Below are 72,089 nucleotides of genomic sequence, written 5' to 3' on the forward strand. Positions count from 1 at the left end.
CATCAATCAATCTACCTCATTAGTTGTGTCTCTCCCTTCCTCTGACAAACAACAATTGATCTACCGATCTAGTTAGGTTTGCTTACCAAACACATGGTTCCCCTTCATCATCCATGAATGCGTCCCGACAGATCTATCACACACAGGCACACACAGAAACACATCCCCACTCTTATTGATAACATTGCAGTTCCACCCTCAGTTTGTCTAGTAGGCCTCTCCCACCATCTTCGAAAAGCAACTCCATCACCCATCCATCACTCTACCCCTCTCCCTCCCTCTCCCGCCCTCCCTCTCTCTCCTCTCTCTCTCCCATCATATTTCCTGTCCTTTAGTTATGTATGGATGTCGAACGATCTCCCTCAAGACATAGCTGGGTCTCTCCTTCTCAACACATATACAAGTCGTTCTACCTCTACAGTTAGGCCTCTGCCTACCCCTCCTACCACCCCCACCCGCTACACACACCGATACATCAAGCGCTCTAGTCATGTCTCCCTGCCACACACAAACTTGATGTGTGCCCTCTAATGTTCCGGTAAGCCAGTTGCCCTATATCTTTGACTTGTACACACACACAATTTCGATGGCTCTCTTCATCGATCTCTCACCCACCCACTTGATCCTCTCTTCGACTCTATCGATAGATATGACCCCTCCCTCTCTTCTCGTGGATTGCCCGACCCTCTATGTATGATATGGATAGGCCTCCATTTCACACACATTGCATGCAAAATTTTGTTTGAGATGTCATCGACACATATTCCCACAAATAATTCACGAAATCAACCCCCCACCCCACCCCCCACCCCAAAACAAAAAACACTCAGGAACATGGTTTGTATCTCTCTCACACACTCACGTAGGTGGGGGACGTGCACGAAGAGAAGAGGTGCATGCACGGCGCACGTACTCCCGTCTCTTTCCCAACCACACCCGCGCGGGTACACGGTGGAGCTCATTTCTGTATGAAAAAGGCGGCCCACGTGGTAATTTGGCACGTGTACTGGTTGTCCACTTGGTGGACGGAGGATCGTCTACCACGTGTGAACAAACAAATTGCGACTTGACGTGTTATGTTAAAAAGAGGCAAACCATGTGGGGCCTACCTTAGAGGCAAGGCTCTATACACTAGAGTACTTTTGATGTGTCCCGTCAACTCGCAGAACGAGGAGAAGCTTGCTTAGTACGCCGTCTCCCCCGCCCACAGGCACGGTGGCTCGCAGGATGAGGTGAAGCTTGCTTACTACGCCTTACGCCCGCTCCCTCGCCCATGCGCGCGGTGGCTCGCACGACGAGGAGAAAAATTTACTACTCCCTCCGTTTACTCCTCGTCCCTACTACCTTGGTTATAGAGATTATATCATATTGTTTGGAATATATATGTCCTTTAGTAGATTTCAATATGAACTACTAGTAGATACTCCAAACACTGATGTATATAGACGTATTTTAGAGTGTAGATTCACTCATTCTGCTCCATATGTAGCACTCTCCCTCGCCCCTTGACCCTCGCCCACACAGTGGACGTGCAGCAGTTCATTCGGTCTGATATAGCCAGAATGATATATACTACACTACCATTATTGCTCGACTTCCCGAAGAGGCGAAGAGCCAATCACAAGGTCAATATTTTGGAGATTCCAAGCGCAAGGTTATAGGAGAACTAGTAGTAGGTGCTGCGTCATTTATAAATAAAGTTTTTTTCTTCAGTGGCACGTACGCAATATGATAGGTTCATATGGAGAGAAAAGGAAACCGCTCCACTATATACATAGTCAGGACGGGCCAGCCTACACGGTTGCTTGCTGGGGTTGCTCTCTTCACACTCTCTCGCACAAAAGGACTGTGGCCACATCTCTAACATCCCGGTGGATCACGTCCGCTTGGGGAAGGGGTGGATGCTTAGTGTAGATGTGGTGGCCGTCGCCGATGGCGAAAACCCACTGTCGGCACGTCCCGATCAGTGGTCCCCGCCATTCTCTCTCACAAAGCTGGTGAGGTTGCCTTCGTCCCTTGCTCACTGCGGCAACGTGGGCAGTTGCCGCCTCCCGCCGCCCTCCTCAAGGTTGAGCTACATCCCTCATGTACAACTCCCTTTACAGCCGGCTTGCACAACTGCTCCAACTGCCCACATCACTCCTTGTGGATATTTCTCTACTTCTTTGCCCTTCAGATACATCTACTGGCTTCTACGTATTGTATTTGTGATGAGTTTATGTCTCATCAACTAGTCCCAGTAATCTTATTCTAATCACGCTTGTTCAATTTCTTTGCCACAGGGATGCTCATCTCGATTTTGGTGAAGCTGCACAAAATGATCCGATGGTCAAAAGGTTGCAAACTTCATTTATTAGGAAGCTCGAACGTTGCCAGCAAATTGAAGCCTGGTCAAGGTTCACGGTTCAAGGGCTAGGGACTGCATGGACCATTTTTTCTTTAGCTGCCTCTGTTCCAAAATAAGTGTCAACTTTAGTAGTAGTACAACTTTGTACTAAAGTTTGCACAAAGTTGAGAAACTTATTTTGGAACGGAGGGAGTACATATTTGCTATGATCTTTCAATCATTGAGATGCAATAGCATGCATGTTAGTCTCCTTTGTATTTGATGAAATGTTGCAATGGGCAACCTTGGACGCAAGATACATGTAACAAAAGCTGGAAGCTTCATAGCATTGTACAAATTTATCTCGCTGATAAATTACAGTACATACTATACTAGTACTTCCTCCGTTCCTAAATATAAGTCTTTGTAGAGATTTCACCATGAACCACATGCGGTATATAGATGCATTTTAAGTATAGATTCATTCATTTTGTTCCGTATGTAGTGTCTCAGTGTACTAGAGTAGGGGTACCCTAGTATCCCGAACTTGTGCACGGGCAGTCGCAGCATCCCGCGGCAAGGCTTGCCGGGTGACCGCCAAGACCCTCCACAGCTACTTTGAAGACCACTCAAGAACAAAGTACTCAAGACAAGACCCCGGCAAGAGGAGCTTGCCGGGAAGGCTATCAAAAGCATCTCAAGGCCCCGGCAAGAGGAGCTTGCCGGGAAGGAAACAAGACCCCGGCAAGAGGGGCTTGCCGGGAAGGCCAACCCAGGCATACCAAGAAAACCTGTCGCGACGCGCCACGCGTCTCGGCAAGACCCGGTGAGCGACAAGCTCCCGGGCACAACAAGACAACAACCGCGGCAAGGCGCTTGCCGCGGCGAACGTCAACGTCATGGTACTCACGGTGCCATGCGTTCGCTGGACCAAGATCGAGCTGGTGGCTCTCGGAGCGCCCAAGACCACCATGCACGTCAACATGCCGGCGCGAGCGACACACGGTCGCCTGGACGGGATGCAGCTCCTTCTAACGTGGTTAGAAGTCCGAGCATATCCCGCTCCTCGCATCATTCGCTACCGCCACCCGCCACCGCAGCCGAAGCTTTGGCGCGAGCTCAGCTGCTCCTCGACTACCCTCCAGCGCCGGACAAGATCGACGACTGGAGGGCCACTATCCAGAGTCTCATCGGCTTCGCCAACGGCGACGCTCCGCGGCAGCCGAGCACGTCTCGGCCGCCGCGAGCCTGCCAGGCGCGAGCCAGAGACAACAAGACTGGTGGGGGTGCAACCACTGGGCACTCTCCACCCCAAAGGCCGAGATCGCCGACTCGCCGGATCCGCCTCGACAGCGACTCCACCGCGTCGTTAGATCCGCGGGCTCGTCGCGATCAGCGCCAAGTTCTTCAAGAACGACAACAAGAAGACGCTCGTACTCGCATCGAGCGCCGGAGAGAAGCGCGGCGTCAATCAGACCAGCGCGCTGGGCCCTCTGTTGACATGCATGCGCCCGGGGAACCAGGCGACTTGCCGTACGCGGTAGGTTGCCCTGCGTTCACTCGTGAGCTGCGGCAAGTCCAATGGCCCTGTACGAAGAACTTCAAGCCAGATGTACCGGAGAACTACGACGGCAAGTTGCATCCGTCGGAGTTCCTCAGCATCTACACCATCGCGGTGCAGGCTGCTGGGGGACGGGACGACAAGATCCTTGCTAACTACTTCCTGCTGGTGCTTAAGCCCAACGTCAGGTCCTGGCTCATGCACTTGCCGGACAACTCCGTATCCTCCTGGGCAGACTTGTGCCATCAGTTTGTTGGCGCCTTCACAGGCGGCCACAAACCCCATGGCCAAGAGAGTGATCTTCATCTGCTCGTCCAGAAGGAAGGAGAGCCCCTGCGCCAGTATATCCAGAGGTTCAGCCGTGTACACCACAACATCCCAAATATCCACCCTGCCGCGGTAATCAGCGCGTTCCATCAGAACGTGCGTAACCGCAGGATGCGGGAGGAGATGGCGATGTGCAAGATTCGGGACGTCAGCGAGCTATATGCCCTGGCCGACAAGTGTGCGCGCGCTGAGGAAGGGAGGAAATTCCCCGGAGAAAGCACTGGAGCAGAGGGATCTGACAGTGAGGATGCTGCCCAGGCAAAGAAAGGCCGGTGGCGCAACAGGAAGAAGAGAGGCAAAGAGGTGCTGGTCGTTGAGCAGTCCGGTAATGAAGGTGACGCCAAGAAGGCTACAGTTGGTAGCTCCGGCAAGGAAGTTGCCGCGTGCACCAACTGTCAGGCTGTGGCGGTCGCCGACAGGCGGGACGGCTCTGACAAGCAATATTGCAAGATTCACCGCACCAAGGGCCATGACCTCCAAAGCTGCAAGAAGGTCGAGCAGCTTGTCCAGCAACAGAAGGCTGAGTACGAGCGGCGCGACAAGGAGAGAGCCCACGGGGGTGCTGGAGAATCCGGCAAGAAGCGCGCCGGACAGGGAGAACACCGCGGCAAGGCCAAGCAGCGGCAAGGAGACAGACCTGCCCGCGGCCGCGACAACAATGAAGACGACGACGATGACGAAAGCATGGATGATGTTGAGACTAGTGAGCAGGAGTTTCAGAAAGCCACAGAGGTCTTGTGCGTTGACGGTGGTGCTTCTCTGCATAGTTCGCACCGCCAACTCAAACAGTGGGTGCGGGAAGTCAATGCAGCAGAACCACCCATCGAATCGCGCAAGCTTCTGAAGTGGTCCAACACGCCTATCATCTTTGACATTGAGGACCACCCTGACCGCACAACTGCAGTCGGGTGTTTGCCGATGTTGGTATCACCAACTATCCGCAACCTCAAGGTCACCAAGATGCTAGTTGACGGCGGGGCCGGCTTGAGCCTGATCTCCTCCGCTGTACTCCAGAAACTCCAAATCCCTGACAGCGAGCTCGAAGAGATCGGCACATTCCAAGGAATCAACCCGGGAAGGAGCAAGCCGAAGGGGAAGGTCACGCTGCCGGTAACATTTGGCAGCGAGCTGAACTTCAGGACTGAGAGGGTCACATTTGACGTTGCCGATATTCCATTGCCTTACAATGGGATACTTGGCCGTCCAGCACTCGCCAAGTTCATGGCGGCCTCTCACTACGCGTATAACATGCTGAAGATGCCAGGCCCGATGAGCATCATTTCTGTCCCTGGTGACAGGAAGGATGCTCTCATCTATGCCGACAAGATCTACCGGGAAGTAGCAGCCACGGCAAGCGCACCTCTTCAGAGTGCTGCGCCGCCGTCGAGGGCGCACCATCGAGCTCCACCGGCAAGACCAAGTCCGACAAGAGCTCTGGTGCCCACTCCGGCAAGCGCACCTCTTCGGAGTGCTGCGCCGCCGTCGAGGACGCACCATCGAGCTCCACCGGCAAGTGCAAGAAGACGATGGCAGCTCCGCCAGAGACGAAGAGGGTATCCGCCAAGGTGGACGGCGCTGGTGGTACCTTCACCATCAGTGCCACGCTTGACCCTAAATAGGAAAGCGCGCTCGTTACTTTCCTGCGGGCGAATGTCGACGTGTTCGCATGGCAGCCGTCTGACATCCCCGGTGTTCCCAGGAAAGTGATTGAGCACCACCTTGCCGTTTGTCCCCATGCGCGGCCCATCAAGCAGAAAGTCAGGAAGCAGGCAATGGAGCGCCAAGAATTCATTGCAGAGGAGATCAAGAAACTGGATGCAGCAGGCCTCGTCAGAGGAGTGCTCCATCCCACGTGGTTGGCCAATCCTGTAGTCGTGCGCAAGCCAAACGGGAAATGGAGGCTTTGTATCGATTTTACCGATGTTAACAAAGCTTGTCCCAAAGACCCATTTCCTTTGCCGCGCATTGACCAGATTGTTGACTCCACCGCCGTATGTGATTTGCTTTCGTTTCTTGACGCATACTCAGGATATCATCAGATCTTCATGGCAGAAGAAGATGAGGAGAAGACCGCATTTATTACTCCATGTGGCACGTACTGTTTCGTACGGATGCCTTTCGGACTAAAAAATGCTGGTTCGACATTTGCAAGGGTAGTCCACATTGCTCTTGAGCCACAAATGCACAGAAATGTGGAAGCCTACATGGATGATATAGTGGTCAAGAGCGAGGACAGAGCAACCCTGATTCAAGATCTAGACGAGACCTTTGCAAATCTGCGCAAGATCAGCCTCAAGCTCAACCCAGAGAAGTGTGTGTTTGGAGTTCCCTCCGGCAAGCTTCTCGGGTTCTTCGTGTCTCAGCGGGGAATTGAAGCCAATCCCGACAAGATCAAGGCCATCGAGCAGATTGAGGCACCAAGGCGCGTCAAGGATGTACAGAAACTTGCCGGTTGCGTGGCTGCTCTCAGCAGGTTTATCTCTCGGTCTTCTGAGCGCGCCCTGCCGTTTTTCAAATTATTGAAAAAGGCGGGTCCAATGAAATGGACTCCGGAAGCGGAGACTGCGCTGCAGGACCTGAAAAAATACCTGTCCTCCCCTCCAATACTTGTCGCACCTAAGCCACAAGAGAAGTTGCTGCTGTACATAGCGGCAACCAATCAAGTGGTTAGTGCTGCGCTAGTAGCAGAGAGGAAGGCAGATGATGTGCCAGCAACCGCGGCAAGTGCATCCAGCGACAAGTAGGGGGCTTCCCCGACAAGCTCTGGTCCCGACAAAGATGAATCTGCGCAGATGCACGAGGAGATACGGAAGAAAATGGTGCAGCGCCCAGTTTACTTTGTCAGTTCCCTTCTGCAGGGGGCTAGGTCAAGGTATTCTGGTGTGCAGATATTGCTTTTCGGCCTTCTCATGGCCTCGAGAAAGCTGCGCCATTACTTCCAAGCACATGAGATCACAGTTGTCACTCGCTTTCCGCTGAAGAGGATACTGCAGAATCCAGAAGCGACAGGCAGGATTGTTGAGTGGGCACTGGAACTGTCAAGCTTTGGCCTCAAGTATGAAAGCACTTCAACTATGCAGAGCAGAGCATTGGCAGAGTTCATAGCAGAGTGGACGCCAACACCAGATGAAGAAATTCCAGAAACGAGCATCCCCGACAAGGAAGCGAGCAAAGAGTGGCTGATGTACTTTGATGGTGCCTTTTCGCTGCAAGGCGCCGGCGCTGGTGTGCTGCTTATCGCACCCACCGGAGAGCACCTCAAGTACATAGTCCAGATGCACTTTCCCAAGGAGCAAGCGACAAACAATACTGCAGAGTATGAGGGATTGCTTGCCAGCCTCCGGATCGCGGCAGACCTTGGGATCAAGAAGCTCATTGTCAGGGGTGACTCACAGCTTGTCGTCCGCCAAGTAAACAAGAATTACCAGAGTCCGTTGATGGAAGCTTACGTTGACGAAGTGAGAAAGCTAGAAGAGCGCTTTGACGGCCTACAAATGGAGCACATTCCGAGAGCTCTGAACGCCATTGCTGATGGCCTATCAAAGTGCGCTGCACTTAAGCTACCTGTGGAACCAGGGACCTTTGTGCTCAAGCTGACTCAACCGTCCGTAACACCATCGACTAGACAAAGCAAGAAGAGGAAGTTGGTTTCTGGTGACCGTTCACCGGCAGAGCTTCCTGAAGCCGCCGCCAAGAAGGTCCCTAAGATCAACGTCGAAGGCGCTGAGGAGCAGTCTGCTCCGGCAAGCCTTAGAGCTTGTTCCGTTGAAGCAGAAGCTCCCGGCAAGCTTGTCGCGGAACGTCACGCTCCGGCAGAGACGCAGCTTCTCGCCGTAGAAGCGGACGTTCCCACAGCAGCTGAGACCAACACCAAGAGCGCTGAGGAGCAAGATGTTCCGGCAAGCCCCAGGGTTTGTTCCGTTGAAGCAGAAGCTCCCGACAAGTCTTGCCCCGACGAGCTTGTCGGGGAACGTCGAGCTAAGGCAGAGCCGCAGGTTCTTGCCGTAGAAGCGGATGTTCCCGTAGCAGCAGATTTGCCTTTAGTCCTTGTTGTCGAGCCATAGGCTCCAACATGGGCGCAGCAGATTGTCCGTTTCCTTCAGACAGGAGAACTTCCCGAAGAGCCAGAAGAAGCCGAAAGAGTAGCCCGGCAGTCAAGTATGTACCAGTTAGTCGACAAGACACTGTACAGAAGAAGACTCAACGGTGTGAAATTGAGGTGTATTCCCCGGGAAGACGGACAAAAGCTGTTGGCAGAGATACATGGAGGCATATGTGGACACCACATTGGCACAAGAGCACTCGTCGGCAAAGCATTCCGGCAAGGTTTCTTCTGGCCAACAACCCTCCAGGATGCAACTGCACAAGTAACCAAGTGTGAAGCGTGCCAGTTCCATTCCAAGCAGATACACCAGCCAGCTCAAGCTCTCCAGACGATCCCTTTATCCTGGCCATTTTCGGTCTGGGGGCTCGACATCCTCGGCCCCTTCCCCCGAGCTGTCGGGGGCTTTGAGTACTTGTACGTCGCAATCGACAAGTTCACAAAGTGGCCGGAAGTGGAACTAGTGAGGAAGGTGACCGCACAGTCAGCCGTCAAGTTCTTCAGGTCGATTGTTTGCCGCTTCGGGATCCCCAACAGGATAATCACCGACAACGGTACACAATTCACGAGCCACGCCTTCATGCAGTACGTCCAAGATCTTGGCGCCAAGGTCTGCTTCGCTTCTGTTGCTCACCCAAGGAGCAACGGTCAAGCGGAGAGGGCGAACGCTGAAGTGCTGCGCGGGCTCAAGATCAGAACTTTCGACAAGCTGCACGAGTGCGGAAGAAACTGGATCAGAATGACGCCAAATCGAGCCACTGGATAGACACCCTTTGCTCTAGTCTATGGAGCAGAGGCAGTTATCCCCACGGAACTCGTATACGGGTCACCTCGAGTGCTCGCTTACGATGAGCTTGAGCAAGAGCGGCTGCGGCAAGATGACGCGCTGCTCCTTGAGGAAGATCGTCTCCAGGCTGCTGTGCGAGCTGCTCGCTACCAGCAAGCTCTGCGCCGCTACCATAGCCGCAGAGTCAATGCCAGGAGTCTCGAGGAAGGCGACCTTGTTCTTCGGCGCGTTCGGTCGGCCAAGAATTCCAACAAGTTGACGCCGAAGTGGGAAGGCCCTTACCGGGTGAAACGAGTCACAAGGCCTGGCGCTGTCTGCCTTGAGACCGAAGATGGCGTACCGGTGAGCAACTCCTGGAACATCGAGCATCTTCGTAAGTTTTACCCGTAAGGCGCGGTTGTCGGACCCTGTCCGGCAACCACCTTTCTGTACAAGTCTTGCCGCTACTGCATGTAATCCTTTGTACAGAGCCAGGCGCAGACCCTGAGCACCAGTAAATGAAGCGCTGCTACCCCGGGGTTAGAGCATGCATGCTAGGTCGAGTCTCGTCCTTGGTTAGGGTTGATAGTGCCTAACAGCGGCTAACCCCTAACTTAGAGGTCGAGTGTCCGTCCCTTTGCTTTTCCTTCGTTCGCAGGGCTCGCATATCCTGGCCAGACCGCTTGAGGACGAAAAGGAGAAGAAGGGCGTGCCGGCACCTGAGCCCCGGCAAGCCAGTGTTGCCGGGGGCTGCGGGTACCAAGATTCGTTCCCGGCAAGCCAGAGTTGCCGGGGGCTGCGATATCAGATAAGTTTTTCGTCCCTCATCATGCATCCTCTTATGGACTGGGGAATGTGAAACCGCGTTTCTTCCCGAAAACTGCCGTGCTCCCCCGACTCTAGGCCCTGGAGCGCGTTCCCGGGGCCAAGTTTGGTCGAAGTCGCGGCAGCAAAGGGATGAAACGAGGAGGCCGCACCCACCTCGTTCCCGCCTCCGTCAAAGGCATGAGAAAGGTCGAGCGGCGTGGGAAGGCGGCAGGGCCTGTTGCCGGGAGATGAAATGTCTGTCCGAGGGATACCAAGGATTTGCTCCTTGGCGCGGGTTCAACCCGCGAGACAAATAACCCGGCAAGCATCCCCTTTTCATTAAAAAACATCCCACTCAGGTACAGTCCGTAGAGGATGAAAAACATGAAAGAGAGGATTACAAGTTTTAGATGCAGCTAAGGCCCGAGGGCTTACAAATTAAAAAGATAAGGTGCCCGTAATCCCTTTCCTGTCCCTCTCTTCAGGAGATAGGTCAAGGAGGCGAAAAGGGGAAAAGGGGCGCCTAGGCGAGCTACAGGTGCCAGAAGACACCAAGAGAACATCCCGGGGGGCCGACCGAGGGCTTGACGGTGATGGCGACGCCGGAAGCGGGGCTCGAAGACGGGGCGGCAGGACGTCGGCACGCTGTCGAGGGCACCACGCCCTCGTACTCCGACCTGACGGCCTTGCCGCCAGCCCTCATCCCCTTCCGCAGCCTCCCTGCGCCAGTCGCCCAAGGAGACGCCCTCGGGGAATTCAAGGGGCCGGCGACACGGATGATGGGGTCGCCGGTGCCGCGCGGAGCGGCGCCCGACACCTAGTCGGACCCGCCATCCCTCCGCCCGCTACCTTCATCGTCGCTGTCGCTCCCCTCCTCGTCACTCTCGCTCGAGGGGGAGCCTTCGCTATCGGAGGAGCTGTCCACGCAGCACTTCGCCCGGGTGCCGAAACACCCGAAGGCCTTGACGGAGAGGAGATCGCCCTCCATTAACTTGAAATGGAGGGTAAACCCCTCCATCAGGCTGTGGATGCGCGCGAACGTCTTCCACCCTCGGTCGAGATACATCACATTAGGGGCTGGGAATACAACGCGGACTCGCGTGTCGCTGATCCCACAGCCCCTCATGTGCAGTCTCAGTGTCTCGGGCGGGTTCAACTCCATCGCGCTCGCGAACGGAGCTGGAAGCCGGAGGCGACGACGAGGCGCCTGGCGCGGCCTGACGAAGAACTCGCAAGGGTCGTCCCCTATATGAACCGCCGGCGGGGGCGAAGCTGGCGCGCCACCCCGTCCGCCTCTTCCCCGAGCGCCTCGACCTCGTCCTCGACCTCGTCCACGACCTCGCCCCCTCCCTCTCCCCCTTATGGCTGGCTCTGCCACCACGGGCGCGGGAGAGGGAGAGGTGCGCTGCCTGGCGGCGACCCTTGCCGCCACCGATGAAGGGCCAGGGTTCCCCTTCTCCATGACGGATGAGAGAAAGGGGAGCAGAAGCTGAAGAAGAAGGGAAGGGGAGAGTGCGAGTTTCTGTGCTCCCCTCCCGCTCTTTATAAAGGAGCGAGGTGGGGGCTCGGCCGCCCCGCTCAGCGAATCAAGGCACGGGAAGGGCAGGGAGTCGGGCCCGACCCGCTGCCTCTGCTCGCGACGGCCCAGTTCCCCACTTCCACCGTCCGCGACTCCAAGCGCATGGGAGCCGCGTGGCAGGGATGCAGAACCAAGGCGACGGATGAGGCGGCCTCGAAAAGCCGCGCACCGACCCCATCCAGTAAGTGCGCCATGCCCCCACGCCTACCTCTGTTTAAGGAGGAGGGCGTGAACCGTCCCCTTCATCATGGCCTGACGCATGCTCGCGGGGCTTAGCCCCGCACACGCCGCCCACGTCACCCAAGACGCCGCGTTCGACGCGCGCCATTCTGGGCGTGCGCGGTTGAAGCGGAGAGATATGCGGCGTGACCAAGGCCGCGCGTGCCCGTGCACTGTTTTGGGCCTGGCCCAACAGCGCTCGGCACCGTGTCTGGCCCAGGCCCGGGGGCTCCTGTCGGTGTACTAGAGTAGGGGTACCCTAGTATCCCGAACTTGTGCACGGGCAGTCGCAGCATCCCACGGCAAGGCTTGCCGGGTGACCGCCAAGACCCTCCACAACTACTTTGAAGACCACTCAAGAACAAAGTACTCAAGAAAAGACCCCGGCAAGAGGAGCTTGCCGGGAAGGCTATCAAAAGCATCTCAAGGCCCCGGCAAGAGGAGCTTGCCGGGAAGGAAACAAGACCCCGGCAAGAGGAGCTTGCCGGGAAGGCCAACCCAGGCATACCAAGAAAACCTGCCGCGACGCGCCACGCGTCCCGGCAAGACCCGGTGAGCGACAAGCTCCCGGGCGCGACAAGACAACAACCGCGGCAAGGCGCTTGCCGCGGCGAACCGCCTCTCCGAGCCCGCGCTCCAGCACACCCGCCCACATGTCGCTCCCCTGAGCACATGTGGCGGGAGGCCGTGCAGCTAGGGGCGCGAGGTGGCGAGCAGGTGCTGACAAGACAACCATCGAAGCAAACGGTGCCGTCCCTAGCGGTCCCTTTCGGTACTGTTTAGGCGACACAGACGGGCATTTAAGGCCCTTGTCCCCTGCCGTCAGGGTTAGGTATGATAACACTATAGCAGGTAGCTGTGCCTGCTACAACACCTAGCTGCCCCTACTATGGCACCTTTCCATTTCTGCCCTTGAACTCCGTTGCTCTATGTCGGTAACCCCTTGAGCATATAAAAGGAGGCCCGAGTGCAACGGGGGGGGGGGGGGGGGAGGGGGGGGGGGGCGACGGCCATTCCAACACACACGCTCGGTCTCGCTAGCAGCTGGAGAGTACTGTAGCACTCCGCGCTCCCGAGCTAGAAATCAATACCAAACCACAAAGCAGGAGTAGGGTTTTACGCATCCGTGCGGCCCGAACCTGGGTAAATCGCCCGCGTGCTCCGCCTCGATTTGCCCTTTGCACGACCAACCGCTCGCGTGTTTTGCCTCGATCTGCTCTTTGCGCAACCTCCGCCCCCGCCGAACCGAAAGGGACCCGGTCCGCCGGTCCCATAGGTCTCCGTGGATCAGAAACCCCGGCATAGTGTAATCTCTACAAAGATTTATATCTACTAGTAATAGCTAGCCCCCACTACTAGGAATTCTCTATCCTCTCCTTGAGCCACATCATCAAAATTGATGTAGCCATTAGATGAAGTAAATTAGTCCATAATAGCCGTCTAATCTTGACGTTGAGAGGCTCCGCACTAAGCCACATGCAAGCATGTAGAAATACCGTGCCACATGCATGTGAGTGGGTTTTACATCACATCAACATGTCTGCATGCAAGCATGCACCGGTAGCATGCATGTAAGTGAGCTTTTAAGTCCCATTAACATGTCAAAAAGAAAAATATAATCCCATTATGCAGTAGGAGTTGGCTGATCTTTTTTCCTTACGTGGGATGATCTAAATGATGATGGGAGTTTATTTAGTTTGGCTACCACATTTGTCATGCGGTTATAGAGTTTTTTTGTTCTATGAAATCAATAATTTTGCGCAAAGAGATATACCGCTGTTCCGCGCCAACGCGCGGGGACTCATCTAGTAATATTTAGGAACGGAGGGAGTACTATGTAAAGAGTTAGGTGTCGCACGGTGATAGTGTGAGGTGGGCCATGTAATCACTGAGCCTGCATGTTTTCACTGCTCTGGCACGCCTCCGCTGTAAGAATGGAGAAAATTGTAATCTAGTAGTAGTAGTATACCTCCTTTCGCCGAAAGCGTGGGACATCAGTCCTACCACCTCAGTAAGAAAGACCAATGAGCTGTCAAATCACATAGACCCAGTAGTAAGTTGCACGGACGAAGCAACCATCACTCTTGCGCCAGTGAGAGGTCGCGTCCGCTCTGCCCGGGCATGAATGCGGCACCGATTCTTTGGAGCGGCGCTGACCGTTTCAGGCAGGAAGCGCGCGCGGGCGATGGAGGGGCTTTGGGTGGGCCAGGCTGGTCAGGAGCGGGTGTGGCAGTTGTCCGCATGTCCCTATCGGACACGCCCGGAAATGAGAGGATGCACCGACTCTTGCGGCTAAAATCGTACACTACACAACATCTCTCTGTAGGAGTAGGCCGATCGGTCGCTCTCTCTAACACACACATGGTGTTAAACACACACACACACGCGCGCGCACACGCACCTTGGTCCCGTTGCACCTTCTAACGTGACTTATTACACCTAGATGGAGGGAGTAGTAAGTATACGAGATACGGTGGCAAGTCGAATACAAGTGCCCAAAATTTGTGTGCATATTATAATAAGGATTCACTTAAAATAGTACGTGAGCGAACAGAGGGATCAATTGGACAGTGTTCTCGAGTAGTAGCGAGATGTGTGAGGTAAGATACACCGCTGGCGCTTTTAATTTTTCTTATTAATTTGTTTGTTTCACCCTCTGACTGGTGGGACCCAACGTACTACATGGAGAGAGGTAAGGTGACTAAGGCTGCATTATTTCTGCACCACTATGGATAGTCTTACCACCAAAGCCACATGACACGATTATGATTGATATCCCAATGACTCCCACACACACAAAAACACGGCATGCTTGTCACACAAATGCAGGAATGTATAAAAGGTTATTTCCCTCTCGTTGAACATAATGGGAGGGTTGTGTAGCTGGTTAGCCTGTTCGCTCACTCTCTCGCCCTCTCCCGCTGGAGCCTCAGCGCTTGTAGTTGCTCTCTTCACACTCTCTCGCCCTCTCCAGATCTAAACAAGACTTCGTTGGCCTCTCTCTCCCCTCACTGCTGCTCAAAGAGCCGGTAGGATCCGTCCGTCGGGAAGGGAAGGAGGCTTAACATTGTCGCCGTCGGCGAGGGACTACCGGCACAGCTGTTCACTTTCCACCCAGCGGTGGCGCGGGAGGGCCTCCGACCCCTTCTTCTTCGCCGCCGTCCCGTCGCCCACCGAACCACGCCCCAAGAACCTTAAGGTATAATTTACTTACTCCACACGCGTTGCTCTAGCTGCATGTATACCATGAATATAGGATGTGGTTCAAAGAGGAAAGGAGTGGGGGAAAGTAGTGGGGAAAGTTGTATCGCATAAATCTAGGACGTGGTTCAAAGAGGAAAGGAAGGGGAGAAAGTACTAGTTCAAAAAGGAAAGGAAGGGACAAGGCTGTAGAGTTTGAGTAGGACTAGATTTGCTGCGCTCACATAGGGAAAGGCGTCTAAAGATAACAAAACTGGGACCAACACAAATATGCTCCTTGTTGCTTGTTCTTCGTTGCAACAGACTGTGCATGACCACAGTACATTGGTAGATGCACATGGTGCTAGTGCATCCACCGTCCCGTGCAACTCATTAGCTGTTGTTAATCTAAGGCCCTGTTTGGTTAAAAACTCCCTAGTCCCTACCCGCTGGGTTCCAGGGACTAAACATGGACTAGAGGTTATTAAATGACATGCTAAAAGACCATGTTACCCCTAGTAATGAACTAATAGAGACAAGGTGCGATGTGTGGCAGGGACAACTATTGGAAAAAGTCCCAAAAAGACTCCCTCGGGGTCTTCTTTCTTTAGTCCCAAATGCCCACTTTTAGTCCCTAAAAGTCCCTCCTCTTTGGTTTAGATGGGACTGACACGGAGTTTTTTTAGTCCCTACACCAAAATGTCCCTGTAAACAAACACCCTCTAATAATGCCGCTGGAAAATTGATGCAATGCCACAGTTAAAAGCAAATTACATGTTTAACGAATTTTATTGTTAATATAATCTCTATGTTAATATTAATCAATGCCACCGTTTGAGAAATGCTACTGTCTTGCTTTCTTTCCCATTTAGATAAGCTAGATGCTTCTTTTTGTTGGCTTCTGTGTCATCCACCGTTATTGACCACTAATTGTTTCCTTTGCACCTCTATGTAAACAGGGTTATCTGCTTCACCTCGTTGCCATTGTGACCTTTTGTTGCACTACACAAAACACTTTTGTTTTAAGTGTGTTTTGTGCAGTTCAACCAAAATGTCACACCGACAACGTTGCTTGATTGCTTGATCTTAGTGGAACTGCACAATAGGAGATCTTACTTCCTATCCGTTAAGGCGAATTTGGTTCAGATCTTCCTCTTGTGAGTTGTTTGAATTCCGCATCATGAGAGGTCAGTACTAGCCTTCTTTCACATGATTCTGCAGTGTGCATTCATATGTTGTGCTACTTGTACGATAATGTTGCTTGTTTTTAGTGAACTGCACAAATGGAGACAAGACTTCCAATCTGTATGTGCACCATAATATCCCATTGAGGTAAGATAAGGATATTTCACAACTGTTGGCCTGTATTTTGCCACTTTCATTAGAAAATTAAGTTTAGTACTATACTTGTGCTTCCTAATTGACATGCCAAATCTTACATTGAAGCCGAAGCTTGTTTGTTATTGAACCAAGTGACGAAGGGGAAGAACAAGGGGAAGAAAAACAAAAATCAACTCCCGATGCTGTAATGAAGCACTGGAACTGTGATGACACAAGTAATGATATAGTTTTGCATCTTAATTTATTGCTATGGCTGGAACGAGCAATTGTTTTGCCACTGATTTGATGCCACTCTTAATGTAATATGTAATTATCTCTACTTGTGAAAACAGTGATATTCTTTGAAGATACCATATATTTTAGTGGAACTGCCAATAAGTTGTTGGAAACATTAAACTAATCGAGGAGTATATAGTAAGCATGGCCACCACCGTAGATTGCAACAGATGGTTCCGGAGAATTGCTTCATCTGTATGCTCTACACAATAAGCCACCTGACAAAGGTTGGTACTCGCCCACTGATTTCATCCATATGATTGAGCTTTGTCATCTCTATTGGTGTTGTGCTACTGTTTAGATACTGTCATGAAAACGTGGTATTGTCCTTGAGAAGTGCTTCATCTGTGCTGTTTTAAATATTTCCTTTCCTTTTTTAGAGCAAACAGTGATGCTAGCATTTAGTAGTCCTCTTGTCTTTGCACAACAGGATCATCTTCCTCTGAAGAAGAATATGGAGTACGTGAAGTGTCTAGTTCCGATTATGCCAGGATGAAGAAGCCCTGTCTATCTTATCATCAGAAGGAGCAGTTGAAGGATGGTTACATTACTCCCACAAGACCAAACTAACTTCAGCTCAGAAGGACTGACAAAATCTCCATTTTTTTGTTGTGATGCGCGAGTACAATGTTGTTCTAGGATTCCTTCTGGTGAGTTCCATCTTTCTAAAAGCGTGCTCTACATGGACCATGTATGTGCCTGTTGAAACTGTCAATTCATAGTACAGTTTGCTCTATACTAATCACTTTTTTGTATTTGTGCAAACAGGGGTGCTCAGCTTGATTTCAATGGGAACTGCACAAAATGTTCATGAATACATCGAATCATTCATTTCCACCACAAGAAAGGAGGTGCCGATAAGTTCAAGCCATTGCAACATATAAGGGCGAAATCATACAAGCTACGCGCGAATTTGGTTGATTTTGGTGGAATTGCACAAAAAGAACAACTGGTTTATTTAGCACGAGGTGCCATGTCAATGTCCGAACTGATGGCAAACCCTGCTGTAACGCCCTCGATGCGGCTATATCTCCCACGTGTCGAAGCACGACTTAGAGGCATAACCGCATTGAAAGCAATGTCGCAAGTGAGGTAATCTTCACCAACCCATGTAATATATAAGGGAAAAAAATACATAGTTGGCTTAGAATCACCACTTCACACAATTACATGAATAAAGCATTACATCATCCAGATACAAACAAGGTCCGACTACGGAACCAAAGTAAAAGAAGAACCCCAAATGCGACACGGTCCCCGATCGACCCCAACTGGGCTCCACTACTGATCAACTAGAGCAAAACAACACAAAGGACAAGATCTTCATCGAGCTCCTCCTGAGCTTGGTTGCGTCGTCTGCACGGACTCATCGGCACCTGCAATCTAGTTTGGAAGTATCTGTGAGCCATGGGGACTCAGCAATCTCGCACCCTTGCGATCAAGACTATTTAAGCTTATGGGTAAGGTAAAAGGAATGAGGTGGAGCTGCAGCAAGCGGCTAGCATATATGGTGGCTAACCTGATCGCAAAAGAGAGCGAGTAGAGAAGGCAAAGCACGGTCGATAAAAGTTTGATCAAGAAGTGATCCTAAAACAACCTACGTCAAGCATAACTCCAACACCGTGTTCACTTCCTGGACTCCGCCGGAAAGAGACCATCACGGTTACACACGCGGTTGATGCATTTTAATTAAGGTCAACTTCAAGTTTTCTACAACCGGACATTAACAAATTCCCATCTGCCCATAACCGCGGGCACGGCTTTCGAAAGTTCAAATCCCTGCAGGGGTGTCCCAACTTAGCCCATGACAAGCTCTCACGGTCAACGAAGGAATAGACCTCCTCCCGAGACATTTCGATCAGACTCGGTATCCCGGTACAACAAGACATTTCGACAGGGTAAAACTAAACCAGCAACACCGCCCGAATGTGCCAACAAATCCTGATAAGAGCTGCACATATCTCTTTCTCAGGCCACACTCAGATTGTCCTAGGTACGGGTAGGCCAGCCCAGAGTTGCCCCTGGTGGTCACTGGCAGCTGACAGTTGGACCAACACTCAGAGGAGCACTGGCCCGGGGGGGGTAAAATAATGATGACCCTTGAGTCCGCGAAACCCAAGGGAAAAAGAGGCTAGGTGGCAAATGGTAAAACCAATGTTGGGCATTGCTGGAAGAGCTTTACTTAAGGCGAACTATCAAGGGGTTCCCATAATAGCCCAACCGCGTAAGGAACGCAAAATCCGGGAACATAACACCGATATGACAGAAACTAGGGCGGCAAGAGTGGAACAAAACACCAGGCATAAGGCCGAGCCTTCCACCCTTTACCAAGTATATAGATGCATTAATTAAATAAGAGATATTGTGATATCCCAACAAGTAAACATGTTCCAGCAAGGAACAACATCTCCATGTTCCAACAAGGAACAAACTTCAATCTTCACCTGCAACTAACAACGCTATAAGAGGGGTTGAGCAAAGCGGTAACATAGCCAAACAACGGTTTGCTAGGACAAGGTGGGTTAGAGGCTTGGTTCAACAGTAAGGGAGGCATGATAAGCAAGTGGTAGGTATCGCAGCATAGGCATAGCAAAAGAGCGAGAAACTAAGCAAGCAAAGATAGAAGTGATTTCGAGGGTATGGTCATCTTGCCTGAGATCCCGCAAGGAAGAAGAACGAGTCCACGAAGAAGACAAAGGGACGTAGACGAACGGGTCCTCACAAATGGGACGTTACCGGAACCAACCGAAGAAACAACACCGGAAAGAAGCAAACAACTTAGTAAACAACCAACACATAACCAAGGCACGATGCACAATCGAGTATGATGCATGTCCGGTTTAATGAGGCATGGCATGGCAAAGTGCACAAACAATTCTACAAATTAAGTGGAGCTCAATATGCAACAAGTTGCATATGGACGGAACACCACACCAATTATTTAGTTCTCTCTCGTTTATGTACCCAACAATATTAAATTTTGTTAGCATGGCAAGAGGTGAAACATGATGAAACTATCTAATCTAGGCAAGTTTAAATGAGGCCGGAACAACAAACAACAAATCCGGAAACTCCTCATGTGCATAATTTAAGGTTTGGTACTGTTATGCCCTAAACATTATTTTAGAGTTGTTACACATGCAAGATGATGCCACCATGTTAAACTAGGCAAAATTCTACCCCATTTACATATAAAGATTGCTAGAAACCGAGCTACGGTTATCTAGTTATGGAATAAATCATTTTAGCAAGTTATTAAGAAAATTTAAACAAACAACATTTTAAACATTTTAAACATAGATGAAAGATGCATATTATTAAACTAGACAAAATTCTAAACAAGTTACATATATAATTTATTTAGATCCGATGCACGGTTGGTGAGTTAGGATATGCATGATGTAAGAGGGCTTTTCTGTAAAACTGTAATCTCTGGAAAAATGATTAAATTCGTCCAGGAAAAAAAACGTTAAGCGGGCCGAATCTGAAAGCACTGCTGGCCCAACCGAGAGGGGGGGGGGGTGGGCTCACATTGGGACAAGGCCTGCTAGTGCAGGGAGAGGCCGGCAGAGGCAAAGCTGGGCCGCGCCCAGAGGCAGAGGCGAGGGGAGTCATCCCCTGGCGCAAGTCAACGGCTGGAGCGTTGACGAGCCCGACGCTCGTCGTCTCCCTGATGAATGAGGCAGCAAGGAGCGCCGGGGTGGACTTGGCGCGAGACTCCGGGACGGCGTGGCAGCGGATCCGAGCGAGGAATGTCGAGGACGCGGCAGGAGCGAGAAGCGGCAGGTCGACGAGGCAACCTGCGACAGGGAGCTCGGGCGCCTGGGGAAGAAGCGCAGGCGGCAGAGGAGGAGGTCGGGCGCGACACGGAGTTCCAAGGGGAGGCCATGGCGAGTCCCTGGGTGGCGGAGGGCATCGACGGGAGGTTCCCAGCGATGGGGAATTCTGGCGGGACGAACTTGGCAGGGCGATGGCTCCCTAGTGGCCGATGACTCATGGCGTCGCCATGGGACTCGGGTTCCTACGAAGAAGAGTACAAGGCAGAGCTTAGAGAGAGAGAGCCACGGGAGGAAGTAGAAGAGAAGGGCTGAGAGAATGAGTAGGGACGGCGAGGACGGCCTACTGGTTGCTGCTACTCGCCGGCAGCGGCTGGGTCGACGACGGGGTCGAGGTGCACCTCGGGCGCCATGGGTGCTACGGGAGATGGACAAACCCAGCGATTGGGGCTCTGCTGCTGCTGCGGGAGCAAGGGGCTCGGGAACGAGGTGGGAGGCGGCAAGGAGCTCCTCTCCCCTGATTCGGGCGCGGGGTGGGGAAGATCGAGCGGGCAGAGGAAGGAGGAGGCGCTCGGCTGGTCGGATCGGAAGGAGGGGATGGATTGGATTGGATCGGGGGAAAACGAGGAGGGCGGCTGGTTGGTTCGACGCTGATAACAAGGAGAGTGGCGGCGGCGTGGGGATGGGATGGATGGGACAAGGTCCCTAGATTTTAGGGTTTGTCCAAAATAGTCTAGGAGTGGACTATATATATGGAAAAGAGGGAAGTTTAGGGGCTAATCCGTCCCTCTAATTAAAATCGAGCGGTTGAGAATAACACACTAGGAAGTCCAAATAAGAAAACGGTGATGTTTTGTAGAATTTTGGGGATGATCCGGACACAACGGTGACGACTGCTCGGGTCGCGTCCGGGACAGCTTTTCGGACACGCGCGTGAGGGGGGGTTTGATGCACTGAGCAGAGAGGGTTTCGGGCCGTGCGATCGCATCGGACAACTCCGGAAGCGAAGAGGGGAAAGAGGATGGACTAAGTGGGCCGTGGCAAGACTACGAGGCGAAGAAGAGAGAGAGAGAGCCCGGCATCTGTTTCCGAAGACCGAAAACGTCCGACGAAAAGACCGGCTATAATGCCGCTATAGTTTAACGGTTGGGCTAACAAACGAACTCCGAATGCGGTGAAACTTGACAGGCGGTCTATCTACACTATAATAAGACCACACGCCAACTTTCAACCCAATCCGAGAACCTTTTCCGGTCACTTATAAAATAATATTTCGGACATGCCGCGGGCGCGTGCAAGTGTGTCTGGGCTCAGAACGGACAACGGAGAGAACGAGGAGGCCGGGACGGATGCAAGTTTTGAAAACATGATGATGCAATGCACATGATGATATGACAAGATGCAACACGCAAGCGAATGACAAGGCAACAACAGCGAATAATAGGAATACACGTGGCACATCGGTCTCGGGGCGTTACAACACTCCACCACTATGAGAGGATCTCATCCCGAGATCTAGAATGGCACCGGAGGGACAAATGGAAGAGAAAGAGAAGAGGTAAAACTAAGTTGCTTCTTTGACAAACGAGTGAAACCAAAGAACCTTGAAAATGTTGAGCCATATCGAGAAAAGAATACAACAGAGATAAATGAAGTTGAAAGCACTCCATTAGCAAAGAGGAAACAAAGAAGACCAACTTTGGGCAGCACTCCGATTGAAAAGAGATGCAAGACTAGATAAGTATAAAGAACTTTAAAAGGGGCACGACACTCCGGTTAAATGGATAAGCATGAAAAGAACATGATCTTTGACGAAACAAGATGATGGGTTGAAAAGAGCAACATCACAATGCCTCCAGATGAAAGAATCAAAGGTAGATCATCGAAACAAAAGAATCGGGGCCTCTACCTCGTTGTTGGTGCCGCGGGGCCTCGGCGGAGCAGGGCCTCGTCGACGCCAGCGGAGGAGGGACTCGTCGGAGCCGGCATTGTCCTCTGCCTCGTCCTCGGTCTCGCCAAACAGCGCCTCGCCCGCTTCATCGCCCTCTTTGCTAGCCTCTTTGTAGGCGGCCGCAGCCTCCGCCACCCCCATGTGGTCCCGCCAGCGCTCGAGGCGGCCCTTGCGGGCGGAGCGGTACGAGTCAAGCAGCACCTCCTGCTCCGTCCGCTCCGCGGTGATCTGCTCCTCCGCCTGCAGGTGCTCCTGGAGGAGATGGTGGTTGTAGGCGGCGTCGGCCTGTGCCTCCCAGAACTTCTCCTGATGCATCTGCCTCACACTGTCGATATATTGGGCACGGGCCTCGCCGATGGTCATGGTGCAATGCACCGCGCGAGGATGGTGCCGGGGAGGGGGTTGGCGCCGGATTGTCGACTACCATGTTCTCCATTGGTACGTCGTCGTCCTCCGGCTGCCTGCTGGCTAGCCGGTCGGCAGCAATGGATGCCATATCCTTGTGGTCCGTCGTCCACCCGTCCCGAAGAGCGCTGGAGCGCGAGGAAGCCATGGTGGGCAGTAGTTGTGTGGACAGGAGAAAGGGAACGGATGCGGATGACTGCGGCTATGGCCGGCGCAGTAGTTATATAGCAATGGTGGGCGGGCGGAGGGACGGACATGTGGCGCCGGAGTAGCCGCCTCGGCAACCGCATATCATTAATGTGGACGGCAGATGGACAGACGGATGACACTTGTGTCGTTTGAAGGCAGAGCAATCGCCTGCACCAGGAAGTGGGGCGGGCGGCGCTTACTGTTTCGGGCGGAAAGTGCGTGCGGGCAAGGAGATGACTTTACTTGGAGAGGATGACAATGGGGACCCACCAGGTCCATAGCCTCACGTACGCAAGTGCCTCCTCATTATATATATATATGTATAAAACTATACTCCCTCCATCTAGGTGAATAAATCGTATTAGAAGGTGCATCACGATCTAGGTGCAAGCAGATTGGTGGAAAGGAAGAATATTTCTCTCTTCTAAACACAACATTTAATCACAGCAGTTAAGAGGATGCCTTATTAGCTACCCATGCAGGCCATCGTAATTCATAGCATGCAAAGCGCTTTTATTTCTTGCCTAATAACCGCATGGACGTGCTGCATGCATTGGTCCTTGCCCGAGCAAAAAAATGGAGGAAAGGGGTTTCCACGGGAGACAACGAGGCAGATGTGGAAGCGCTCGCTAGAGTGATTTATTTTGCTTCCCCCTGGTTTCCTAACATCACGGTCCCACACCATTGTCAACCTATGTAGTACTAGTCAATAAACGAGAGAATTGCACAAGAAGCGGCCGACAGCTAGGACCAAGCAGCTCGAGCAGTATTTGTGTTTTTGAGGTGTGAGCAATGTAGAGTTTTTCGATTTTTAGCCCAGATATTAATTTTTCTCCTCTGAATAACAAAGAAAACATCGCTACAGGTATCAACTAGGCGGGCTGTGGCCCGCCTAGCCCAGGCCAGATATCCAGCCCAGATATTAATTTTTTTCAAGCTGAAAATGGCTAGCCCAGCTATACTTTTTTAGGAATACCCAGGCAAGGTCAAGTTGTTATTCTCCGCCCCACTGGGCTGCAAATCTTTCCTAGTAGGGATGCATTAGGCTTAACAAGAAAATAGGCTTTAAGAAATAATAAATGGGATGTAATTATAAAAACTGGGCAGTAACTATAAAAAAATGCACCAAACACGTGATTACTTTATAAAATATTATTTTTGGATATTGAAAATTTTAATTTCATTAATTGTTGCGAGCGCAATGTTTCGTTGGATTTTCACATAATATAAATTTATATTGAAATTGTATTTAATCTAACTAGAAATTTCGTGATAAAAATATTTTAGATTCCATCAAAATGTGGGAAATTTTATTGAATTCTGTTTTCAACGGTTGGTTGAAATGGGTTGTACTTTTAACAAACTGTAATGGGCTGTAGTAAATTCCATTAGAATTCAAAAATGGGCTACACATTCTTACAAATCTCAAATGGGCTATAAGTTCTCTGCCACACACTTCTGGCCTTACTAAGTTGATGTGTCCCCTAAAAAAACAGAGTTGATGCGTATGCAAGGCTTTGTCAACTTATAGTCAACACACGGTCCTAGCAGCAGTGGCCGTTAGATGTCCATCCAACGGTGCCGTGCTTCTTCTTCAATCTCGGATATTCTAGCTTCACCCGCCCAAAAAATGATTCCTCCCCCTGACATCTGGGGCGCACCGTTTCGGAAGTTGACCTGTGGGCCTACTAAGTTAACGTACCAAGGGCTTTGTTAACTTAGTCAATATAAACGATTCTAGCTGCAGTGACCGTACGATGTCCATCCAACGGCCATAGTGCTTCTTCAACCTCTGGTCTTCTTGCTCTAGCCGCCCAAAGCTGCGACGGTCGTGCCGCCTTCTCCTGCATCCCGTGGCTGGCTGTGCTGCCGTGGAGGCCTCACCTCCCCTACTATTCCCACCGCTGGCCAGGCCTTGTGGCGACGGCAGCCTCACACCGCAGCCGAACGAGTGAACCCTCATACTCCTCTCTACGTGGGCATCCACTGTCGCATCTTCATCGGCTCCGCGTCGTCCCCTTCCTAGGCCTCGCCGTCGTCCACCGCCCTGGTGCTCTCAGCACAACGTGGTCAACATGGAAGGAATGACTTCCATTGGACGTGGACTGTACGTGGAGAGGCTGACAGCTGGGTCCACGACGGTAGCAAGGAAGTGCCTCCTTATTACGCGGAAAATAATGATTCCTCCACCTGAAAGCAGGGACCCATCGGACGGGCGACTAGTATTTTGCGAAAAAATTCGTTTCCCCTGACTGCTGGGACCCACCGGATGGGCCACCGTATTTCACGAAAAAATGTTCCCCCCGCTGTCAGCTCGGACACACCGGAAGTGCCTCCTTATTACGCACAAAAAATGAATACTCCCCCAGCTAGCTGGGACCCAGCTTGCTGGGAGGCTGACTTGTGGGCCTACTAAGTTGACGAGGACGAAGGGCTTTGTCAACTTAGTCAATATGAACGATTCTAGCTCTAGTGACCGTACGATGTCCATCCAATGGCCATAGTTCTTCTTCAACCTCTGGTCTTCTTGCTCCAGCCGCCCAAAGCAGCGCCGGTCGTGCCGCATGCTCCTGCCTCCCGTGGCCGGCTGTGCTGCCGAAGAGGCCTCACCGCCCCCTAGTATTCCCACCGCTGGCCAGGCCCTGCGGCGACGGCAGCCTCACACCGTAGCCGAAGAAGTGAACCCTCGTAGCCCTCTCCACGCGGGCTTCCACTGCCGCGTCGTCCCCTTCCTAGGCCTCACCGTCGTCCACCGCCGTGGTGCTCTCCGCACGGCGTGGTCAACGTGGTCAAGGAACGACTTCCATCGGAAGAGTACTGTACGTGGAGAGGCTGACAGCTGGGTCCACGGCCACAACCCAGTTTTTTTGTGATTTGCCAAGTAAGTCGCTTTGTCAGGCCTGTTGGGCTGCAAATCTTTCAAGACGAGGAGAGATTTCATTCGGCTGGCCGAGAAAATGGCCCATCAGTAATGAGAAATGGGTTGTACATTTTTAAAACACATCAAACCAACAATTAGTTTCAAATATCTTTTTTTTCATTTCAAGAGTTTAAATTACATTAATTTTTATGCGTGGAGAATTTGTTGGATTTTATATTGATATACATTTATTTTTAAAATCAGTTTGAATGTGAGTCGAAATTTCGGGATTAAAAACAGTTCGGACTGCACCGAAATATGCAAAATTTCATATAATTTTTTAACCGTTGCCACAATATGGGCTGTAATGCTAACAAAAAGAATATGGGCTCCAAAAAAACCTTAATTATTAGCAAATGGTCTGTAATTTATTAGAAATAATGGCAGATGGGTTGTATGCTGTTTTCCACAAATTTGAGGCTTTCTTAAAAAAAGGTTGACCCACAAGCACTGACTGTTGGATGTCCATCCAACGGCCGTCTTGCTTCTTCAATCTCTGCTCTTCCTGTTCTAGCCGCTCAAACAAACGCTGGCGAGACTGCCTGCTCCCTCCTCCTCGCGGCCGGCTGTGCTGCCGTGTAGGCCTCACCGCCCGACCATACTCCCATCACTGGCCTCGCCATCCTTCTACTCACCCACACCTGCTGTTATTCTCGGGTGACGGCAGACGAACCAGTAAACTCTCTTACAGTCGTACTCCCCTCCCTATGGGAAACAACTGCCGAGTCTTCCCTGCCTCCATGTCGTCCCCTTACTAGACCTCACCGTCGTCCACTGCCCTGGTGCTCTCGGCGCGGCATGGTCAACGTGGTCAAGGAACGACTTCCATCGGACATGGACTGTACGTGGAGAGGCTGACAGCTGGGTCCACGGCCGCAGCAAGGAAGTGCCTCCTTATTACGCGGAAAATAATGATTCCTCCACCGGACAGTTGGGACCCACCGGACGGGCCACAGTATTTCGGGAAAAAACGTTTCCCCCTGACTGCTGGTACCCACCAGCTACATCTTCACATGCAAGGAAGTGCATCCGGGCAAAAAAAACGATTCGCCCCCTGACTGCTGGGACCCACCAGCTTCATCTTCGCAGGCAAGGAAGTGCCTGACAGTCGGGACCCACCTGCTCAAAGCGTATTGCATTGTCATTCTGGTCACGAACGTGTACGTACATACTGGTCGATGTAGAGGCGCGCACGTGTCGTAGTAGAGGCGCGCACGTGTTGTAGTAGAGGCGCGCACGTAGCATGTACACGTACGTACAGTAGCCAGGGTGCAAGAAAGAAAATACGGCCACATATGTGTACATATGGGCGGGGTCTCGAACGCCTACTCACGCATATGTATGGCCAGGGCTCGTGTACATGGCTGGGTCAGAACGGAGAAACAACATCGTTGTCGTGTTCATGGGGAGGCAACGGAATGCATCGTGTTCATGGGGAGGCAATGGAATGCGTCGTATTCATGGGGAGGCAACGGAACACGTGGGAGCCAACCGGCTGGGTCGGAACGGAATGCGTGCCCGTGTTCATCGGGAGGGCTTGGATGGAACAGGCGATGGAAACAAGGCCTGGCGTACCGCACAACGGAGGAAACGGACCTCCTACGTTTGGAACGGGGTCCTGTTGATCGGGAGGGGTCTGGCGTACCGCAAAACGGAGGAAACGGACCTCCTACGGTCGAAACGGGGGTCCTGTTCATCGGGAGGGGTGTGGCGTACCGCAAAACGGGCGAAACGGACTTGTGTTGGAGCGCTACGGTCGAAACGGGGGTCTTGTTCATCAGGAGGGGTGTGGCGTACTGCAAAACGGGACTCCACGGGATACTGTTCATCTCCACCGTCGACCCCCTCCAGCCTCCACGAGCTACTGTTCATCCACCGTCGACCTCCTCCAGCCTCCACCTGCGATTGTTCACCCATGGGCTCCTGTTCATCCAGCCTCCACCGCGCGCTACTCCATCGGCTACTGTTCAACCAGCCCTCTCCACGGGCTCCTGTTCAACCACCCCTCCATGGGCTACTGTTCATCCTGCCCTCCACCATCTACTATTCATCCTGCCCTCCATGGGGTGGTCCTGTTCATCCAGCCCTCCATGGGGTCCTGTTCATCCAGCCCCAACCGGCTCGATCAATCGGGGTCCTGTTCATCCAGAGGCAACACCACGGGGTCCTGTTCATCCACCCCCACCGGGAACTGTTCATCCAACCCCCCCTGCAACGCTCACTGTTCATCCAGAGGCAGCATCGATTGGCTTCAGTTAGCAGCAGTAGCGAAGGAATCACTCGATCGGATTTAGTTAACAGCCATCGATCGATCGCTCAGGTTCAGTAACGCGTAGCCCGCAGTGCAATCGCTCGGGTTCAGTTAGAGCCCAACGCCTTGCTCGGGTTCATTTAGAGCCAACGCCTCACACACACGTGCGTACATGTACGAGAGAAACGCGCATCGCTCGGCCCGCGACCTCCCACCGTAACCGGGAACTCCCCGAAATTTTCCTCGCCCTCGCTTCTACCATGGTTTTTTCCGTCATGGACGGCCCAAAGAATGTCATGCAGCTGCGTCTCTGGCCCGCCCAGGACGAAAAGCCCATTTTCTATCATGTTTTTTTGTCATAGAAGTAGGAGCCCACCACATCTATGATGATACCGGGTTTTGTCACAATTAACGTCATAGAAGTGTCATATGTATGACAGAAAAAAAATTCGTTCGGCCCAAAATGTCATAGATGTGTCTTTTTTTTGTAGTGCTATAGAATGGTAATTGATTACAGAAAATTAAATAAAGCAACTAGAAAAGATCATTACCCCTTGCCTTTTATTGATCAAATGTTTGAAAGATTATCTAAGCACACACTTTTGCTTCCTAGATGGATACAATGGCTTTTCACAAATACCTGTTTCTCAGCCTGATCAAGAAAATACTACTTTTACTTGTCCCTTTGGAACTTATACTTATAGACGTATGCCTTTTCGTTTATGTAATACACCTTCTACCTTTCAAAGATGTATGACTGCTATATTCTCTGACTTTTGTGAAAATATTGTTGAGGTTTTCATGGATGACTTTTTTGTTTATGGGAAGTCTTTTGATGATTGTTTTGTAGAGATGTGAACAAACAAATCTTGTCTTGAATTGGGAGAAGTGCCACATTACAGTTAATGAAGGCATTGTCTTGGGTCATAAAATTTCTGAAAGAGGTATTGAAGTGAACCAAGCTAAGGTTGATGCAATTGAGAAAATGCCATGTCCGAAGGACATCAAAGGTATTCGTCGTTTCCTATGCCATGCTGATTTCTATAGGAGATTTATCAAAGAATTCTCTAAAATTTCTAGGCCTCTTACTAATCTTTTGCAAAAGGATATTCCTTTTGTTTTTGACGATGATTGTTTAGAAGCCTTTCAAACACTCAAGAAAGCCTTAATATCTGCACCTATTGTTCAACCACCTGATTGGAACTTGCCTTTTGAAATTATGTGTGATGCTAGTGATTATGTTGTTCGTGCTGTTCTAGGACAAAGAGTTGATAGGAAACTAAATTTTATTCATTATGCTAGTAAAACTCTAGACAGTGCTCAAAGAAATTATGCTACTTCTGAAAAAGAATTCTTAGCAATAGTGTTTGCTTGTGATAAATTTAGATCTTACATTGTTGATTCCAAAGTAACTATTCACATAGACCAAGCTGCTATTAAATATCTTATGGAAAAGAAATATGATAAACCTATACTTATTCATTGGGTTCTCTTGTTACAAGAATTTGATTTACATATCATTGATAGAAAAGGAGTTGAGAACCCCATAGCTGATAATTTGTCTAGGCTTGAAAATGTGCTTGATGACCCACTACCTGTTGATGATAGTTTTCCTGATGAGCAGTTAACTGCAATAATTGTTGCTAGTAGTTCTCCTTGGTATGCTGACTATGCTAATTACTTTGTTGCTAAATATTTACCACCTAGCTTTACATACCAGCAAAAGACTGTCAATAGGTCCAAGAATAATTGGTCTAAGAAATTAGATGATGCACTCTGGGCTTATAGAACAACTTATAAAAATCCTTTGGGTATGTCTCCTTATAAAATGATTTATGGAATAACGTGTCATTTTCCTCTTGAGTTGGAGCATAAAGCATATTGGGCAGTTAAAGAACTCAACTATGATTTCAAACTTGCTGGTGAAAAGAGGTTATTTGATATAAGCTCCTTAGATGAATGGAGAACCTAAGCTTATGAGAATGCAAAGGTATTCAAAGAAAAAGTTAAAAGATGGCATGACAAAAGAATTCAAAAGCATGAGTTTAAAGTTGGAGAATATGTTCTTTTGTACAACTCTTGTTTTAGATTTGTTTTTTGCAGGAAAGCCCCTCTCGAAATGGGAAGGCCCATACATCATCGAGGAGGTTTATTGGTCTAGAGCCATCAAAATAAATAACTCTGAAAGTACTAACCCGAGGGTTGTCAATGGGCGACGAATAAAGCATTATATCTCAGGTACGCCTATCAATGTTGAAAGTAATATTATCCAAACTTTGACACTGGAAGAACACCTAAAAGTGTCCTTCCGGAACACTCCAGAATCGTGAAAATAAGGAGGTACGTGATACGGTAAGTAAACAGACTCTGAAAAAATCCGCAAAAATTTCTTTTATCTGTTTTGGAATATTTTAAAATTTTGGAAATAGAGAAACTTCCAAGAAGCGTCTCTTGGTGGGTACAAGATACCAGGGTGCACCAGGCTTGCCTGGCACGCCCAGGTGCGTTGTGCCCACCTGGGACACCTTCCGTACTCCGTTTTTCTACCATATACTTGTCCTCCAAGATAAAAAAAATATATACTCCCCGAACCTGTTGATCACCGTATCACGGAGAAATCCTCTATTCTCTTTTCTTGATGTTTTCTGTTTAGATCCGACAATATGTCTTGCCAAAACTCCGAGGGTGAGAGCTATGTTGCTGATCTCATCGCAAACCCCAAGTCCTATGGGGATGAGGAGCACTCTAGCTGGACCTCCGAAGAAGAAGAAAATGAATCGGTTCCTTCCCGGTTCAAGGATGATAGCATGGAGGCGTTATGCAAGAGGATTATAAAACTCGAGATAGATAATTGTGAGTTGATATGGAAAATTTTATTCTCCGTCAGAAGCTGGAGAAAGCAAAAGGGAAACTCCACAGTTTCTCACCACCACCACTGCCATGGAAATCCGAGGACAATATCTCTCCTTCATCACCACCATCATCTTCTTCACCACCAAAAGATAATTGAGTATCAGGTATGGGCACTCCCCTTGGCTTCCTCCCAGCTTGGGGGAGGTGCCACAACATTGTATCACCCCGCTATCTTTTTGCTTTTACTTATTTTAGTTCGATCATTTGCTTTTAGATGAAATAAAGTTTAGTTCGATCCTTTCTTGTTTGAGAGTTTTCTTAGTGATCTATCATTGTAATCTTGTGCAAGTTATACAATAAAGTTAGTTTGAGTTTTTGCTTTCCTTACTTTCATGTTGCAAATAAAGAAAAGTAATAAAGAAATAAAAAGAGGAAGGAATTAAATGAAGAAAGTAAATAAATCAATAAGATTATATAGTAATCCTATGGTAGTAGATGGCACCATAGAAGGAAAAGTATAAGTAGAAAATTTTCTTAGAGATAGACAAACATAGAATTAGTCAATGATGCAACTCATGAAAGAATTAATAAGGGAAGAGAAGATTCACATATAGATATACTATCCTAGAAATCTTATGTGATTGTGAGCCCTCATCAAAATATTATATGCCAAAATTGTTGACGTTGGACAAGGAAGACAACTTAATGATTTATGTTTGTCTATATTCACATAGAAGTCATATTGTCATAGATCCTTTAACATGTGGTGCTTGCCCCCTATCTTTTCTAGCCAAAAATTCTTTACTGAGTAGAGATACTACTTGTGCATCCAAAAACCCAGAAACCCAAATCTTTTTCAAGTGTCCACCATACCTACCTAGGTATTGAGCAAGACCCCTCAAGTAAGTTGTCATCGGTGCAAAAAGGCAATAAAAATTGCTTCTAAAAGTGTGAGATCATTTAGTGTAAGAGAAAATTAATCTTGTACGAACTTGGATGACAAAGAATAAAAGCAACAGACTGCATAATAAAGGTTGTCATCTTAAGGGGCAATACAACATGACGTTCTCTTGCGCTAACGGATTAAGCATACAAACAAATAAGCGCATGAACCTCTGCTTCCCTCCACGAAGGGCCTATCTTTTACTTTTATGCAAAGAGTCAAAGTTTTTCTCTCTATGACCTAGAAAAAATAAAGGGAGGACTTTCGGGACGAAGCACCGCCACCTTGAGGCGGAACTTGGGTAGGAGCACTTTTGCCCTCCGGTGGAGCGATTCCGCCGGGGAAACTTCCCTCCCAGAGGGGGAAATCATCGTCATCATCATCACCAACAACTCTCCCATCTTGGAGAGGGCAATATCCATCAACATCTTTAACAACACCATCTCCTCTCAAACCCGAGTTCATCTCTTGTGTTCAATCTTGTTACCGGAACTACAAATTGGTGCTTGTGGGTGACAAGTAGTGTTGATTACATCTTGTAGTTGATTACTATATGGTTTATTTGGTGGAAGATTATATGTTCAGATCCATTATGCTATTTAATAGTCCTCTCATCATGAAAATGTTTATCATTTGTGAGTAGTTACTTTTGTTCTTGAGGTCATGGGAGAAATCATGTTGCAAGTAATCATGTGAACTTGATATGTGTTTGATATTTTGGTAGTATGTATGTTGTTATTCCCTTAGTGGTGTCATCTAAACATCGACTACATGAAACTTCACCATATTTGGGCCTAAGGGAATGCATTGTGGAGTAGCAATTAGATGGTGGGTTGCGAGAGTGACAGAAGCTTAAACCCCAGTTTATGCGCTATTTCGTAAGGGATCGATTGGATCCAAAATTTTAACGCTATGGTTATAATTTATTCTTAATACTTTTCTCATAGTTGCGGATGCTTGTGGGAGGGTTAATCATAAGTAGGAGGTTTTTTCAACTAAGAACAACACCTAAGCACCGGTCCACCCACATATCAAATTATCAAAGTAGCGAACACAAATGAAACAAACATGATGAAAGTGACTATAAAATTCCCGTGCACCCTCAAGAACGCTTTGCTTATCGTAAGAGACCATTTTGTCCTGTCCTTTGCCTCAAAAGGATTGGGTTACCTTTCCGCACTTTTATTACTATTATCGTTACTTGCTCGTTACAAATTATCTTGCCATCGAACTACTCGCTACTTACAATTTCAGCAGTTGCAGACAATACCTTACCGGAAACTACTTGTCATTTCCTTCTGCTCCTCATTAGATTCGACACTCTTACTTATCAAAAAGATCTACAATTGATCCCCTATACTTGTGGGTCATCATCGCGTTAGCAGCATCCTGCAGTAGTGACACTTGAATAAGAATTTTTCAATGAAAGACCACGGTGAAGCTGTTTATATATTGGGCATCAAGATCTATAGAGATAGATCAAGACTCTTGATAGTACTTTCACAAAGCACATACCTTGATAAAGTTCTGAGGAAGTTCAAAATGGATCAGTCAAAGAAAGGGTTCTTGCATGTGTTACAAGGTGTGAACTTCAGTAAGACTCAAAACCCGACCACGTCAAAATATATATATATAGAGAGAGAATGAAAGTCATTCCCTATGCCTCAGTCATAGGTTCTATAAAGTATGCCATGTTGTGTACTAGACCTGTTGTGTGCCTTGCCATGAGTCTGGCAAGGGGGTACAATAGTGATCAGGAGTAGATCACTGGACATCGGTCAAAATTATCCTTAGTTACCTAAGAGTACTAAGGAAATGTTTCTCGGTTATGGAGGTGATAAAGAGTTTGCCGTAAAAGGATTATATCGATGCAAGCTTTGACACTAATCTAGATGACTCTAAGTCTCTATTTGGATACATATTAAAAGTGGGAGCAATTAAGCTAGAGTAGATCCATGCAGAGCATTGTAGACATAGAAATTTGCAAAATACATACAAATCTGAATGTGGCAGGCCCGTTGACTAAACCTCTCTCACAAGCAAAACATGATCACACCTTATTACTCTTCGGGTGTTAATCACACAGCGATGTGAACTAGATTATTGACTTTAGTAAACTCTTTGGGTGTCGGTCACATGGCGATGTGAACTATGGGTGTTAATCACATGGCGATGTGAACTAGATTATTGACTCTAGCGCAAGTGCGAGACTAAAGGAAATATGCCCTAGAGGTAATAATAAAGTTGTTATTTTTCTATTTCCTTATTCATGATAAAGTTTTATTATTCATGCTAGAATTTTATTGATCGGAAACTTAAATACATGTGTGAATACGTAAACAAATACTGTGTCCCTAGTAAGCCTCTACTAGACTAGGTCGTTGATCAAAGATTGTTATGGTTTCCTAACCATAGACATGTGTTGTCATTTGATAACGGGATCACTTCATTAGGAGAATGATGTGACGGACAAGACCCATCTATTAGCTGAGCATATTGATCGTTCAGTTTATTGCTATTGCTTTCTAAATGCCAAATACATATTCCTTCGACTATGAGATTATGCAACTCCCGGATACCGGAGGAATACCTTGTGTGCTATCGAACGTCACAACGTAACTGGGTGATCATAAAGTTTCTCTATAGGTATCTCTAAAGGTGTTTGTTGAGTTGGCATAGATCAAGATTAGGATTTGTCACTCCGAGTATCGGAGAGGTATCTCTGGGCCCTCTCGGTAATACACATCATAAGAAGCCTTGCAAGCAAAGTGACTAATGAGTTAGTTACAGGATGATGTATTACAGAACGAGTAAAGAGACTTGCCGGTAACAAGATTGAACCAGGTATGAAGATACCAACGATCGACTCTCGGGCAAGTAACATACCGATGGACAAAGGGAATTACGTATGTTGTCATAAGGTTCGACCAATAAAGATCTTCGTAGAATATGTAGGAGCCAATATGGGCATCCATGTTCCGCGGTTGGTTATTGACCAGAGAGGTGTCTCGGTCATGTCTACATAGTTCTCGAACCCGTAGGGTTCGCATTCTTAATGTTCATTCACGATATAGTATTATATGAGTTATGTATGTTGGTGACTGAATGTTGTTTGGAGGCCCGGATGAGATCACGGACATGACGAGGAGCTCCGGAGGTAAAGATTGATATATAGGATGATATGGTTAGGCCAAGGGGTAAAGCCCACAGGACTTTAGGGGTAAAGCCCCGGGCCAGATGCCGAGGTCCATGGCGTATGGACCAGATGCCAAGGACTATGGCATCTGGTCCTGGAAGTCTGAGAAGGACTCTTCCTAGCGGGCAAAACTAACTTTGAGGAGGCTTTTACTCCAAGTTTTGACCCCAGGACTCAACATATAAATAGAGGGGTAGGGCTAGCACCCAAGACACATCAAGATACACCAATCCCTGTGCCGGCAACAACGTCCCTCTAGTTTATCCTCTGTCATATTTTCTGTTGTGCTTACCGAAGACCTGCGGAGATTGTTATTCACCAACACCGTCACCACGCCATCGTGCTGCCGGAACTCATCTACTACTTCGCCCCTCTTGCTGGATGAAGAAGGCGAGGACGTCATCGAGCTGAATGTGTGCTGAACACAGAGGTGCCCTACGCTCGGTACTTGACCGGGACAGATCTTGAAGGTGTACGACTACATCAACCGTGTTAATAAACACTTCCACTTAGAGATCTTCACTGGTATGAAGATGCTCTCCCCCTCTCATAGCTATGCATCTCCATGGATAGATCTTGTGTGTGCGTAGAAATGTTTTGTTTTCCATGCAACGTTTCCCAACATGCGCATGCTCCTAGGGGGATAGATAGGTAGGAAAAGACCATCGCTCGTCCCCGACCGCCACTCATAAGGAAGAAAATCAATAAATACCTCATGCTCCAACTTCGTTACATAACGGTTCACCATATGTGCATGCTACAGGAATCACAAACTTTAACAAAAGTATTTCTCCAATCCACAATTACTCACTATCATGACTCTAATATCTCCATTTTCATATCTCAAAACAATCATAACACTACAAAAAAAAATACACTTCCATGATGATACGTGTTTGTCACAATAGGTCACATTTTCTATCATGCATGTACATCCATGACGATTTTATGATAGAATCACGATAGTCATACCTGAGTTGTCGGAGAAGTGTTCCATGACATTATCAAAATTATCATCACGGAAGTGTCCACATCCATGACGATAAATGTCGCATCATGGAAGTGCTTTTGTCAAGGGTGACCGACATGTGGCATCCACCGTAACGGGTCGCCCTTAAGCTATCAGGTCCGATTTTGGATTCGATAACCCACTCACAGCCACGACCAATGCCGATTTTCCACGTGTAAAATTCCCATTGGCCGGCGGAACCACGTGTCAGCTCCGTGTTGGCACAGGTGTCACTCATCCAATGGGCGAGATGCGCCTATGATATGTTGACACGTGGACCAGCCCAAAAGTGGCCCATAAAGATTAAATGGGCCGACCCAACTAAAGGCCCATAAGAGTTTATGGACCATAATGGGCCGGCCCACCTAAATGCCCACAAGATTTTGCAGACCATAATGGGGCGACAAGCTAAAGGCCCACAAGATTTTGAGGACACTAGTGGGTCGGCCCATTAACAGGCTGCCATGTTTTGGGCCAAATGTCGGCCCATATTTGATCCAGTCCATTAACATCCTGCGATGTTTTGGGCCAAATGTCAGCCCATATTTGATCAAGTCCATTAACATCCTGCCATGTTTTGGGCGTAATAAAGTTCCATATGAGATCTGGCCCGTTAATATCCTACCATGTTATGGTCCATATTACGGCCCAGATCAGATCCGGCCCTTTATGAGCCTTTGGGCTAAATTATGGCCCATATCAGATTCGGCCCATCAACTAGGCCCGAACAGGATTTCTGTTTGCTAAAGGCCCATTTAGTAATACGGCCTGATATTAGTTCTGGCATGTTAAAGGCCCGTTTAAAATTTTGGCCCTATATTTATTTCAGCCTGTTAAAAGCATGTCATATAGTTGGGCCTAACTATGGCCTGCTTTGCATCTGGCCTGCTCACAGTCGATAATCTGATTGGGCCAAACAAGGACCGAAACAATTTTGGCCTATTAACGACCCATGATGTGATTGGCACAATCATGGGCCGGGGTCTATTTCGGCATGCTATCAGACCGTGAGCTGTTCGGCACGTTTCAGGCCCAACCTACTTTCCAGCCTACTAAAAGCCCATTGAATTTTCTTGCGAAAATAGGGTCGGCGGTTTACTCGGCCTATTAAAGACCCAAAACTAATAACGTGCCAGTTTACATTTAGGCATGTTAACAGACCAAGATGACTGGGCCCATGATGCGAATCATACATAGTGATTTGCATGACGGCCCGATTATGACCGTAATTTTACGGTTTGGCCGGTTTAGTGCGAAAACAGGATATATATATATATATACAGTAAAATAACTGCAACATCGTGAATAAGAAAAAACCTAGACTATACAATAAATAAATTATGACATATTACATCCATTGGGCATCAAAGTTCGCCACTATGATAATAAAGCACAAGCAGATAGCAGATTACATACCTTGGGCATCAAAGATCGCCAACAGTGTGTAGCGACCAGACCTCAAATGGTCCAATCTCTATGCTCAGGTGTCATCCCTAGATCAGTAATACTGACACCACACAGTACTTGAAGAATTTATAATAGAGTAGCAATCACACACTTATTACATCGAGTGTCTCAATAGAGAACTTATTACAATAAATATGGCTTAAGGCCATCTAATAACGATAACAGCGGAAGGCTTGGAAGATAAGTGAGTCCATCAACTCCAACGACATCACTGAGTATAGAACCACGACCTAAAAACTCCTTAATCGTCGTCTAAAAAGTCTGCAACATTAATGTTGCAGCCCGAAATGGGTCAGCACATGGGATATGCTGGCAAGGTAACACATAGAGAGTAATGGAATGAAACAGCTATAGTATATGCATATTTGGCTGGTGGAAAGCTCTATGGTTACTCTTTTGCGTAAAGCTAATTTTTCCCTACTGCAAAGGAATAAATTTTATTTAACTATCATGGTAGTTGTTAAACATTGAGAATGGTTGACAGCTTTCTCAATCCCAATTAAGCATCATCATTAAACAAAACCCAACAAAATTAAATTAGAGAGTAACATGTTGAGATTCACATGATAATCCAAGTACTAGATACTCAAGATTTGTCCATAACCGGGGACACGGCTAACCATGATTAGTTTATACACTCTGCAGAGGTTTGCGCACTTTTCCCCACAAGACTCGATCGCCTCCGTTTGGTTTCTTGCACTACATGGTGTTTGAGAAGACGGATGACCGAGACACAGTCTTTCAGAAGCGCTAGCACCTTACAATGGATAGACCATTACACCTACTTTCCCCTACATCTGCTAGTCTACCCTGTAAGAGTTTGCATGACTTATCAACTATGCTAGAGCCCATAATAGCTTGTGGTTACACACGGAAGTTTCTAGTATGAAAAATCTCATGATCCCTTTGGGCCTGGGTGGCGGTCCATAAAGAAAAACAGGCAATCCTGGAATACCCAGGTACCTCAATCCACCCAGATATGTGTTTAAGTTGCCACCTTAGATAAACCATTAATTAACAATACTCACATCTGTCATGGATATCACTCACCCAATCCACGTCTACTAGCATAGCATGGCATAATAAGCAAACGTAGAAGTAACTCCCAAAGGTTTCATAATAAACAGGTAATAGGTACTACCTCATCTACTTCCCATCCCACAATTTAATTAGATCCTAATCATGCAATGTGAGAGGATTGATCTAATGCAATAAAACATCGGTTGTAGAAAAGGTATGATCAAAGTGTTACTTGCCTTGCTGATGATCCGCGAGTCCTAGGGTTTCGAAGTAACAAGCGGCGCAATCCGGGTAATCTATCGTAGACAACCAACAAGCACACAATAAGTACTCATCTAATGCATAGGTAAAACTCGAACAAGAGAACGAACCAGCAAGTTCAACTTAAGAACTCCGGTTGCAAAGAAATAACGAACCGAACAAAGAAACGGAAAACAAACGGCGGAAGAAAACAACTCGGTTCTAGCAAGTTGAAACTAGGTCAAATTTTACCGGGGCAAAAACTTGTTTAAGTTGATTAGACGGAATGGCGGTTTCGAAACGAAACTCCAGGCGCTTGAATCACCTGATTCCGATAAAACAAGTGAGAAGATAAACTAGAACGAAGATCGGATCTGAGATCACGATCGCGGAATAAATCCGACGAAAAAAAAGAGGAACGGTTAAATGAACGGGCATCGTTAACCTAGAAGAATCCGGTGATCACGTTCGTTAGGACAAATGGTCCGGCGAACGGTCCAAAGGCAACTAAATCGGAAAAGAAAATGAATCCGATCTAGGGTTTCGGAGAAGAAAACCGAGACGAAAAACCGATCTAGAAAACGAATCAGAAGAGAAAAAAAGAATCGGAAACATAGGTACTACCTCACCCAAAGGTTTGATAATGGCAAACATAGAAGTAACTCCCAAAGGTTTGATAATATAACAGGTAATGGGTACTACCTCAACTACTTCCCATCCCACAATTTAATTAGATCCTAATCATGCAATGTTTGAGGATTGACCTAATGCAATAAAACTGGGTAGTAGGAGGTATCATCAAAGTGTTACTTGCCTTGCTGATGATCCGCGAAACCTAGAGATTCGAAGTAACAGGCGGCGCACTCCGGGTATTCTATCGCAAAAAACAAACAAGCATACAATAAGTATTCATCTAATGCACAGGTAAAACTCAAATAAGATATCTAACCAGAAAGTTCAACTTAAGAACTCCGTTTTGCAAAAAGAATCAAATCAAACGAAGCAACGAAAGTCAAACGGCAAAAGAAACAGGCTTCGTTTATTATTCTGGATCTAGGGAAATTTTTATAGTGGCAAAAACTGGTTTAAGTTGGTTAATCGGATAGAGGGTTTTGAGACGAAACTCCAGATGCTTGAATCACCTGATTCCGATAAACGAGCGAAAATTTATACTAAAACGAAAATCGGATCAGGAATCGCGATCAAAAAAATCGCGGATTTAATCCGAGAAAAAGAAAAACGACGAACGTTTGCTAGAACGAACGAACGGACGAACGCTCGCTATTTAAATAAATCAGGAAAAATGATCTATTTAAAAAAACCGAAACTAAAAAAACGAACAAAACCGAATGGTTTTTCGGAAAAAAAAAACGGCGTCTACAAAAAACTACCCGACAACTCCGGCGAGAAATCCGGCGGCGGCGGCAGGGCTCCGGCGACAGCGGCGGTCGGCGGCGGGGCGGCGGCGGTCGGCGGGACGGGCGGCGGCGGGGCGGCGCAGGGCGGCGGCGGTGGCGGGGCTGGGGCTAGGGTTTTGGGGAGACCCCCAGGCTGGGCTCCCGGCTTATAAAGCCCGATCGGGCCTAGAGTCCAGGTCGGACACGGCCCGTAGGTTGGTTGCATTTTTTCTTAAATTATTCCGTGTAGAAAAAATAAAAGAAATACTAAACTGACTCCAAAAATCCCGAAATAAATTTTCCCGGGCTTCTAAAATCAAGCCGCATAAGGTGAACATTTATTTGGGGCCTAAATGCAATTTTGAAAAACGCACATTTTTCCTAAATTCAAATAAAATACCGAAAACTCCGAAATAAAATCTTATTTGATTTTATTATTAAATCCTCAATATTTCTTTATTTTGGGAAAGTCATTTTATTCCCTCTCTCATATTTTTGTAATAGAAATAATTGATGATAAAATAATTAAAATCAAATGATCCTATTCTCAAAATTTGAGAAAACTCAAATATGAAAATAAGGAAATCCCCAACTCTCTCCTGGGTCCTTGAGTTGCGTAGAATTTCTAGGATCAAAGCCAAAAGCAAATAAATTATGATATGCAATGATGATCTAGTGTATAACATTCCAAATTGAAAATTTGGGATGTTACAAACCTACCCCCTTAAGATGAATCTCGCCCTCGAGATTCCGGTTGGCTAGAAAATAGGTGAGGTTGGTCCTTGAGAAAATCTTCCTCTCGCTCCCAGGTGGCTTCATCCTCCGTGTGGTGGCTCCACTGAACCTTACAAAACTTGATAACCTTGCTGCGGGTGACTCGGCTGGCAAACTCGAGAATCTTAACTGGTTTCTCCTCATAGGTCAAATCACTGTCCAACTGAATTGCTTCCAGTGGTACCGTATCTCTCAGCGGTATGTCAGCCATCTCCGCGTGGCACTTCTTCAACTAAGAAACGTGGAACACATCATGAACTCCTGACAATCCTTCAGGCAATTCCAATTTGTAGGGCACTTCTCCCATACGTTCCAATACTCGGTAGGGTCCTACAAATCGTGGGGCTAACTTTCCCTTAACACCAATGCGCTTTATTCCCCGAAGTGGGGATACTCGAAGATAAACTCTGTCTCCAACTTCGTAAACTGTCTCCTTGCGTTTAGAATCTGCATAACTCTTTTGCCCAGATTGAGCTACCTTGAGCCTATCGCGAATCAATTTCACCTTCTGTTCAGACTCCTTAATCAAGTCAGGTCCAAACAACTGGCGGTCTCCAACTTCATCCCACGACAACGGTGTCCTGCACCTCCTTCCGTACAAGGCTTCGAAAGGGGCCATCTTTAAACTGGATTGATAGCTATTGTTGTAAGAGAATTCTGCATATGGCAAATTGTCGTCCCAACTAGATCCATAATCTAGCGCACAAGCTCTCAGCATGTCCTCCAAAATCTGATTGACTCTCTCGGTCTGTCCATTGGTCTGTGGATGAAAAGCTGTGCTAAACTCTAGCCTGGTACCCAAAGTTTCGTGCAACTGATTCCAGAACTTTGAAGTAAACTGGGTTCCTCTATCTGATACTATACTCCTCGGAACTCCATGTAAGCATACAATCCTGGTCATGTATATCTTTGCCAACTTAGCACTGGTGTAAGTGGTCTTTACCGGGATGAAATGAGCTACTTTCGTCAACAGATCAACTACAACCCAAATCGAGTCATAGCCTGAACGAGTCCTGGGTAATCCCGTGATAAAATCCATGCCTAACTTATCCCACTTCCATTTGGGTATCGGCAATGGCTGTAGCAATCCTGCTGGCTTCTGATGCTCTGCCTTTACTCTCTGACATACATCACAAACTGCTACATACTCCGCAATATCTTTCTTCATTCCGGTCCACCAGAAAATATCCTTCAAATCCAAATACATCTTGGTATTTCCTGGGATTCGAATATGGTGAATCGTGTGCCTCTTGAAGAATCAACTTCCTGATCTCCGGGCCATTGGGCACATAAACACAGTCTTCAAACCATAGGGTGTCGTGCTCATCCTCACGAAATGCTTTAGCCTTTCCTTCGCTCATTTTCTCCTTTATAGAGGCAATCTCCTTGTCAGTCTTCTGAGCTTCTCTGATTCTATCCATCAAAGTTGACTGAATCTCCAATGCTGCTACATAACCTCTCGGGACTATTTCCAAACATAGCTCACGAAGATCCTCGGCTAACTCCCTTGTTATTTCTCCCGTCATTAGTGTATTGACATGGCTCTTACGGCTCAATGCGTCAGCTACTATGTTAGCCTTTCCGGGATGGTAATGCAATCTCATATCATAATCCTTGATGAGCTCCAACCATCTCCTTTGTCTGAGGTTTAACTCCTTCTGCGTGAAAATGTATTTCAAATTCTTGTGATCCGTATACACCTCGCAATGGTTTCCAATGAGGAAATGTCTCCAAGTCTTCAGTGCATGCACTACGGCTGCTAACTCCAAATCATGCGTAGCATAATTCAACTCATGAGGCTTAAGCTGTCTTGAGGCATATGAAACAACTCTCCCTTCCTGCATAAGCACTGCTCCAAGTCCTCAACGTGAAGCGTCGCAATACACCTCATAATCCTTAGTCTGGTCTGGCAAAATCAACACTGGTGAAGTAACCAAGCGTTTCTTCAACTCCTGGAAACTGGCCTCACACTCCTCGTTCCATATGAACTTGGTATCCTTCTTTAACAACTCCGTCATAGGTTTTGCGATCTTGGAGAAATTCTCAATAAATCTCCGGTAGTATCCTGCGAGTCCAAGGAAACTCCGGATCTCTCCAACCGTGGTTGGTGCTTCCCACTTGGTCACGGTATCAACTTCAGTGGGATCTACTGATATTCCTTCTCCGGATATAACGTGTCCGAGGAATCCTACTTCCTTCAACCAAAACTCACATTTGCTGAACTTGGCATAAGACTGAGGTTCTCTGAGCTTCTCAAGTACCAATCGCAAATGTTCCTTATGCTCCTCTTCATTCTTCGGGTAAACCAAGATATCATCAATGAACACCATGATGAACTTATCCAAGAACTCCATAAACACTTTGTTCATCATGTTCATAAAATAGGTAGGTGCGTTAGTCATACCAAATGACATAACGGTATACTCATACAGCCCATACCTGGTGGTAAAAACCGTCTTAGGTATATCCTGTTCTCGAATCTTCAACTGGTGGTATCCTGATCGCAGATCGATCTTGGAAAATACCTTAGCTCTTTGCAATCGATCAAACAGGTCATTGATCATTGGTAGTGGGTACTTGTTGTTGATCGTTACATCATTCAACCCACGATAGTCAACAACCATCCTTAACGATCCATCCTTTTTTTCGACTAGAAGTACTGGTGAACCCCAAGGCGACGAACTTGGGCGAATGTAACCTTTATCCAGTAACTCCTTAATCTCCTTCTTAATCTCCACCAAATCCTTTGCAGGCATCCTGTATGGTCTCTTCGATATTGGCCCTGTGCCTGGCAATAGCTCAATCAAAAACTCAATATATCTATCCGGTGGCATGCCTGGCAACTCTTCTGGAAATACTTCAGGGAAATCCCTTACCACTAGTACTTCCTCCTGCACAACTCCTGTTAAACAATTTACTTGAGTCCCTTTCGGCACATGTCGGGATACATACTTGATCCTTCTCCCTTCTGGGGTGGTAAGCAAAATTGTCTTACTGGCGCAATCAATGTTTCCTCCATACATCGACAACCAATCCATACCCAGAACTACATCCAATCCTTGTGATTCCAAAATGATTAAATCCGAGGGAAACACATGCCTACCTATACTCAATGGCACTTGAAAACATCCTTGACTGGCCATATATTCCGCTCCTGGTGAGCTTACTAGCATAGGTGTTCTAAGAACCTTAGTGGGCAGGTTATACTTATCCACAAATCCCCTTGATATGTATGAATGTGATGCACCAGTATCAAAAAGAACGAGTGCAGTAAATGACTTAACCAAAAACTTACCGATTACTGCATCCGGCTTCTCTTCAACCTCCTCCACGTTAATGTGGTTCACCTGTCCCCTGTTGAAAAGGTTCGGCTTCTTCCCAGAGCTTCCATTGCCATTCTTTCCTTCAGGACATTCATTGGCATAATGTCCGGTCTTCTGACACTTAAAGCAAGTGAGTTGGCTTAGGTCCTTCTTGGCTGGGGTTCATGGGTTGGTACGGTTCTGGCCATTGCTTCCTCCATTGCCATTACCATTTTTGGTGCCGTTGTGATTGTGCGAGCTACCTCCTCCATGGGTATGCTGAAAATGTCCTCCCGATCTAGGGGTAAATCGTGGCTTCTGCTGAGCTCCTGAATTGTACTTCTCTTGTCCATACTTCCTCTTGCGGTTCTCAATTTGCTGCTGCTTGCCTTCAATCATAAGAGCACGGTCTACCAACTCCTGGTAGGTGTTGAAGGTTGCTATCATCAACTGCATCCTCAACTCATCATTCAGTCCTTCTAGAAACTTCTCCTGCTTTGCTGCATCCGTAGCAACGTCATCTTGGGCATAACGTGCTAATTTACTAAAGTCCTCCACATACTGGCCAACTGTTCGTCCTCCTTGGCACAAGTTGCGAAACTCTTGCTTCTTCATGGCCATAGCTCCTGCTGAAACATGGGCAGTTCGAAAAGCCTGCTGAAACTGGTCCCATGTGACAGTGTCGACAGGGAAAGTGTCTGTGAAATTCTCCCACCATGATGCTGCGGGTCCTTCAAGCTGATGTGCGGCAAACTTCACCTTCTCCGCATCTGTGCATCCTGATGTGGTCAACTCTCTAGCTGTCTTGCGGAGCCAATCATCTGCTAGTATCGGCTCAGTGCTACTGGAAAACACCGGCGGATTCAGCCTAAGAAAACGGGCTAAGTGATCAACAGGTGGTGGTGGTGGTGGGTTGTTGTTGTTCCCCTGATTCTGATTCTGGACTAGCAACTGCATCAATGTGTTCTGCTGCTGGATCAACTGGTGAGCTTCGGTGGAAATGTAAATCCGGGGTCACGTCTCGGCAGCATCTGAGGGTTTAGAAAAGATGAGATTTAAGAATAGAGGGGGTCTAAAGAGAAAACACTACCCATATGCACATGAGGCAAAAGCAAACAATTCACTTCATTCAATCAAACAAGGGCATACAATCGATCTAACTATCGCAAAAGTGCTCGGACTACTATATTTACATGGTGGACTACTACTACTGATGAGGTGGTCTACTAGAAATATTCTTCGGTTGCAGACTCCATGATATCTGCTCCGGCTTCATCAACATAGTCATCATCGCTATCATCTGGGTCCGAGTCGGTGTCGTCGATGATGATGTAGTCTTCCGGGCGAATCTCCTTGGGTTCTTCGTCTTCATCTACTGGTGTAGGGCCTCCCATAAATATTCCGATCTTCTTGATCACATCGTCATTCTTCTCCACCAATACTTTGATTTCTTCTTCATAATCTTCACGTGTAGCCTTGAGTTCTTCATCCAGTTCTTTGATTCTAGTCTTAGCCTTCTTCAGGTCTATCATGTCGGTGCACATCTAGTTCTCCTATTGTCGAATGTGCTGGTTTAATTCCTGGATAAAAGTTGCAATTGATCTATCCTTTCTGGTGCTGATCATCTCCCAGTGCTCATCTCGGCGCCCACAAATCTGGTAGATAGTATCCTTGAGATCATTGTGGTAGACTTCTCCAATGCGTCCCATGGCGATGTGAGCTGCCATGCTCTTTCCTAGACTCCAAGTTGGTGCATCAAAAGAAAACTCTATGGGCTCAGTGACTGGCATGAACATCCTTCTTAGAACTTGAACTTGAATCATCCAGCGCTCTTCTTCAGGTAAAGTGGCGTTGTAGGTTCCGGTGAAGCTTGGTACTCCTATGTTCAGGTATCTAGTGACTTCCTTCAAGTGACGTCCAAAGGGTGTATCTTCATCCGGTTGCGTAAACTTGTTCCTTGCATCCGCCATCCTAAAGAGTAGAAAAGATGAGAGGTCAGAAGAGAAGAGAGTGAATAGTGATCTAGGTCTTTAGCTTAGTGGTCGTGTCCTACAGTTAGCGTGTGCTCTGATAACATCTCTCTAGCGACCAGACCTCAAACGGTCCAATCTCCGTGCTTAGGTGTCATCCCTGGATCAGTAATGCTGACACCACACAGTACTTGAAGGATTTATAACAGAGTAGCAATCACACACTTATTACATCGATTGTCTCAATAGAGAACTTATTACAATAAATATGGCTTAAGGCCATCTAATAACGATAACAGCGGAAGGCTTGGAAGATAAGTGAGTCCATCAACTCCAACGACATCACTGAGTATAGAACCACGACCTAAAAACTCCTTAATCGTCATCTAAAAAGTCTGCAACATTAATATTGCAGCCCGAAACGGGTCAGCACATGGGATATGCTGGCAAGGTAACACATAGAGAGTAATGGAATGAAACAGCTATAGTATATGCATATTTGGCTGGTGGAAAGCTCTATGGTTACTGTTTTGCGTAAAGCTAATTTTTCCCTACTGCAAAGGAATAAATTTTATTTAACTATCATGGTAGTTGTTAAACATGGAGAATGGTTGACATCATTCTCAATCCCAATTAAGCATCATCATTAAACAGAACCCAACAAAATTAAATTAGAGAGTAACATGTTGAGATTCACATGATAATCCAAGTACTAGATACTCAAGATTTGTCCATAACCGGGGACACGGCTATCCATGATTAGTTTATACACTCTGTAGAGGTTTGCGCACTTTTCCCCACAAGACTCGATCGCCTCCGTTTGGTTTCTCGCACTACATGGTGTTTGAGAAGATGGATGACCGAGACACAGTCTTTCAGAAGCGCTAGCACCTTACGATGGATAGACCGTTACACCTACTTTCCCCTACATCTTCTAGTCTACCCTGTAAGAGTTCGCACGACTTAATCAACTATGCTAGAGCCCATAATAGCTTGTGGCTGCACACGGAAGTTTCTAGTATGAAAAATCTCATGATCCCTTTGGGCCTGGGTGGCGGTCCATAAAGAAAAACAGGCAATCCTGGAATACCCAGGTACCTCAATCCACCTAGATGTGTGTTTAAGTTGCCACCTTAGATAAACCATTAATTAACAAACTCACATCTGTCATGGATATCACTCACCCAATCCATGTCTACTAGCATAGCATGGCATAATGGCAAACGTAGAAGTAACTCCCAAAGGTTTGATAATATAACAGGTAATAGGTACTGCCTCAACTACTTCCCATCCCACAATTTAATTAGATCCTAATCATGCAATGTTTGAGGATTGATCTAATGCAATAAAACTGGGTAGTAGGAGGTATGATCAAAGTGTTACTTGCCTTGCTGATGATCCACCATCGAAGTAACAGGCGGCGCACTCCGGGTATTCTATCGCAACTACCTGACAACTCCGGCGAGAAATCCGGCTGCGGCAGCGGGGCTCCGGTGGCAGCGGCGGTCGGCGGAGGGGTGGCGGCGGTCGGCGGCGCAGGCGGTGGCGGTCGGCGGCGGGGCGGCGGCGATCGGCGGCGCGGGGCAGCGCAGGGCGGCGGCAGCGGGGCTGGGGCTAGGGTTTTGGGGAGACCCCCGGGCTGGGCTCCCGGCTTATAAAGCCCGATCGGGCCTAGAGTCCAGGTCGGACACGGCCCGTAGGTCGGTTGCGTTTTTTTTAAATTATTCCAGGCAGAAAAACAAATAAAAGAAATACTAAACGGATTCTAAAAATCCCAAAATAAATTTTCCCGGGCATCTAAAATCAAGCCGCACAAGGTGAACATTTATTTGGGGCATAAATGCAATTTCGAAAAACACATATTTTTCCTAAATTCAAATAAAATACCGAAAACTCCGAAATGAAATCTTATTTGATTTTATTCTTAAATCCTCAATATTTATTTATTCTGGGAAAGTCATTTTATTCCCTCTCTCATATTTTTGTAATAGAAATAATTGATGATAAAATAATTAAAATCAAATGATCCTATTCTCAAAATTTGAGAAAACTCAAATATAAAAATAACGAAATCCACAACTCTCTCCGTGGGTCCTTGAGTTGCGTAGAATTTCTAGGATCAAAGCCAAAAGCAAATAAATTATGATATGCAATGATGATCTAGTGTATAACATTCCAAATTGAAAATTTGGGATATTACACAGTGCAAATAAACACGCCGACAAAATAATATACAAAACAGACAACACTTCAATAGAGTTCAAGAAAGGTTAGCCCAGCTCGGGAGCTGCAGCACAAGCAGCTGAGCAAGATGATGAGACTGCGCTTGTTTGATGCTTATATCCCCCTCACTCTGGAAGAGAAACAAGCAGACAGATGACAGGTTTTGCACATATAAGTATCAGTGCTGACAATTCATCACATTTCGTATTGACGAATAAAATGACACACTTTAAAATAGCATTAACACAATATGGTATTGTTCAGGTTAGGACATGGAAGGGAATGACATTGTGAAGGAGTTGGCAGCTTCACGACACCACTGTATTATAGATCAAGAACTCATAAGTATCAATGGTTAGTGTGATGTCAATTGATCCCATTTCAGATTGGCAAAAATAAAGAGACTGTTTAGATAATAGTAGAATGATATGACATTGTTTATAGTTAAGACATTGCAGAATATGACATTGTGCTGTAGTGGGTAGGTTCACCACACCACTAGATTACGGATCAAGAACAGAAGCATACATGCAGTGCAAAAGAAGATCACTTACTCTGTATAATTTAATTTACATGGTATGATGAAGGAACTTGGTTGTACAACTGAAAATTTAATTGAGAAGGACAAACTTTTGTTTATGAACTACATAATAAAATTTAAACATGAAATTTGATGCAAACACAAAAAATAAATAGTTGTTGCAGTCATGCCTAACCAAATATACACAACAAAGTTTGAAGGCTTGAGAAGGACAAACTTACATTATTGGTGAAGACATGCTCTATAAAGCCCTTGTCCATGCTGATGGGGGGGGGGCAATTCAAGAAGTTTACCACAATATCTTCTTCATAAGCATTGCCTTTATTCTCCACTTTGTTAAGAGTAAATATATATGTGATAATATAAGAAAAAATGGAGAATATTTAAGATAAGATGAAGAGTGATGCTACATGACCAAGTAGCTACAAATGTAAGTACAACGATACAGGCAAAAGGTACAGCCAAGAGCAATGCAGAGCTAAACTTCTTCAGGACCATCGGTGTTATCCAACCTTATGGTAAGAGTAAATATAGATCTGATGCGTAGAAAATGGAGGACAAAGGAAAATAAGATGTAGAGTGATGGTGCATGAACAACTACCTGTCAATATAAGTACACTGATAAAGGACGCCAGGTACTTATAAGAACAATGCAGAGCTAAAAAAATTCATTGGCATTGGATATATTCTACACTAATGTAACCATTCATACAGATCAAATAATTTGGAGCGAACAATTGATAAGCAAGCTATCATGCATACTGCTATCACATAATGAACCAGGTATGAATGCAAGTACAGTGAGACAGGACAACATGTACTAACAAGAGCAAAGTAGTGGGCAACATATTTGCGATATCCTGGCGTTCTTTTCAAACCGGAATTCTTCTTCAAGCTGATTTCCTAAAAAAAGATCCGTAAGGCACATGAGAAAATGTAGAAGTTCAAATTGTCATGTGATATCATAGACAATACCTCAATCCCGGGAACGAGACCAGTGCATAACAAGGTTTTCCCATTCAATGTCTTCTAAATTTAGCACAGGAGGCTTCACCGGAAAATCGATTATAGACTTGCCTTCAAAGTGTGATTTCCTTAGGTAACACTAATACTGCTGCAATGCTTCCTTGAAAAGCGCAAGCAAGCTTTGCTCGTCATGTATCCAGATTGAGCCTCGCCTACTTACAACAATGTAATGTAAATCATTGATGTGTTCAATCAGTAGAAAACAAGAAAATAATCACCATGAATAATAGCACTTACACGTAAGTGGGACAGGAAGATGTGAAAATGGTGTTTGTCTTCACTATAATCTTCCCATGATGGGAATATATGCACGTAGTCCCTAACAACATCGAAAGCATTGTCTTTTAAGCTGAGAATAATTGGAATGGGGTTCCAATCTGTAGGAATTGGCCATCTCTGTAGTTGGGATAGGTCTTCGGCCGGTGGACTTGCTGTACTTTTTGCTGGAGTGGGATTTTTCTGTGGTACGACTGGTGTTATGGCAACTGAAATCGACATACCTTTTGTTGGAGTGCAGGTCCTATGTGGTGGGGCTAGTGGTGTGGCCAGTGAAGTATGGGTACAGTCTGCTGGAGTCGGTCCTATGTTTTGTGTCACTGGTTGTAGAGCCAATATAAGTGGGGTGATGTCTGGTTTCTCCCGCACCACCACATTTTTCAAGGACTTTGCTGGTGCTCCTTCAGGTTCGGCAATCACCCTCTTCCTTTTTGATCTCTGATGCACAAGAACAACATTTGAGTGGAAAAACATGGTATCATGACAGATGGAATATGTATTTATAATGGATGGGCATGGCATCTTGACATATATGATGAGTAAACTAAGCAGATGGCGGTGCAACAAAGTAGAAGAAATGCAAGACACCTTATGCAAGATACGCGCAATCAATAAAACCTTGCCAAATTAGAACAGGCACCTTGATGGGTGAACATGACATGCCATCTACCTTTGACTCCTCGAGGTCATAATAGTCAGTAGGATCATATTCTGAACAAGAATTTACAGGTGGGGAGCGTATGAGTTTCATTGCATCCAGAATGGCACTCGATGCCTCGGTGCCAATTTTGTATGTCGTTGCATTGTTCCACAATATTCTTATGATGCGCAGATCCTGATATTCAATGTGATTATGTATAATATCTGGGAAGCATGAAAACATAGATAGTAGTGAGATTATCTTTGTAATGCAGAGGATATTCTAATATAGGGGCGCCCTGTAAACCCTTGGGTGCTATCACTGGATTCTGATGAGAGAGACCATGTGTGCTGTAATATGGTGCGTGCATTAATATAATCTGGCACAAGTACACAAAAAATAGGCTCCAGAAGTAAGGATAGTTGGCAGATGATAGGTTAGTAATATACTATATAGGGAGTTTACTGCCAAACCATGATAACAAGAGCACACAACAACTAGGCAGATCGTAGTGTACATAAAAGGGGTACACCATAACCAGGATATATAAATCAGGAAAGTGGAACTGGCTGGAAAATACGGTGTTGTATTGCCACTACTAATTGAAAGCCTATCAATCACGTACATGAAAGCTCTATCAGCTATTGACTGCACATGTCCCTGCTACCCTTCCTGACAAGGAACATACTGTACGTACTAAATACAGAATAACAAAAGAGGAACATGTTAAAGAATAGAAGAGGAAGCATATTCTTGAGGTTCCGCTTCTTTGCATACAATGTTGGTTTCCCACTAATGATGAATCACAGCGCCAAAAAGAATTGCAATTCCATGTTGTCTCTCTATATGTGGCCACATGCATTTGGAAATTCATGTCGGAGCATTACCTGACCAATTAAATGTGTGTCTGTTAACTAATATTAGTATCATACCACAATTCGTATTTGAAGAAGTAATCTTTGGATTTCTGATTGGTGTGTTGTTTAGCTTCAAGAGTGGAATGTTGGTAGTGCGACACAAAGCAGCTACACAGAACATAGTGCAGATATAACGGGAAAACCGTAAGCATCACAAGTAAAATTAGCAAAGTGGAACTTGCTAGAAAATATAGGCTACTATTTTTGGTACGGCTAGAAAGGCTTCGGATACTAGCTCTCTTCAACTGAAGGTGCGGTACTGTTAATATCATTGCAACTCTCAAAGGCGACACAATTCCCCACATTTCCTTGCTAATCTTATAGGATTCAAGTGGGTAAGCCACTACAATTCCTATTCCTATGTTTACAAAATCCTACAAATCAAAGAGGCCCGAAGAGTTGAAAGTGTCCATCACAACCGATGGAATAGACCTCTACACTACAAATTTCCCTGCTCCTCTTCACTACAAGGAACATATTGTACTACTATGATACTCCCTCCGTTCCAAAATATAAGTCTTTGTAGAGATTTCCACTATGGATCACATACAGATGTATGCAAATACATTTTAGAGTGTAGATTCACTCATTTTGCTCCATATCTAGTCCATGGTGGAATCTATACAAAGACTTGTATTTAGGAACGGAGAGAGTACTTATTAAAGAAGAACGGAAGAGGGACAAGCTAAAGGAGAGCAAGCAAATTTTGGATAATAAAATGTTCGTTGCGCAGTGCCCACACAAGATGAACTAGAGCACATAAAGAATGCAACTCCCTGCTGTGTCTCTATATGTGGTGCATGTGCTTTTCGAAAGTAAAGTAGGAACATTAGCTGACCAATTAAACGTTATCTGTTTAGTAATATCAGTATCATATCAGATTCGTATTTGAGAAACAAGTTTGGAGTTATGAGTGCCACGTTGTTTAGCTTGGTGGATCAGGAGCAGTGCTAAGCAGCTATGATGATGGTACTGAATATAAACACTACAAAAAAATACACTTCCGTGATGATAAGTGTTTGTCACAGTAGGTCACATTTTCTGTCATGCATGTACATCCATGATGATTTTATGATAGAATCAAGATAGTCATACATGTGTTGTCGTAGAAGTGTTCCATGACATTACCAAAATTATCATCATGGAAGGGTCCACTTCCATGACGATAAATCACGCGTCACAGAAGTACTTTCATCAAGGGTGACCGACACGTGGCATCCACCATAACGGGTCGCGTTATGCTATCGGGTTCTGGTTTGTATCCGATGACCCGTTAACAGCCCAGACCAATGGGGATTTTCCACGTGTAAAATTTTCAATGGCTAGAGTAACCACGTGTCTGCTCACTATTGGGACAGATGTCGTCCACTCACCAAAGGCGCCTATGATTCATCGACATGTGGCATGGCCCAACAAAGGACCATTCTAGTGAAAAGGCCGACATGTTTGGCTTGGTCAAAAGGTAGCGGGCTAGCCCATTTACAGCCTGCTAACTCACGGCCTAGCGGAATTTGGCCCAATAGCATCATCTGGGCCGTCCAATATGATACCAGCCCGTTGTAACTTCCGGCCCATGACGTCTTTTGGCCCATAGGAGGCCCTTTGTAACTCTGGGCCCATTAAAGGCCCAAGATGAAACTGGTCCATAATGAAAAGTGTAGCCATTAACGGCCCATTATTCCATCGGCCGTTTCCAGCCCGTGTTAACTTTCGGCCTTCTAAGGGCCCATTTATTCATGGGCTCATTTCTAGAATTCAATTAGTTATGGTCCATTACTGGCCTGTTCCGTTTGTGGGCCAAATTCAGCCCGTGGTTACATTCGACCCGTTTGTGGCCCGTTAACCATTTGGGCTATTTTCATAGCGTTATCAAATACAGCCTATTAATAGCTCATTATGGTCCACGAATAGTATGGCCCATGTTTCGCGAAATGATTATACGCCCCATAGAAGGCCCATGGATCCTACGGCCCGTAGAAAGCCAATGGATCTATGGCCCGTAGAAGGCCCATGGATCATACGGCCCGTAGAAAGCCCATGAATCCTACGACCTGTAGAAGGCCCATGGATCCTACGGCCCATAGAAGGCCCATGGATCCTATGGCCCATAGAAGGCCCATGGATCCTATGGCACGCACGATGCCCATGGTTACAATAGTTCGTGTGTTATCATGGTTATTGTGGCCAAGTTACCAAAAATAGGTTATTGTGGCCACTAGAAAAACACGAAACAAGAACTGCAGTGACTACAAGCAAACAACTAAACAAGACAATAAGGAAATAAATAAGAAGGCAAATAACGCTAGGCTATTACGGCTATTGCACATATTACATCCACTGGGCATCAAAGTTTGCCACCAGTGCAAATACAGGGAACAAATCAACATATTACGTACACTGGCCATCTAAATTCGCCACTAGTGCAAATAAATGCGACATCAAAACAAGTCCATAACTGAAACAACTTCAGAAGAGCTCAAGAAACGTTATCCTGAGTATCCACCATACTGGCGATAAGCTTAGCAAGCATATTAGCTTTGTCATGTTTGGCGCTAAAATCCTCCAACGCTTGATATTGCACTAGAAAGTATGCATATGACTGCTCCAGGGACTTCCACAGTCCTTCCGCTTCTTGTCGTAACACAACTAGTCGATGTCTTTCAGCTTGTAGTTGAGACTCAAGAAACCAAACTGATTCAGACAATGAGTTTGAATAGCTTGTGCCAGCGGTAGTGGCCAGTAACTCGTACACTAAACCAAGAAAGGACTTTGGGGTTGTCTCATTGACTTCAAGATAGTTTTCCTTAGCTGTTTTATCAGCTTTGTTGGAGACCAACAAGGATGTCTCACTATCCTGAACCTTATCTGCATTACTTCGTTTACCATTGCTTAATAAGTCACTCTTCCCCAATATTCCGTGAGCATGCTAAAAGAAGAAACAAGTAGACACATAACAGGTTTAGCATGTACTAGTATACGAAACTCATTTCGGTGAACCAGTTCATTAGTAAGGTGGACAAGACTAAACTACCAAGTCTTCTATTGCCACGTAGTACATTATAAAAGCACCATACAAACATATATCTATGTCCTATGGCCACTTCATTGTCTTGCCAAATCAAAATAGAGACACGGTTAAAATCATATTAGTTCAAGAGAAAGCAATACTAAAAGAATACAAAGTGTGGGAAACTACACGACACAACAAGATTTCAGATGGGTACCACGGGTACATGTACAACAACACTATTGGCTCTATTGTGATGCTAGTAATGTGCATGATATGAGAAGTCAATTGTATACACCATTGAAATTGAAATCAACAGAGCTATTTATAAGAGCAAACATGTTAAAGAAACATGCGTAAACATACCTGTTGTGCCATTGGAGTTTCGATTGGATCCTTCAATTTAAAAATAAGTTTGTATGAGTAAATACAGTGATACAAGAGCAAAGCAATATGCACAATAGCAATGGAATCTTAAATGAGAACATTTGTTCTTTAGGTTTAAGCACTTGTTCTACATGAACAGAGTACAGTAAGACGCAAGCATATAGTACTTAAAAATGAGCTCATAGACCTTCCCAAATTCTTGGTTCGGGACCAGTACAGAACAATGCATTCCTAGTCATTGTCCAGTAAATGTGTCTCACGAGAATGTAAGGGAATTTGACGAGTTTTTTTGCCAGTGAAGTATGTTTTCTTCAGGTAATTCTGATACTACCACCAAGCATTCTTGAAGATAGCAGAGGTATTAGCATAGGTTACCTCATCCTGAGTTTCCAAATCGGTCCTTCTCTATAGAGAAAAATGGGAAAATTTGTTGTATTATAACCATCATGGAGGTAGAATGTATGGGACAAAGCAAAGTAATTGCCATGAATAACATTACTTACACATAACTCCTGGACAAACACCTGCAACTGGCATTTTCCTTCATCTTCAGTATAATATTTCCATGATGGGAAGATACACACATAGGATTTAACAACATCAAATGGGATAGATGGTAAACTACAAATGGTTGGTTGTGCTTCCTCCACATGAATAGGGGTACTAACTGGTGGAGTTGGGGTTCGCCGTGGTAGTACTGGTACTTTGGGCACTGGAGCTGCCTTACTAACTGCTCTTGTTTGGGAGCTCTATAGTGGAGATGGTCTTGTGTGAACATGAACTAGTTTACTATATGCTGGGATTGGGGTTAGATTGGGCGAAGCTGGTTCTCTGTCCATCGCAGTAGGGGTACAATCTGCGAGAGTCTAGGTTATGTCTGGTAGGGACGGTTCTCGTGCATGTACAGCCGGGGTGCTATCTCCACCAAGAGGTAGCACTGTTTTATTTGAAGACCGTGTTTTTACTCCGCTATATACTGCCATCACCTACTCCAATTCAAATGGCTGATAAACAGGAAACATAGTTGAATGTACATACATTGTATGTGAAACATAGTGTGGAAAAAAGGGCATGAAATAGTTGACATGTATATTTTTTAACTAAAACGGATAGCATGACATAATTTCACATATATGATGTCTATATAAACTAGATAGCATAGCATAACATAATTCAAAGATATGATGAGTAACTAAACATGATCGCATGACATGATTCACATACATGTTATCTAAGTAATGAGGATCACAGAATTTAATTCACATATGTGATTTATATGCTAAGTAGAGGGCATTCACATATATGATGTCTAAACTAAGAACATGGTGTTGAATATTGTGTATATGATGTCTGAACTATGCAATGCAAGACACCATATGCATGATATGAATAGTATAACCATGCCAAGTTAGAGCATACACCTCGGTGGGGGAATAGGACTGGTCATCTATCTCTGAATCCATCTCTGAGGAGCAATCAGGACCCAGCAAGAGATTTGCTTCGATAGGTAGCACTGTCTGCTCTGAAGGCCTTGTTTTCACTCCAGATTTTTGCATCACCCACTCAAATGGCTGATTCACAGGAAGAGTAGTTTAATGAGCAAACATTGTTAACAAATGGAAATGTAATGAAGAAAAGTATGGACAAGATTTTTTCAAATATATGATGCATGGTTAAACATGATGGCATTGCACATTTAACATATATTATGGCTGGCTAAAAGACATGAGACTGCATAATTCCCATATATGATATAAAAACTAAACAGGTGGCATTATAGAACATGTCTAAACTAAGCAGATGACATATATGATGTCGAAAGTAGGCACTGCAAGGCAACATATGCATGATATGACTAACACTATCATGCCAAGTTAGAGCAAACACCTTGGGGGGGTAAATAGGAGTGGTCAGTTGCGTATGAATCTGCCTCGGAACAGATATCTTCCTATGGATTACAATCTAGAGAGGGGGGAGGGAGGGTTTGCCATTGAACCCACCATGGAGTGATGTCTGCATGACATTGTATTGTCGCACAAAACTCTTCTCTTTTTCTCTACATGCTCAGCATGACCCTATACAATATTTGACATGCATACGAAAAAAATAGTGAGATTATGTAAGGAGAGCATGCAAAAATCTAGAGTGATGGTAAAAACCAGTGGATGGATCCAAAAATAATGATAGCAGGCTGATGATTGCTTTAATTTAATAAAAAGACAGATGATGATTGCTTTACTATTTGTTTCCCACCCAAGATGAACAACATAGACATACCCTAGGTGAACCAGATATTAGACAGAGATAGTATTCATTGCTGCCTCGATATGTGCCCCACAACTAATTTAGAACTCAAGTTTGAACATTAATTTGGACCTGACTTGGAGTCTAAGAGGTGAACAAGACGATAAAGTAGCAGGTAATATTAAGCAATGCCTAACATAAGCAGAAAGAAAAGAGTGCGACCTCTCTTGTGGACCCGTGTACTCCTCAGGTTCATCTGTTGAGTCGATGATGGCGATGTCATTGCGGTGTGTTCCGGCGGCAGGGAAGGAGATCTGAGGCGGCGAAAGACGGCCAAGAGTCGTGATGTCTGGTTTGGTGGATGCTTCTGTCAATGGAGCAGCTTAGGTGAGGTGGACGACATCGCGGCAGGAGCAGGACAAACCACGCAAAGTTTTCTTTGACACCTACCTGTAACTGAAGTAATTATGTAAGGGCTCCTTTGGCTTGCATGATTCTAAAAACGCAGGGATAGGAAAAACACCAGAATAGGATAGGAATGCACATGGGAAATAGAGCATTTGTAAACACAGGATTTTGGTCAACTTGGGTGTTTGGTTCACAGGAATTGGAAGAGCAGAGGAATGGAAAGAAACATGGCCAAATTAAAGTGAAAACATATGAAAGCGTTTACTGTTAGAATGTTATTCTGCCACTAATGCACTTGGTCCTCTCTTCATGCATAGGATTTTGTAAAGTAGGTGCAGGTGGATGTTTTGCTCCATTCCTTTCAACAAAATGCATGAATGATTGAATAGTAGAGTGCCATAGGAAAATTTCCTATTGCTATGTTTTTCCTTTGAACCAAATAGCCCTAATGGATCGATGTGAATGTAGAGTAATAGGTGATGCGACAAGTGTACAACCTCTTTGCTTTAGCCGTGTCGACCTCAGCATCATTGGGTTCGTCGCTGAAAAAGTTGAGGCAGAGGTGGTTGTCGGAGGTGTGGACGAAGATCGGAGGAATCTGTAGACGGCGTCCAGGGCACTGCTTTGTTGTGATGGATGGTTCCGTCGTTGGAGCAGCTCGGGCGAGCCATAAGACATCGAGGCTGAAGCAGTACTAGACATACATCGTTAATCTCAAGTGGGATTCTAATAGCATCTCCAATAGATGATGTAAAATACATTACAAAAAAGTGATAGATGTAAAATTTACATCAACAAAAAACACCTGACTACAACAGATGAGGTAAAAACCGTTGACTCTGAACTTAACTGTCGAAACTGAAATTTACTATCGAATCTGAATGTTACTGTCGAAACTGAACGCAATGGTAGTAGAGAGGCACTTGACATGTAGTTTAGGGAGGGCCTACAGTTCATCTTCAACCTGCACCCCCTGAGCTGCCAGCCACCACCGGCCGAACCGCCGCCCCCCGCCGCCCCGAAACCACTCCCCAACGCCGGTCCGCCACCGCCCCAGCTAGCCTTCTAGTCCCCCTCGTGCTAAGCTTTTTCTCCGGCGATCCCCACGCCATCGCCCCACCATTTTGTCCCCCACCGCCAGCGACCATAGCCCCCACCCTGAACCCTAATATAGATAGTGGGGTACCTCTCCGACGAGCCCCCCTCCCCGCTGCGGGTGGTTCTTCCTTAACTCCGGCGAGCTCCCCCACCCCCTGAAAATCGACTGACCCAAAAGTCGATTCAGTTGACTGAAGTGTAGCTAAATCGGAGCAAAGCCGCAACACGAGCGAGGGGGAGAGCAACAGCAGTAGTGCGAGCGAGCGAGAGCTCGAGCAGCAGCATCAGATCTGGCTGGTATGGCCGCCGCCGCCAAAGGGGCCTCGTACTGGGGGAGAGCCATTGTGGAGATATTGCCCACGGCACCAGCTTCGAGGTAGCCGCGCCATGGGGGTGCGGGTTGATGCACCATCGGCTCTGGGAGGTTGAGTTAAGTAGAAGGTGCGATGCGATTAGTGTACAACCTCTTTGGTGGCGCCGAGTGGGCCTCGGCTTCATTCGAGGAGTCGGTGGGGATGCTGCGGTTCCGGTGGAGCTGGTTAAGGTGGCGCTGTGGGGATGGTGTAGCCGTGATAGATGAGGCGATCGTCGAAGCATCTCCTTGGAGGTGGAGGACGGGGTGGCTGAACCGGCGGGATGACAAGATGGGAGACGTATCCTCATCCGGGGACGTGGATGAGGGACGTCGAGCTATTGCGGTGGACGACGTCGTTAGGGAAGAGGCTTCGGCTGGGCAACGGTGAGGTGGCGGACGGAGGAGGGTGGGGTTTCGCTGCTGGAGCAGAGAGGTTATGGCGGCTTGGGATTTCGAATGGCGGAAAGGAGGCGATGGGAGGGGGAACCATGACTTAGGGACTCACTTGTCCAAAATGTAGGGTGTGTTACAAAAGTACTCCCACCGATTTGAACTAGTGGCCCTTCTGGCTCAGGGTTAGAAGGGGGATTTCGTGTCGGGATTTGGCAGCTGGAGGGAACTTTCGTGCACATTGTAATTTTGGGATAGCAACACGCGGGTTGTGAAGGCGCGAGTTTCGGGAGCACAATATCTGAATTTTCGGGATATAACAAGGCGCGGGTAAAATTTTAGGGACAAGCCTAACTTGTAATATTGTAGTTGTACGTACCAAATAAATTCACACTTCCCTCAACAACAAAAAAACTATTCACACCATACAAAATAGAGTCTTGTCCCATTTTACTATACAAATGTTATTCAAAGCTATGAATCCATGTTATGTCCAATTAAATTTCTTTGCTGGCTGTATAATGCATGTAACCTACTCATACCAACTTTTTAGTGCATTCCAAATGTCTATACTACCGCTGCAATTCAAACTAAATTTGAATTCATTTCTCTATTTGAATAAGAATCTACAATCATGATTGTTGCCAACTTCAACCATCATTCGTTTATTACCTTAACAACACACCACATGATTACTATAGAGATAGATATGAACTATGTGTACTATATGAACTCGAATTCAATTTTTTGAATACACTTGATGTTGATTCCAAATAATAGAACATTTGATGTATGTTCCATATGTACACCATGTTTATCACACAAAGTATAGTGCCCCGCCCCCTACATTATGACAAGTATTTAGTCCTGAGCTGCAAAAGCCACACATTATCCCAAATTATAATCAATGTTTTATATATTATATGTAGTACTAGCAAGATTCCCATCCGTTGCATGGAACATCAAGATGATCGAGGGGAGGCCTTATTTGCAAATGTGGAGAGGGGTGTGGGTATCTTTTTTCAAAATTGCCATAGTTTCATTCCTATCCGTCAGATATAAATCGGACGGCCTATATTGCAGGATGGCAGGCCCACCATCATCAACAACTTTGTTTTTATAATAGTAAAGATAAAATATATTATATATAGTATAACATGTTCATAAGAACACCATGTGTATCACCGTTATATATATTCACGCATGTGTCGGTTTAAAACATTGTGATAAATTCTTCAAATATCCGAATTCACTTTTTATAATGAATTATGATCTTTATTCAATTTTTACACCCACACAATCCTCTTATCTTTGTAGTTAGCGCTAACTTTCTCTCGTGCATGCACACGCCCGCATCCCTCTCACCCTCCCTCGGCATTCTCTAGCTCCATCGCGCAAATTTGTCTTTTCACTTTAGGTCGTTCACCCATGGTGTGTGTAGGCCCCCAGCTCCTTAACGGCACACATCGATCGATATGCCTCTCTAGCCAGGTGTGCCTACCAGAAACCCAAGCTTTCCCTTTGTTCTTCTCGTCGTCCACGCCTCACTCCCGCCCCTCTTTTCATCAATCTCGTACTCGCACACTCCTTCCCCCTCGATATAGTATGCCTCTTTCACCACCTCCTAGCTGCATCCCTCTCTCTCTGTCCTTCTCTCCGGGCCATATTTGCTTCTAACACATACATGCATGTATACCGATCGATCTCCCTACATATAACTAGGTCGATTTTAACTATTTCCCCACCTGTCGATCGACGTACCTCACAAGTTATGTCTCTCCTTTCTCCGACAAAGGACGATTGATCTTCCTATGTAGTTACGTCTGCTTACCGCAGCCATATCGTCCCCCCTCATCATTCGTGCATGCCTCCTGACCTGTCTCTCACACGCACGTGCACAGGCAGGCAGGCATCCCCTCTCTTATTGATATTGCAGGCGTGCCTCCGTTTATCTAGCAAGCCTCTCCCACCATTTGTTAGAAGCAACTCTACCACCAACCCCTCCGACACTCTAGCCTTGCCTCTCTCCCAACCTTAATCCTCTCCTACACATATGCATGGATGCCGATCGATCTCCCTCGATACATAAGGTAGGTATCTCCCCTCCTCCACACATATACCAGCCATTTTACCTCTATAGTTAATTAGGTCTCTCCCCCACCCCCACACACCAATAGTCGAGCGTTGTAGGTAGGTATCCATGCCATAGAGACAAACTGCACCTGTCCCCTCTCATGTTCCAGTAGGCCACCCACCCTATATCTTTGATGTGGGAACACACAAATTCGATGGCACACTTCATCGATTGCGCGCGCACACACACACACATCATCCCTCTCTTTGATTCTATGGATACCTCACGCCGATGATACCTCCACTCTCTTCTCGTGGATCGCCCCCTCTATATATATGATATATCCAGGCCTCTATTTCACACACATTGCATATGTTACATTTTTTTATTGAAATATCATCGAAACATATTCCCTGTCTATCTCTCATGCCCCCCAAAAAAGTACTCACGAACCCACACACTATATCTCTCTATGTTTGTATCTCTCTCACACAACCCCACATAGGTGGTGTACGTACACGAAGAGAATAAGTGCACTCACTACCGCAGGATGCTGCTAACGTGGAACGACAATCATAGACCCTTTGATGAAACTCTGTGCGATGCCATAATCGCAAATGGTGGTGTAAAAAACTGTCAAAAGGGTGAAAAAATGCTTGCGATGGAGGATGCATCAAACATGGTTCAGATTTTAGTTGCGTGTGCGATGAAGGGCATACGGTTCAGTTTAATTAACTACTTGCGATGAGGAGGAACAAAAGAAATGGGTAGCCAGATGAAGGCGTGTGCGATACACAACAAACAGTTCACTTGAATGAACTGTTTGTGATTAGGCAACACAAAACAAACAGGCAGCCAGATGAAGGTGTGTGCGATATACAGCATACGGTTCACTCGGATGAACTGTTTGCATTGAGACATGAGCATAGAAATGGTTCAAATGAACAAGATGTGTGTGATACGAGGCAAACAGGTCTGTAATCGGAAACATGTGCGAAGACCGATAACAACACAGACGATTACTGCTAATAAGCCGTGTGTGTTGTGAGCAAACGATTGCTGGTATACAATTGGGAGTGATTGATGAAAACATCACCGATGAGTTCCATTGTTTAGTCTGTGTGCGATGTGATTTTCTTTGTCTGCACAACATCTACGCTATGTCTACAGAGCATCAACATATATACTTAACATGACAGCATTGCATAACCAAATTAAGCATACAATTACACAAGTGACTACACACATAACATTTCCACACACCAAAGAAAGAAATTACATGCATACTAAAGTAGGAGAAACAAGGATCTAATCATCTACTTATTGTTGCAACGACGCTTGCCATTACTCTGCTTCCGGCTAGATCCCTGACCGTTTTGGGGAAGGAGACACTTTCTCATGTCAACGATCTACCTGTACATGCCGTAGCTCGTGTACGCCTCCTTGGCCGTGTACACGACGTGAGCTTTGTTGAGTTTCTCCGTCCAGGCCGAGTGCCAGGCACGCTAGGCCTTGTTGCACGAATCCTTCATGTCTCTGTAGTAGGGGTCGATGATGTCCTCGACGAGGTGAACCAGTGAGTCCTTCTCATGCTCCTTGCTGCCCCAGATCTTGTATTGGCCCTGGATGTCGACAAGATTCTGGCAGGAGATGCCCGAATTCTCGAGCGCCTTTACATCATTGGCGATGTCCACCGTAGCTAACATGTAGTGGGGGCCGTTGACAAACCTGGCGAAATGTTCGCAAGGCCTTCTGTCCAGGCAGTAGTGGTAGACGAGGATGTGGTGGCGCACGCACATCTCGGTGATAGCGACCTTGGGACGAGACCCGGCACGAGCGCGGGTGTACTCGAGGTCGAACCCGACCACCTTGTACTTCTCCGCGGCAAGTAACAGCTCTATGATGTGGAAGGAGTGCTCCACCCAAATAAGGTCGTTGGTGTACACCACCAAGAAGTCCATGAACCTTCTATGGGTGTCCACCATGGCACACATGGTGAACTGCTTCTCGTCGTCGGCAGCCGCTCGGAGCGCCATTGGAGCCGCGCAGTATACCCTCTAAGAATTTCTTGTGGTGGGTGTGCTTCTTGCAATGGTGGGGCGCGATCGAAAGGTTGAAGAGACACAAGGGTAGGTTAAATGGCCGCTGTAATAAATGGGGGCCGGCCGGCTTGTAATCGTCACGTCTTGTCACGACGTTCATAGCAGAGGATTCCAGTGCATGCTTGACAACACTGCACCGCACACGTGGCCTCAAAGAGGCGCGAAATGTATCATCGGTGAGCCTGTTCCCGCGCTACTGAGTTGTTTACCACGCAAGCTTCCCACCTGGCAAGTTTGGCCACGCGTCGGCTAGAAGAGGGACAAATCTTGGGCTTTTATTGGCAAAAAGCTTTGTAAAAACGAAGTATGTGGGATGACTTCGGTCATAAGTTTACCCTTGGGTGATGAGGTCAATGTTACACAAAAGGGTGATGACGGACACTTGAGTGCGATAATTATTTCTGCGCTCTACATTGCACATGGTGGAAGAAACCAACTGTGTGCAATAATGTTGAAGAATGCAGTCGAGTTAGCTATATAGATCATGTGCTGTGAGATCACAAGGTAAACTGGTTCGAAAATGGTTAATAAAATCTATGATCATTGCATATTATGGTCAAAATAGTGCTAGCAATATACGAGTCTCATACGATGCCATTTCAACGATTGTACCACAAAATCTCGAAATGTTACAAGGTTCAAATTCCAGAGTTATATGGCTCAAATTCGAATATTATAAGGCTCAAACTGATATTAGAAATTAAATTCAGCTCATCAGCTGCAAACGCTCGCGCTGATCCGCTTAACATGGATATCAGAGAGGTTCAAACTAATATCACCGCTTCTCTGTCTGGCTTCGAAACCTCACAATTTTTGCAAAGGGGTCAGCCACTGAGAAGTCATTTATGGTGTTGACACGATGACTTCCGATTACACTATCATCTGAAGTTCCAAAACGAAATTCAACATTTTTGGAGCCTACTCCATTCGGTCGCAGGCATCGGCGCTGATCAAAAAACCATTTATTTTTGCGAAATAAATGTATGGCAAACCTCATTTCCTTCAGCACCCTTGCTCTAAGAACAAAGAACCTGGCGAATATAATCTCCGGTAAGGTCCCTGGGTAGGAGTTCAAAGTAATTTTTTAGAGATGCAGATCTAGGCATTCGATGTGATTGTTATATTGTATCACATTATCTACCACTAGGCCTAATCTTATCTGCAAAAGAAGAAAACATGTTAGTGCCTACATGCAGTTTTGAACATTACTACACGCCTAGCTATTTGGTTTGCAGGATTTGTAAAATGCACTAACATGCCATCTTCGATCTGACATGATTAACATGGCCATTTGATTACATTGTAGAAAAATGTAGCCTTCTTCACAAGAGGTTGGAGTGGACGAAAAGTTCCCTAAGAAAACTAGTACAGATGAATCCAAAGGAGAAATGCTTATTGATTGTAACCATATGGATCAAGCAACCAATATGGGGCGGACATGTATGTACTGAAATCATCCAAAAGAACCTTCAGAAATCGTCTACATTGTCATTGTCAACTTGGAAAAAGGTGTCACAAATTGAACTCCCTTATGGTTAACATTTAATAGGAAAGGAACATCACCTCGATATAGGCATGGAAAGCATCTCAGGAAACTGACAACTTCCTCTAGGTCGGGCCCGATAGATTCTAGTGCCAAGACCTTCACTCTGCGCAGTTTTGGAGTCAAGCTTGTCGGAATCATTTTCTGAATGACAGACGGACAAACATCTTCAAAATTAGAAATAATGTTAATTTGTATAAGTAGAGTTAGAAGGCGGTTGTTGTACCTGAACGGGTGTGGATCCAATAACAAGTTCGGAGCATTTGTCAGACGACTAGCCCACCACTATCAATTTCGGCGCAAAAATGACATTGATTCTTGTTGGACCTTCTTGATCAACTACAGGTAATCTCTCAAGTGCAGGTGTGTCCTGGATGACCATACCGTGGTACACATCTTGTGATGTCTTCTTGCCGCACCAGCAACACACATAAATAGTCCGGAGAGTCATGGAGTTGATGTGGAAGGTACTCAACCCATTGATCGCCTGAAGATGAAGGTACTCGAGTGCAGTACAGCCACGGAGCAGGCGCTCCATGTCGCCCTTTGAGAGGCAGACGAAGACGAGCTCGAGGTGCTTTAGTCGTGGTAGAATAAGAGTGGACGCGTCATTAAGGGGCGGGAAATGGCAGTTCCTGAACTTGGTGATGCGCAGCATGGGCGCGAGGCGGAGTGCGGACGTTGGCAGCGACCGAATATGCCCATCATTGAAAGTGAAATCCTCGAGCTGATCTAGGGTGGGGGATCAGAACCAGTCATCAAGCTAGGCTCGGTCCTTGCCATTGGAATGAAACTTGCCCATTCTAAGGCCTTTGGTTGGGCCAATGTGACTACCGAGGATCTTGTAGAACGCATCCAAGCATTTGCAATAGCCATGGCAGAGCTCGTAAGTGTCCATGAGGTCGAGAGGGCTGGAGTTCCATAGGGGGCGCCACCGTCGGGAAAGGAGGGTTGTACGCGCCCCATATTTGATTGGGATGAGGGAAATAATTACTCTCAACATATCATCGGGGAGGCTGCTGATTAAGTCTAGGCCTGCTAGAGTCGCTAGCGATTCTAGCTCGCCCCACCTCCGCTTGTTGGCTGCCCCATTCTCCACCTCCAGTGTCTCCTTGTCAGCGGCGCTTTCTTATAGAAATGGGAGTATAGGGAATATTTACTTAAACAGGGCAATAGAAAAGTGTATTGGTAACTAGAAGTTATTAGGTAGGAATATAGTAAGAAAAGGGAATAACAATTGGTTGCTTAAATAGTACACAATTCATTTGACATTGCGGGGTAAGTCAACATAGATAGTTGAAAAGAAAACTTACTTCGAACAAAGTCTGAACGGATGATTTTGTCGGGTAAGTTAGCATATATCTCATGACCAGGCCCTTTTATGTGCAGTGCAATCTTAGTGCCAGCTTTCAGTACATAAAACTTTGCAATTTCATTCCAAAAGACAGTGCCAAAATAGGAGTCACCACATTCATCAAGTCTTACAGTAGCAACGATTGTAAATCCATGGTTTGTGTGCAGTATGACATCCGTGGAGCCTTGATGTATGTAAAGGGAAAAATTGTGCACTACATAATCTGTTGCATAGTGAGGGATGTTTTGCAGAAAATGGTAGGATTGTTAAATAAAATATGGTAACATGCAAATATGGGCCCAAATTGAAAGAACTGTACAACAGTTGAAATCGAAGGACAAAAATCTATAATTAAATAGATAGGGTAAACATGATGTCATGGAAAAATGAGAGTAATCGAAAGAACAAAACCTCATTAATTTGCCTAATATAGAAAGAAGAGGGAAAAATCCCCTTTGACGTATTTGGTGCATGTGGCACCTTTTATCGAAATGCAGCAATATTTAGAATATGTTTAGGAAAGTAGGCCATGCCAACCGATTTAGGGTGAGATTGAACATACCGCGCGCGTGCTCAAGTTATCTGGTACGGAGAGATGGAATCTCTGGTAGCGGTTGCAAAGTCCTGAAGTGTCGGTGCACTGTACATTCTATGAATGAAAGAAAACCCTCAAATCAGCTCGAATAAAAATTAATTTATGGCGATTTCCGCCCGGTGATTAAAGGAGGTAGATGAACTGGGATAAGGGATGAGATAATATCTCGTTAAACTAGTTACCTTGTCGTCCATGAGAAAGAACCCTTAGTATGTTAGATTCCCCAACCGAGCGAAGCTGGGTCGACCGCGAGCAGCATCGAGAAAGTCGATGGCGATAGGCGGCGTCAAGTGGAAGTGGCGAAATGCGGTGGGCTTTGCCGGTAGCCTGGCGGCGGCAGGTAGGCGTCGAGCTAAGTGTTTAACGCTGCGATAGGCGGTCCCATGGCATAGACGCGGAGGAGATTGTGCAGGTGTGAATGGGGAACGTATCGGAGGGGCCGAGGGGGTGGCCGGCGGGGTGAGGGTTTTTGTGACGTGGGGATTGTGACGGTTTTCTTTTTTCTTTTTTGAATTGGGTGGTGAGGGTTTTCTTTCCCACAAAGAATTTTGTGGGCAGCAGTTTTCTAGAGCGAACCATATGTGATTGACGCAGCAGGAAAAATGAAAGTCATTGCACACGGTTCCAATTTTGGGAACCATGTGTGATTGACGTAGTACCTCCGTCCTAGTTTATTGGTCCGCCGTTGTAATTTTTACCAAAATTTGGGGAAATATTTAACATACTCAGACATAGATAATAAGCGTACATGTAGGTAAGCATAGTTCAACCATAAGTAGTACATAGTTCAACAGTGTTAAGCATACTGAAGCGTACATATATAGTTCCATCCACCCCACATCTCATCTCACAGGCCGGTATGATCCTGAAGCTTCTCCAGGTACTCGCCGTACGCGCCGTGCACCACCCTGTGAGAATACTTCTGCTTGAAGGAGCCAACGGCCCGTCCTCTTGCATGTGCCAGAACACTTAGATACGCGTCATGAAGCTTCTGGTTGCAAAATGGGCATCCATAGCCGCCGTTCTAGGTCCTAATACACCCGTTATGCATTCACACATAAAGCTCCCTCAGGATTTGCCTGTTGTACCTCCCGTGGACATCTTCATCCTCACTGTCCACATCGCCAGACATCAACTATACAAATAGTAAAACAAATCTGGCATCAAATAAATGATTACATGCCGTGAAGTAGGATTAGGAATTTATGTCTATTTATTTATACATATCCAGAGACTATGGTTCGGTTTTTAAGCGCAGTCATCTATGTACAGACCAATACTGAAGAAAATAATGGCACAGACATATGTAGGTCATCGAAAATCAATTGTCAAGCCCTGGCTAGGAATTATTAGCACGAACACTAACCCTAGTCGGATTACTAGCAAAAATCATTTGCACAGATGAAACAACTAATCACTTATCACCTGTACCATTCAAACAATCAATACACTACACAGATCTAACGAAACTTACTCAGATTTCATGGATTGGGAAAACATAGGATTTCTATTCCAAAAAGGGGGAGGCAGGAGTAACCAGAGAAACCCTATGATCTATTTGACACATAACCGGGTATAGATGATTAACCAGCTGTCCATCATCGTCGAAGTCATCGTCAGAGTGGTCGTCGGAGTCGGCGTGGAACTCTGCCTCCGGCTGTGGAAGCTCGACGCCGTCGACGACGTCAGGGTGCAGCAATAACTCACCGGCGGTGACGACAACCTCTGTCTCCATCTCCATGCCGTGCTCCGGTACTTTAGCAGCCCCAATGTCCCCTCTCCCTCTGATGAGGAACTCCTGCGGCATCCTCATACTCTGACGGGTTTGAGGACTGAGAGCAGAGTCGAGGATGCAAGCGGATAGAGAGGATTGTGTCTACGTAGCGACGATGGGGGGTGCGGCCGCTCGGGCGCACCATTAATATGGAGTAGTAGGAGTTGTGGGAGAGAGGTGGGCGACGCTCAAACTGATGGCTTGCCTCCCGATGAGCCTGCGCACTGGACTACTGGCATGCCTACCAAAGTTTCACACAGCTACTCGCACGCCTCCCAACGACACTGCACAGCGAGCACGCCTTTGTCAATTCACACACCTGCACACACGCCTCCCCGTCTGCCTGCACGGCGGACATGTCCCGTCAACTCACGCCTGCTCGCACGCCACACGGGTCGCACGGCGGCACGTATATTGTTTTTCTATTTGGATGATTAATGCTGCCTCTTTATTGCTTAACCGAAGCATGGCACGTATCCATTGTTGGTCTAACGCTCACGGTTCGAATAAATAATCCGTTTGGGATATTGTTTCCCAATTATTTATAATCTCTCGTCTATAATTAGATAAAGATTACATCAAAACTGGTCTCAAATTTGACAAAAAAAGTACAATGCCAGTTTGTATTCGTGTCCATATGACAACACGATAAGTTTCATGACCTTCAAATAAGTTTTGGATGTACTAGAATTTAAAACTCAAGATTCTCAATGTTTGAAATTTGTTGCACAGGGAGTAAACATGCACCCAGTGAGACACATGTGTTTTTGCAATCCATTTAGGTGCACTGTCACGTGTGCATGTAGCTCAAATTTTATTTTTGCACATTATATTCATAGAAAATCAATCAATCAATGTACTAAAACGTCTTAATGGTCTTTGTGATTTTTTTGAAATTAAAACATCCCTCATTTGGTAACATGTATGTTCACTGTGGGATAATTAATTTAACATGCATCATAGTTGCGGTAGATTTGCGGTGTGTGTGTGGGTGTGTGCGTCTGGGGGTGGCGGGTGGCTCGCAGTACACTACGAGTTGTGAGCCACCGTGTGGGTTGGCCGTTTTGTTTGGCAGGCCAGTGCCACATCAGAGTCATGAACTCGTTATTTAAAACGTTACACAACCCTATCATACATAAATGTTTTAGCCACATGCAGTCGATGGTTGTCCTACACGACACTCGATACTCGCGTGTGACGCTTTCTTTGGGCCTGCGAGGTCGTCGTCCATCACTTTGACGAACAGCCGGCAGTGAGGTTAATTTTACCAGCAAGGTAGAATCTTTTTTGTTTGTGTTATGGTGGTATATAGTACGCGTTGAAGAGGTGGGAGGGGACTAGCATATATACTATACGTACATGTCTGTGAACAAGTACACCTCACTTAGTGTCGGGACTTTTTGGTTTACGAGGCATGTGCCACATCAAAATTCTGAAATTGGTTATTCAAACATCACACAACACCTTTTTGGGCCACATGCATATCCTAGCTAGGACACTCACGTGTGATGCTTCCATCTATGGGCCCACGAGGCCATCGTCGATGCATGCATGCATCACTTTGACCTACATCGAGAGAGGTTAACTAATTTCACCATCGATGAGGATTCTTTTGGGTTACATATATTACGGCAGGAGCATATAGTATGCTGTGAAGAGGGGGGAAGGGGACAATCATATGTAGTATGCTTGATATGAACCTCGCTCTGTGTGGGTCCATGTTTTACGGTTTTTGAGGCATGAGGCACATCAAAGTTGTACATTTTGGGTATTCAACATATATATGTTTGGCCCACGTGCAAAGCGGTGGTGGTTGTCCTCTCGCACCCACTTAAGCGGTTATCAGCGATATCGATGCTTTCCATTTGTGGGCCCACTTGATCCATCACTACTTTTTGCATGACAATAAGAGAGGTTAATTTGACTTAGGAGGGGATTATTATTTTTGCTCTGGGATGACATTCATGATACATCTTGAGCACACACACATTCATGTGTACGCATGAATCCCTCCCATCGAGTCGAAGAGGGTAGTACAACACACATCATGAACTGATCTCGCTCTGTGTGGGGAGCTAGTGCACGATTTTTGACACACGTGCCACATCAATGTTGTGTATTCAAACATGCATACACGCATCACCTCCATCATATGCATGTAGTGGTTGCCTTCGAATGGTACACTCCCTCGCGTGGTTATCAACAACAAGCCTATATATTCGTGGGCCCGCGTGGGCATCCATGATCATATGACCAACCAAAAGATAGGTTACCATGGCGGATTATTCATTTGGTTCGTGTAATCACAGTATAGGTCATGGTGAGATTCAGAACAAATTAAGTTTGAGCACATATACTAGGCACACATGCATGCATGAATCCCCGTCGTTGGCTTGAAGTGTGGTGTAACATACATATGCATCATCAACCTAACCCTCACTCAGTCTGGGATTTCAAGTTCGAAATCACGGTGCCACATCAAAGTTGTTCCATTGTTACTCAAAACACACCTCTCCTTTCATATGTTTGGGCCACACGCATGCAGTGGTTGTCTTTGGGGACTAGCTACTTGCGTAATTATTGGCGAGCTAGCCCATCTCCGGGGTCGCATGGACGGCCATCACTTTGACCAACAACAAGAGAGAGGTTGTACGACCAAGGTGGATTATTCTTGGTCCATTTTATGATCCATCTTGGTGAGATATATGCCTATCTGGCCCGCCAACTGAATGTGTGTGTGTGTGGGGGGGTTGCTACTTCGCTCTTTGCTAGGTGAACCTCAGTTGGGGGGCATGCATTCATAGCATTGGATTCCCTTCATGGAGACACGAGGGGGGTGGGGGCGGCTAGCTACTTCGCACTTTGCTAGGTGAACCTCGGTTCCGGGGGGAGGGGGCACACATTCATAGCTTAGGATTCCCTTCGTGCCGACACGAGAGGGGGGTTGCAAGCTACTTCGCACTTTGCTAGGTGAACCTCGGTCGGGGG

This window comes from Triticum urartu, chromosome 2A (assembly GCF_056163025.1).
Source record: "Triticum urartu cultivar PI428250 chromosome 2A, HENAU_Tu73, whole genome shotgun sequence".
NCBI classification, from domain to species: domain Eukaryota; kingdom Viridiplantae; phylum Streptophyta; class Magnoliopsida; order Poales; family Poaceae; genus Triticum; species Triticum urartu.